The sequence below is a fragment of the Dipteris shenzhenensis genome, chromosome 30 (assembly GCF_047967505.1).
Source record: "Dipteris shenzhenensis isolate YYH24624 ecotype China chromosome 30, Dip_SZ_1.0, whole genome shotgun sequence".
NCBI lineage: Eukaryota > Viridiplantae > Streptophyta > Polypodiopsida > Gleicheniales > Dipteridaceae > Dipteris > Dipteris shenzhenensis.
The window spans coordinates 3,277,057-3,349,145 of NC_141625.1; the positions used below are offsets into that span (position 1 = coordinate 3,277,057).

At 41.1% G+C, this 72,089-nt stretch overlaps 2 protein-coding genes across 2 annotated transcripts; one reads left to right on the forward strand and one right to left on the reverse strand.

The window, feature by feature from the left end:
* Positions 1-25,431: 25,431 nt before the first annotated feature.
* Positions 25,432-32,869, reverse strand: OCP3 (overexpressor of cationic peroxidase 3). The gene is made up of 4 exons (XM_087401739.1): positions 32,586-32,869; positions 31,922-32,368; positions 31,497-31,826; positions 25,432-25,803 (listed from the first exon to the last, which is right to left on the reverse strand). The coding sequence occupies exons 1-4, from the start codon at positions 32,793-32,795 to the stop codon at positions 25,630-25,632; spliced, it is 1,161 nt and encodes a 386-aa protein (XP_087257865.1). The 5' UTR covers positions 32,796-32,869; the 3' UTR covers positions 25,432-25,629.
* Positions 32,870-60,989: 28,120 nt separating this feature from the next.
* LOC147881615 (protein JINGUBANG-like) lies at positions 60,990-62,984 on the forward strand. The gene has a single exon (XM_087401220.1). It carries the CDS (start codon positions 60,990-60,992, stop codon positions 62,376-62,378), a length of 1,389 nt encoding a protein of 462 aa, XP_087257346.1. The 3' UTR covers positions 62,379-62,984.
* The last annotated feature ends 9,105 nt before the right edge of the window (positions 62,985-72,089 follow it).

Consider the following 72,089-nt stretch of genomic DNA (forward strand, 5'->3'; position numbering starts at 1 on the left):
CATGGGAATACTTGTGCCTTTGTGGAATGGCATGAGATAGGAAAATGTAGATAGATGCTTTAATATTATGGCAAATATCTTCACAAAGTCATTTACATAGCTAAAGTAAGTTTCTATACACATGTTGGTATGGTGCTTCCAAGCAATTTACAATAAGAATGGGCACCTCAAACTCAATGAGCTAAAGTAAGGTTCTATACCCATGCTGGCCTGATGCTTCCAAGCAATTTACAACAATAGTGGGCACCTCAAACTCAATTCCAAATCAGCCCTATCATACTAATGTCCTTTTCAAGATGGTTCTTGGTATACTACCATCTTCCTTGCTATGCAAGATGTCCCCCTTTATGTTGGATCTGCCTTAATCTCTTACGAACACATATTCTCATGACCACAAGCACCTATCTCCACAGTTGTCTTGTTATCCCCACCTATCCTTGTGTCCCCACCTATCCTTGTGTCCCCACTTATCCTTGAATTCCCATATGTCCTAGTCCCCTTTGATCCCTTTATGCTCATTCCTTTTACTTCTTGTACCTTGGATTTCTTCTACACCTAGCCTTGCCTTGCTTCATCTTCTTGACTATTGCTAAAAGAGCATCTATAATTTGAGCATTGTTATAGTTATCATGCTCAAGGTTCCAGCCTCTGGTTGCCATAGTGTCATCTCCTATGGATATGATTCTCACATGCTTATAACATGCAGGATGAATTGATAAAAATTACCATCCAATTGCATGGAAAGTGAGGCAAGGTACATCATCCTTCCCTTGTAACATTGGAAACTTGCCCCACATCTTCAAACTCCAATCCATGGAGACTCACAAAATAGTCTACCGAATTGATCTTCTAGAGACCGTTATAATATATTTACAAATATCATCCCTTTTTAGGTCTAACCCCATCCAAATAGGATATGTGCATGGCCTTTCTCTTTCCCTTGGCCATATCTACAACTTGTGTAACAAAAATTACAATACAAGTAAATGAACATTATAAGGTCCCAATTACAAGATGAAAGATTCAAAAAATATGACATTAAAAAATGAACATTAACAAGATCCCAATTACAACTTAAAAGATCATATAGTCCTTTTATTTTCTATATATCTCAATGCAACAATCTATCAGGGTGTTGATCAAAAGGAGAGCATGTCGCTTGTTCCACTCTCAATATCCCAAAGAGGATAATGTTAGTACCACCATTCTCCAATGCAACTAACTATTAGGGTGTTGAGAAGAAGGAGAGCATCGCCTTAGTCCTACTCTCAATGTCATAAAGGGGATAATTATATCACCACCTTCTCCAAAAGCTCATAGGTAGAATGGTACCAGTGCTATTCCCTCTAAGAGGTTTAGAGATTGGCATTAGTGCCATTCTCTATAACCTTATAATAAGTAGAATGGCACATGTGCCATTCCCCAAGTCCAAATGAAGTAAGTAAAGTCAAAACTTAGAAGAATGGAAGAATGGAACTGGTGCCATTCTCTACAAGCCAATAAGTAGATGGCACTAATGCCATTCTCACTATCACAAAAGGGATACCTTTGGAATATGAAGAGTGGCACTACTACCATTCTCCCCTTTGGAATATGGGGAATGGCAGTAGTGGCATTCTCCTCTGAGATTGGCACTACTGCCTTTCTCTATCACCTCTTAGAGAGAATGGAGCTATTGCCCTTCTCCATATCACAAGGGGCGTCTATGAAGCACTTAACCACACTCTTTGAAATACTAGTACCACCAATACTTTGTAAAGATCCTTAAAATAGTTGACACTGGCCATGACCTACAAAGGCAAGAAACGTTCATAAAATAGATAGCACAAAATAGAAATTCTTTATCACCTCGTGGAGAGAATGGTAGTAATGCAATTCTCTATCACCTCATTGAGAGAATGGCAACAGTGACATCCTTTGGAACCTCATCAAGAGAATGGAAGGAGTGGCATTCTCTACCACTTAATTGAGAGAATGGCGTCATTCTCCATAGCCACACAGGTAGAATGGTACTAGCACCATTCTAGCCTCATACATAGAATGGGTCCGGTTCCATTCCCCATACCCCAAAGAGATCTATATGAAGAATTTAAACCCATGCTTTGGAAGACTAGTTTTCACACTACATATTAAAACTCTTTAATATAGTCAAAGCACCAAAGAACACAAAATTATGAGAGGATGATAAAATAGGTAGAATTCATCCTATGAGTCTCTAGAGAATGGTAGTAGTGTCATTTTCTATCACCTCTTAGAGAGTATGGCACTAGTGCCATTCTTAATATCAAAAGGGGCCTCCATGAAGCACTTAAACACACTCTTTGGAAGACTATTTGTAACAATACATTGTAAGGCTCCTTAAAATAGTTGGCCCTAGCCATGACATACAAAGGCAAGAAAGTTTCACAAAATAGATAGCACAAAATACAAATTGCTTTGGGATATGGATAATAGTTACATGCTCCCTATGACTTTTTGGGGAATGGCACGAGTGCCATTCCTCCTATAACATTATGGACAATGGTAGTAGTGCCATATTATGAAACCTCATAGAGAGAATGGCAATAGTGCCATTTTCCATATCCCAAAGGGATCTATATAAAGCATGTAAATCAACACTTTGGAATACTAATCCTTACACTACATCTTCAATCTTTTCAATATCCTTAGAAAACCAAAACACAAAAAATCAAGAAAGGACCATAAACTAGGTGGCAAAAAGAAATCATAATGGTACAAAAAGTGTTAGAGTAAAGCATCCTACTAAGTTCAAAGTAAAAAAACTTCTCTATAACCTCTAAGTAGAATGCCACCAATACCAATCCTTAGGTACCAATGAAGCAATTAAATGCAGTTCCATTCCCCATATCCCAAAGGGATCTAGATGAAGTAGTTGAACCCATGCTTTGGAAGACTAGTTCTTACACTATATATATTAAATGTCTTTAATATAGTTGGAGCACCAAAGCATGAAAAATCAACAAAGTTCCATAAAATAGGTAGCATTCTTCCTATGCACATGTGGAGAATGGCACTAGTGCAATTCTCCCTATGAGGTTATAGAGAATGGTAGTAGTGCCATTCTATATCACTTCATATAGAGAATCGACACTAGGGCCATTCTTGATATGATGCTGAATAATGGCACAAGTGCCATTTTCCCTATGAGGTTATGGACGATGGTACTAGTGCCATTCTAGTGATGAGGTTATGGAGTATATTACTTGTGACATTCTCCATAACCCTATGAGGCTATGAGAATTGCAGTAGTGGCATTATTTCTATGAGGCTGGCATTAATGGCATGATTCTCCCTGAGGTTCTAGACAATGGCACCAGTTCCATTATCCATATCATAAGGGGCCTTTACAAAGAACTTAAAAACACTTTGTGGAAGACTAGCTTCAACAATACATTGTAAAGCTTCTTAAAATAGTTGAGGATCTATTCAAGATTGTGGTTCCTTACTACATATAAAATTACTATTTATGATAATGCATTGTAAAAATCTTAACAATAGTTGAAGAAACAATAGCTATGAGTTACGCTAGCAAATATAGGTCATAAAACTTGCATACAAAATTGAGTTACATACAAAATTGCTATGAGTTACATAGCAATATGAGTTACTACATACAAAATTGCTATTTATGACAATGCATTGTAAAGATCTTTGCAATGGTTGGAGCACCAATAGCTATGAGTTACAATAGCAATATAGCTCATAAAAATTACAACATAATGCAACCATAATGATACAAAAAAATATGGAAGCTTTAAAAAAAAAATGCCACTTGTGCCACTATCCATATCCAAAACGGGACAAGGGGTTTTCCATACCCCATAGGTGAAATTGCACCAGTCTCCATAACACCATACAAGATGACAAAGTCCCTATGTACATTCAAGATTCTAGTTTCTTAATACACTCAAATAACATACAAAGGGAATAGAGACCATAAAAAAGATACCACAAAATGCATATCCCTTTGGGATATGGACAATAGTGTCATTCCGCCCATGATGTTTTGGGGAATGGCACTGATGCCTTTTTCTATGAGGTTATGGAGAATGGCAATAGTTCCATCCTCTATAACCTCATAGAGATAATGTCATTCCCCATATCCCAAAGCTTAGGGATCTATATGAAGCATTTAGCCCATGCTTTGGAAGACTAGTCTTACACTACATTTTAAATCTCTTTAATATAATAGAAGCACCAAAGCATAGAAAATCAAGCAAGGAAAATAAGTAGCATTCTCTATATTAGGTTTTGGAGAATTTTGTGCATGGTGATGACAACTTGCATGGGATGACCAATTTGCATTACATGCTTTCAACATGGCAGTGGTGGAGGTAGCACCAATCAAATTATAGTGGCTTTATAGATCAAGGCATAGAGGTTGATGAAGCTTTATCTTTGAGGATTATGGGCAGTTGTCCAAGTTCCCTATTGAGATTTGTTTTTCTCTGGTAACTAATGGCATCTTGAGAAATAGATGAACTCAATAGGAAAAGCCTACATTGTGGAGGATTCAACGACAGGGAACATGCTGGGTGTACTGCCTACTACTTATGGTGCCTATTTCTTGAGAGTATACTCTATTTTTGGCACTTATCTTGTGTTCTAATGGTTAGTCATTTTCTTTCTAGCTGGCAGACTTGTTAGGAGGTTGCTGTGTTGAAATTTGTAGTGATAAGTGGGCTATCATACAAATCTCAAGAAGACCTTTAAGAGTAGACGACAATCAATCAAGTGATGGCATTTTTCATCTCAAAAGGTATTCATGTCATAATGACATGAGACAACACACAAATCCAAAGGGAGTAAGGTTCAGAGCATCAACAAACACCACAGTCTGCCCCCAACAACTGACCACAAGTAGCAACACCACTAGTGCACAATCTGTCTCTGATCTCACGAATAGTCTGACTGCAAATAGAGCTAGAGGAATAGAGTAGATGGGATAGTCCCGTTGACACGACATGCTCATCATTTCGGAATACCATGTGCCGTGAGCTTGTATAAATATTTAATCCCCTCCGCATCATAAAACCACTCGTAAATATTATGCCAGCATCTTATTTACCACGCCACCTCCTCCCTCTTCCTTGGGCACTTGATGGACAAAAAAGGGCCTAGGTTGCCTTTTTTTGGTCGAGAGCCGCTTTCCCAGGGTTTATCTCCTAGGAAAGGACTTCATGGTGCAAACATGCACCTTTGGATTCAATTGCTAGCTGGGATATGCATATTCGAAGGGTAATATCATTTACCCCCTCAAATAAGCTGAATTTCATGATTGGAGGTGAGTTACTTGTAAGTACTCGACCAAAGGTTAGATAGCTAAAGGAAGTTTCACTGTTATGCCCTCTCTATCGTGTGAATTTGGAAAACCACTATCACCATTCTAGGGGTGCATCGTAGTTTGTGCACTTTAGTAACACGTCCATTGTTGGCTTTTGAAGGTCCACATTCATGTGATTCCACTCATATGGAAGTTAGTACTCTTTGGGGATCAAGGGTACCTAAATGATTCTCAAGCTCAACTCTAGCTAGGGTATACAACAACTCTAGAAACACAGAAGGCTCATTGTGTTCACCAAATGAAGCTTCCAATTGACTTTAAATAACAAGTTCAAATTGAACTACTTTGCCAATTGTCTTTTCTTCCCCCATTCGGCTTCTAGGATGAAAATATTGGCTACAATGCTTCATGGGAGTGTTTGGAACCTAGAAGGCCGAGAGTCTTTGCTTGAGCACATGTGTTAATACGTGGCTTTAAATAAGTGGAACATAAGACGTGGTGGGTTGACCAATCCTTGAAGGGACGTGTTTTTTATGGATGGAACCCACAATTTACATGGGACGACCACTTGCACTTCATGGTTTCAATGTGCCAAAGGAGCTTGCATGGCTATCAAATCTAATTACAATGGCTTCACAGATCAAGGCATAGAGGCAACCTAGAACATCTATCTTTACATATTCTGCACTTGGGATTCTCTCTCTTTATTCAAGAATCTCTTGTTCATGAGAGTCATCAACAAGCTGAAATGTTTAATTAGGTCTCACTCATCCTCTCAGCTGAGTCAATGAGACGTAGAGTCTTGTTTTGGTTTCTGTAAACAACACAAAATGTAGTGAGCTATGTCATCTTATGTTGAAGTTGTCCATGTTTTTAATATAAGTAGAATTTAGTCCACTTTATAGTATGTTTCATGTGTGAAGTTTCCACGATTCCAATTGTTGTGCTGCATGTGATAATTGAAGAGAGAGGAAGAGATTTTGGGTGTTAATTTTTCTATCTGAGAGAGAGAGAGAGAGAGAGAGAGAGAGAGAGAGAGAGAGAGAGAGAGAGAGAGAGAGAGAGAGATGTATTACTTGGGATCTCGACCTTGCCTCCTTGATGATTGCCCACAAGGTGAAGATGTGATCTCGAGGGTGGAATGTTGCCTCTCAAACCAGCCTGCCCCAGTGCCCTCTAACCATGTGCTTCCATGTAGGAGTTGATCTCTTTCTCTCTAAAACTGACCCATATATCTTGGCCAATGTGACCAATCAAGAGAGTGTGGTAGTTTGCAATATCCTGGGGTCTCCTACTTTGTGTATCAGCACAATGGTGGTGCTACACCAAGCAAGGGGGAAACTGTGGCACACAAAGTTATTAAACATATGTGCTAGGATTGGGTATGGGAGCTCGTGCCCATGTTTGAAATTAGAGCATCTAGCCCCTTTGTTGAGGATGGTGTAAATTGCACCATACCTCTAGGGCATTAGGGGCAAACCCTAACCCTAAGGGGTTCACATGTATATCTTCATACAACTAAGTGTAAAGGTAGCTATACAGTGTGCACTCCTCTCTCTCTCCCTCTCTCACTTCCGCTATCCTAATTGCCATGTGGAGCTGAGCCTTGTTCAGCCTCTTAGCTACTCTCGACAAGCAATTGTCATCACTTTACTACGTGCTTAATCCTTGGCACATTGTAGTTCCTCCACCATGACTTGGTTTTTATAGCTCGGACATAAGCCCCCCGATGGTAGCATTTTACAGTGTTCTCATGGATAGACACTCTCGCTGGTACATAGATAAGCCTCTTACACAGAGCACCAGACCGCCTCCAGCATGGAGCTCTTCACATCACACCATTGATGATACACCAATCGTGACTCTAGACAAGATCTGTGAGTGGAAAGAGAACTTACTTCGACCATTCATTGCCACAGGGGTATGTACCAGTGTACGATGCATACTCGAGCCTCATTGGCCTTGAGAGATTGAATGCAGATTCTCCACATGCTAGCATGGATCAGCCCACAGTGGTTCATGCACATTCGACAGTAAGCCCTTAGCATGAGGCATATTTGACAGTAAGTCCTCAGCATAAGGCAGTCTCATCTACATCACCAAAGTCTGATTCCAGTGGTGTACAGCCATATTTTTCATGCATGGATCTGACTCCATTTATTTGTCACACCAAATGATGTAGATACTCAGTAGGAGTTTACCAGTGATCATACAGTTATTCAGCACAATAGGTAAGTCCTCAGTACAAGGAACTCGCAGCTCTAGCCTCATGCAGAGATTTATGCCACAATGCATCCAGCTCTTCAAGTGATTCCATTCTAGCATCCATCACTGATGCTTTCACCTCTGACACAGAGCATACCTTGGACACAATTTCCATGAGTAGTTCAAATCAGCACATCAGCCTTCATGACATTCCAGCATCCGTTCACTCATGCCGCATTGCACCACACTTGGATCCAGTTATTACCACCTTCGATTAGTAGATCATTTCTCAGCACGAGGATATTTATGCATTAGTGCGGTCATGCCCTAGTGTAGTGGACATCATCAGGTTCAGCCATAGCACAACCTGGGGAGACTCTGTGTTTTAGGATGCACTTATGGCTATGGTATACAGTCCATACTTGATGCAGTTCAGTCATTGGATCCACGACTTTAGATAAGTCCTTACATCAGCATTCGACACCTCATATGTCTCAGGGACATCAAATGTTTTTTTAGTTGTATTTCAAGCTTCTAGGCCTTTACACTCTTAGCTCCACCTTGAGCCTATGATAGATGCTACATCCCATGCCGATGGATGTTTAGCCATGCACACATCAGATGACCTTTAGCTCATGACAATTGAGAAAACATGTTTGACAGGTTGCCATACCTTGTCATTTGTACGGGCCTATTCTTCAGCAGAGCAGCGTATCATACCTACGTCTTTGGCCCCAAAATTTTAGCCCCTAGATCACTCTGTTTGCACAGTCCATGGCGACTCATGACATGTTCATCTTTGACATGTTTAGCATGCATCCATACATAGTTCTTAATGCAGTCATCTTTTGATCAACCAGTCTTTGATCCACGTGGACTTTTCCTTCTACATATTTCCTTCCTCTTCCCTTCAGCCTATCTGCTAGCTTTGTTCCCAAAGGTGAAGGATGACCCACAACTTAAGAGGGGGAAATCCATGTTATGTACAGGATCGTAAGTTGTACTCATTGTACATGCTTTCGCTACATAGTCACTGTGCTCACATACACACATACTACTCTGATTTCTTTAAGTTTATTTTCAGTTTTGGATGCCATCATATGCACCAAATGAAACACAAAAAGGTCTTGTACATGTACCCTCTACTTACCCAGTGCAGTTTAAGAGGGGGTATTGAGGATGGTGTAAATTGCACCATACCTCTAGGGCCTTAGGGGCAAGCCCTAACCCTAACCTAAGGGGTCACATGTATATCTTCATGCTATGTTCAATACAACTTAGTGTACAAGTAGCTATATCGTGTGCACTCATATGTCTCCCCCTCTTTACCTCTCTCACTTCTGCTATCACCCTTGTGTTCTTGGGCTCTTCGGTTGTGGAGCCAACTAAAGCGGCTCCCACAACCAGAGACATATCGAGGATTACCAAAAAGCGAGCGAGGCCAAATAAGCGAGCGTGGACAAACAACAATGCAAGGTGTTATCTATTTAATAACAACCATATCATATTCCCAATTACCATGCAATACTCACAATTTATGTTTCAAGAAAGCTTATCCACTCGCATGCATCTTGGATAGCATGTTTCTAGAAGTACATGTTCAAATCATGTTTCCATTGCTGTGAAAAAGTAATGATAAAATAAAACATTGAATGCTTTCAATAATGAGAATAGTAACATATTACATTAAATGCTCTTCATGTTATCAGAAGACACCTTTTTTCTAAAAGTTATTAACTCCATAGCACAAAAAGCATATGTCATAACAAAAAAATTTGATATAAAAATTTGATGCTTCAAAATATCTTCCAACCCTTGGAATGATTGTACAAAATGTTTTTTTGTGCATTGCCAAAACATAGAAGCACACCTATGTATATCATCCACTTCCAAAGGAAATATAAAAAAAGGACATCTAGGCTACCTACTACATGCTTGATCGGTTTCTTCCACCTTCAAAAAATACAACTTAGTGCAGCTTCATGCAAGGAAGCACACCTACATATATTATTCGATTATGAAGGAAATGCGAAAAAAGGGCATCCAATCCATACACTATATACTTGATGGGTTTCTTATACCACCGAGAGCTTGAAACAATTCAACTTTTGTCAATGTAGCCTGATGCATAAACTGATGCACCATTTCAATCAAGCCCAAGACAACAATAAACACAAAGTATATGTGTTTGCAAGGCATGTGGGGACTTTTTCTTGCTTCCCTTTCTATGAAATCAAGGCATGTGCAACGTGGAAACTCTGAAATCAAGACACTGTATGTTAGCCCCTTGGATATTGATCCTGTTGTACAAACATGGAATACATGCACCTCATGTGGAATAATGGTGTTCTCTCTCACCACCTCCCCATTTTCTGTAACTGCCTTGTGTATCCTTTCCTTGAAATCTTTATTCAACTTACTTCTCCATGAAACAAGCTTTTCATCACGATGAGAAGGGCACACATGGCTAGATGTATGGATCTGTTGTGTATAAGGAGGTCCCATCACACCAATAGAATCATCACTATTAAATATGAACTCTGCCCTTACAAGGGCACCCCTCTCATCTACAGTCATTGCTGTCCCACTTGCAACCTTCCATACACTCGGAGAGACCCCAGGAACACCTTGAATGGATTTATCCACATTCCATGTATGGGTGACAAAAGTATTCCAAAACCATACAAACTACTCTGTCACTCCATGAGAATGTTGCCTTCTTCCCTTAAAACAAGGGGCTGGCACACCATAACTTGCACTTCTACAAAGTGAATTGATTAGTGCCCCACATCGTCTCCGACTCTCTGCCAAGTAGCCAAAGCATGTGACAATGCTATGTGGTCTGGTTCTCCTGATTGCCCAATTGGCTTCATGAATATCTATCTCTCTACAAACCACGTCTTGTGATGGACTTTTAAAATCAATGTGTCTTCTTTTTCCTATCACTCTCCTTGTTGTCACTGTCATGTATTCTGGTCGATGACTATCATTTGCATGGACCGATGTTGAACATTTTGAACCCCTCTTTCTTCTTATCTCACCGGTTCTGTTATTGGTCTATTCATCTCAGGAGATTGTATCCCAGACTCTTCAATCACTGTGTGTGATAAATCCACAAGCCTATTTCTGTCCCCTTTACCAGACCCACTACCATCAAGTATTCTTCATCAGAGAGCATCCAAATTTGGTCCTATACCCAAGTGTCTTCCATTCATGAAGGCATTGCAGTGGGCACTCTAAAGGACATTCATTGCAAGATCTGCTGCACAAGCATCATAAAATGTTATGTGTTTTGCATATCCATGTGCTGCTCTCATGCTAGAATGCTTTGTCTCTGAAAGGTTCACTGTAGGAACAAATCCAGAGTGCTCAAGATTCTTGCCGTAAGAACATTCCCCCCCACTGGTTGACTCTAACATCCCACCAAGCTAGCGATGTATGCAATGTTGGTAGCTCACCCTCCTTCACATGAATCGGGGGACCAATACAAATTCAATGTTTGTTTGCATTAGTCTGCATAAGTTGAAGTTGTTGCCTCTCTCCACTTCCGACATAGAACTTTATGCTCCTTCTAAAATTGTGGCTTAATGCATCGTCTGGTGTGCTCAACCATGCTCATCCCCCAATGGAAAACACAAGTTCTTTCTCTACCATCCATCACATTTTCAGGTCCACCATTGTAAACAGTGCGGACAGCTAGCCAATTTGCTCCTGCTCCATCTACCATGAATCCATGAAATTCAGGTTTTTCAAAACCATTCTTCTCCATTGTATTGTTCAGTAGCTCCTAGAATCAAACCTGAGCATGGTTATCCTCCACCTTGAATTCACATATTGCTATAGTTAGTAGTTCCCTTATGAATGGGTTATACACATGAGCACCCATTGTTGACCATCCCCTCACTCGATGCACATGGTCAAAATGAACCCATTGTGATCCCAAGCTTCCACTAGGCTGCATGCGATTCACTAGATCAACTCTTGATCCTAGACCAATGGTCGACATTTTGAAGATATGTGGTTGTTGTTCATCTTGCAATTGTTTAAGAAATAGGATACTTTGTAGGTATGGATATTTGCATCTCCTCTTTAAATCAATTATTGAATCCATTCCACCATCCCCTCCTCTATCCTCACTTCTTGTGCTCTACACCACTCTCTGAAACCTCCTTCTCTGGGTCATTGGTGTAATGGTTTCAAGCACTTCTTTGAACTTTCAATCATCTAGCAGCTCCACAACAACCCCATCCTTTGCTAGCATAATCTCCACACAAGGTCTTATGCCACACACACCTCGACATTTTTGCAAGAGAAATTTCCATTCAACCTAGTACACATTGAAATGAGATCCTCTACTTGCATTTCCTTTGCTTGACTTCTACCTTTTTCAATTGGATGGTCATGGAAACCCACATGCACTGCACATCTCGTTGTCTTCACTCGTTCATGGGGAAAACAATAATATATAATAGCACTGCATAAGTAAACACACTTTGGTATTGCATCACAATGCTTGCACACAAGTGACCCCAAGGCTGGATCAATGGGACTAGGTAGAGGAGGTCTCCTAAGCTTTCCTTTCCATTGTGTATCATTTAAAACTCCCATTTGTTCAAGGAAAGGACAATCCAAATTACAACATCTCAAATGACGTGAACATCTATTCCTCCTCACAATACCATTGAAGCAGTCTTGCGAACATGTGGAATATTTTGTCCAAACATGGCCATCAGCATTCTGTTCCATTCCAGACATTGGTGAACCCTTAGGCATAGGTGGAAGTTCGAAGACAATATATCCATCATAAGTTAGAGGAAGCTCAGTAACCTTCTCCACTCGAACTGCAGATTTCAGCACAACATGAAGAGAAGTATTCAAAGGCATCCTCTCTATAAGTGAAACCACACTATTGAGTTCACGATTCATAACTTAGTCACCATGAGTACCTCTCTTATAGGGCATGTGAACTCTTAAGGTTGATTGTTGGTGGCTGCCACTAATCTTGAACCCTTTCTGACCATCCTCTCAGTTCACCACTGGAAGTACAATGGCAAGCTCATCTATTCCAATTTCTTGATGCAGCTTAATGTCCTCGTTCGAGCCTCGTTCTCAATGTGAAAGTGTTCCTTAAGCTCCACCAATGGAACCTCCAAGAAAGGAGTGTCATAACGAATGGTCAATGATTCGTGTTCTCTAAAGCGAATGAAAACTGAGAAAGGCATGATTCAAATGCTAGAGCCAAGATGTAGCACCAGACGACACCAACCAGAGAACAAGAGAAAATCTAACTACACAAAGGGTCCGGAAGCAGGGAGGCAAAAGAAGAAATGACATAGATGAGTTGGAGACTGAAGAGAATGGAGCAAAGAGAAGTGTTGAAAGAGCCACTGAGAGGGATTATGGGAGAGAAGAGAAGAAGCAAGTTTGTAAGTGTCAAATGCAAATGGATTACTATTGAAAAGTTGGTAGAGCTGTCACTATTAGCATCCAAGGTGGCCATTTAACTGCAGGTCTTTATTGAACTATATTTGTTTAGAATAATGGTAATCTTTGAACAAGATGCCTTCATGTAGATAGTAACTTGAATGACGCCTCCATGCATTTCATTCAGTAAGAATGTACATTTAATATAAATGAATAAAAAGAGAAGTAACTTTCAAATTTATATATTGGTATTGAAAGACTAAAATATCAAGAAAAAAATTAAAGATTTATAATTACTATATTTTACTAGCAATACTTAGAATGAATAGTATTTTCAAATCCATATCGAAAATGAAAACTATCAAAATGTGTTAGTTTACTTCACATTTGCATGAACGAGCAATATTACTATTTCCATCATGAACCATTAGAAGGTGTTCTCCCCACTATTACAAGGGTTATGCGGTTTTTGGCGTTACCCATACCCACGTCTTCTCCTGCTGTCTAATAATGACCAGGCATGCAAAATCCCTCAAGAATCGTTTCTCTAAAGACTAGGCCTACCATCGCTTGCAAAATCATTACTACAAAATTGCCGCCATTGTATCTTGAAAAATCGCCATGCTGTCTTGCAATATCTAGAGATATTATGAGGAAGGGCGTGGTGGGCTAGGTCAGATTCTCTCTCTCTTTCTATCCAGGCTTGAAACGATTTTTTCTCTCTTTCTATCTAGGCTTGAAACGAGAGCAAACCAAGGAGTTGGTTGGAAGGATCTCCTTGCAGGTCCCTCCCAAATGCTTCCGCCTCCTCCCCAAATGCTCCTGATAGGGCCCTCTCCTCCCACCAACACTCCCCACCTCTTTCGATTCCTTCCCTCTCATATTCGCACAGTTGAAAAGTTTAGCGACGTCGGTTCCTTCCTTTCGGAGGTGCCTACCGGTCCAAGAGCCACGCTCAACAATTTAACGATGTCGACCTCCTTGCGGCCTTCAACAAACTTAAACGTGCAAAGAGCTTTTGAGGTAAGTACTCCTCTTTTCTCTTTAGAAATTCAACGACCATAGCCTGGGGAGGCAAATCGTAGTCAAATCTTGAGTCCGTCAGAAACGCCCTGCGATCATCTCGGGCTTGGCTTGACCTGTCTTTGGGAAGATGCGTGTCTTGTGGGCGTTGCTCTACATAAAAACGCCCTAGAGTGCTAGTCATTTCTCTTACCACACTTCACTCGAAATCCTAGCATAGTCAATCCCAAATGCATCTAGGACAAGGAGCGATAAAGGTTAAGATTTTCCAAACCAACAGGGAAGTCGAGAAGAGCTATGAAGTAGCTTGGGCCTTTGCGCTGCTCAGAGGCAAACTTACAATCGGCAACTGAAAATATGCACCATGCGTTGGTGCTTGAAGGAAATAGGCACATAAGATGTTGAGAATCCATGAGAGAGTGGTTACTACAAGCTTAACGGTAAGAATGCAAGCAGGAAAGAGATATGAAGCGAGGTGACTCGCTGTGGTGGCACTTGGTCTGCCTGGGGCAGCAAAAGAGGCAGTCCAGGATAAGTAATACGCGAGAAGTGAAAAAGCAAACCATTCATTGAGCATGCCAATCATCGTCTTGTTCATCGAGCGAGTATATTGCTGCCAATCATCGTCTTGTGCTTACATAGGGAAAAACTGTGAGAAAGGAAAAGGCAGCATAAGGGAAAACTGTGAGAGAGGATAAGGGAAAACCGTGAGAGAGGTTGTTGGCTGTGGAAGAAATCCGACTGTGGAAGGTCCGTTCCGTTCGTTATGCCTTTCTTTATGTTTTCTCAAGTTTCGTTCTTTACTCGACATATTCTAGTTTTCGTGCTAGAGGTTTTCACTATTTCAAACTTAATATGATCGTATGACTCTGAGTATGCTTCCCTTTGCTGGCTTCTATGTAGACTTTTGCGTAGACTTCTACATAGACTTCGGGCTCTTCACGACTTTTGCTTGCTCCATTTTGTTTCCTTACTCCATTTTGCTTGCGTTGCTCAGTGGTCCTCTCACCTTGGCTGATAGCTCAGAACTTGATGGTGTTCGACGTATCAAGTTTTTTGTTGACTTGGTTGTGTAGCAGTTACTCTATATGGCAATTCAACGTATCATTTCATTTCATTTCTTGCCGTCAAAAATTCTAGTTTGTGCCCATATTCTAAAGCCTGTCGACCGCCTTTTCATAGATTTACAACTCGGGGATCTGAGATAACTTCACGAATCTGAGATAGCTTCATTTTACTTCATTTTACTGCATTCACGAAATCTAAGAACATTCATACAACTCTTGCTTCGCCTCCACTTTGTGCCCTCAATCTCCACTCAAATCACAACAAGAGCTATCAACGTTTCATTTACTATTTCGTTTACCTTTTTGCCTACAGGATTGGACTGTCATGAGGTCACGTGAAAACGCCTCACTGGTTGTCACTTCACCATCTCCTTCAATACAAAGTTTGCAACTCATTTTCTATGAACCATATCTGCACCTCCCTCTTGTTGTTCCAATCCGTGAATCCATATCTGCAAGCAAGCTTTTCTACAAACCATATATACGAGGCTCTAATGTACAGTGGCCACGATCACGTAATACTTCAAGAATGTAGCCATCTTCATTTTACTGCATGAATGGCTTTTCACGAATGTAAAGCAAATGGTGCTACGCAACAGCCACTATTCGTTCTTCTTGATGATCAAGAAGCATTCCGCACTCTTGGTGCTTCTTGTTGTCGTCGTTGTCGTTGGCGTAGCAAACCTTCATCCCATTCACGCCGCTATGGAAAGAAAGCTCAAGAGACTCATGTCAAGCTGGTCCTCCTTCTGTACCTAGTGGATCAGAGGATCAGGCTGCTCTTTCTTAAGGCATCTACGCTTGCAAAGGCCAACGGCGAAGTTCTTCAGCGAAATCGAAGCGTGCTTGCAAAGGACAATTCACCAATCCATCGTCCTTTGAGAAACACGTTCATCTCAATCGAGCCGCAATGTTGAAGAGAACAAAACGTGCCAATCTAAATCAGTGATCTCTCTTCGAAGAGGAAAGCACATCATGCTTTTTGTCCCTAGAACATTGGCGCCATCTCCAGCTCTTTCCCCTGTGCTGCCATAGATGGAAACGTGCTCTCTAATGCAGCTATGTGTTTACCCAGAGCCATGTAAGGGAGGGGAACTTCTGTCTGGGGTAGCAAAGGAGGTAGTGCGCTGCCTTTTTTCTGCCCCATGTGAGACATTCAAGTAACATTCAAGTGACATTCAACTCTTGAACGGATGAAAGAAGTTCATGTCAAAACAAATGAGTGAGTACAAGTCCGGCAAGTCCAATGTTCAAGCGTAGAAACAAGAGGAAAAATTTTACTAAACCTTGTAGACCAGAGGCATCTAGGTAGCGACCATGGTAAAGAAGGTCAAATTCGAAGACAATCCTATTTATGCTCTGGGATTGCATGAGAGACCAAAAGAGAGAGCGCATTAACGTGCTGCCTATTTTGGTCCCTCGGGAAGTCCAATAGCCCCCTCCTTGCATAGCGTTCAAAAGACCATGTGACCTATCTCTCCAACAATCCAATAGCATTCCAAAGACCATAAGACTTGTACACCAAAGCATACTTGTAGACAAAAGATGAAATGGTCGAAGCAACCTTTTGTGAGTATGAAAGAAAGTATTGATACATGGAGGATTGAGTAGATAGGTATGTTGTCAACACATATTGTCATTGGGATTGTCCTTTACCAACATGCATGGAAATTGTATACCATTGATTTTTTTCACCTATTCTAATTTGTGCATCCGATAATTGATATGCTATTTTTTACAATGGATTATGTCGATTGTGAGCAAAGGATTTCATGCACATAAGGGGCCTTCTTGGGCATAGTCCCTCTCTTGTAAAATCTTGGACTTGTATGTATACTTATGCTTACATTCCATCTATATACTTGTGCATCTATATACAAATTAACATATATTCATGCTTATTTAGTTGAATCTTTTGTTGCGCTGTGCCCAGCTCAGTCTTGCGTTGTGAGTCCTTCCCATGTTGAAAATACACCCTGAGTTGCCAATAAGGGCAGTGCGTTAACACGCTATCATTTTTTGTAGCTTATGGTGTCTTTTCAAGAGCGTAAAGGGGAAACCTTGATAGGCATATAAGTGCGCACTATAACACATATACTAGAGCAAGTGCTTATCTATAAGTGTATTCAAGTCCACTTTAGTGCATTTATACTAAAGCAAAGAATTGTACATGTATTAGAACATAAAAAATAGGGGGTACATACAAGTGTGTATGAATATACAAATGCATACAAGCGCTTACAAATTGGTGCATTTAAGATCAAATGCAAGTACACTAGGGCATGGCTTTGTTTTGTGTCTAGCATTCAAAGCCTTCATGAAAAGACACCTTGAGATTCCAAAAAGGACAGTGCATTAATGCGCTATCCTTTTTGGCCTCTCAAGTTATCTTTTCATGAGGGTAAGGGGTAGGCATAGAAGTGCATATTTACCAGTGCAATTCCATATATCCAAGTGTAAAGATATGACTGCAAGTTGATATACTATGTGCATTGGAGATGAACCTTTTTCTTTTAGGACACAAGTGGGTAAATGTTCCCTAAACTGGAAATCAATTGCATTGGTAGATACATGTATTTGTGCCTAGATATGTAAAATTATGTTTATTCGTAAGTGTGAGTTTACACACATTTGCATTCATATATGTCAGCAATTTGAGATATTTGTTTGAAGCTTTTCCCTCATTAGATGTACACACTTCATGATTTGTTTGAGGCTTTGCCCTCATGATATGTATTGCATATGTTTTCATAAACAAAACCTTTATCATATATATATGTGAAAAAGCTCTCATGTTTTTTTGAGCGTATGGATAGATTTGAGAAGACCTTTGAACCTGCCATATGTTATACTCTATTTGTTGTTACATGTTGTTTCTTGTTTTTAGTTTTGGTTTTTATTGAAAAGGTTTTGCGAACTATGATTGGAAAAATGCCTTGTTTTTTGTCTTTTCAGGATGACAGGAAAAAAAGGCAGAAAAGTTCAAGTGGCACATTCTACAAAGGCAACAAGAGGAACAAAAGTAGATCACAATGTTGAATCATTAATAGGTGGAATGGAAGATCCAGAAAGTGTGGTGAGTCTAGAGGTTGAAACATCGTCAACTCAAAGAGATGAAGGTCCAAGAGTGGAGGAGGATGAGTTGGATGATAGTGAAGTTCAGGTTGAAGGAGGAGGTGATGTGATTGGCAAATGTAGGATGCTTGATTCAGATTAGTGTCCTCGCATTCCCTTGTGTAGGTTGATACCTTATGCAAGAGTGAGAGGACTTCATGATGATGTATCTTCACTCAAAAGTACATTTCAAGTGGAGGGCTATCTCCCAGAGAAAGGGTCTTTCATTGTATCTCTCTGCAAGAGTGATGGAGAGGAGATAGTTGTGACAGATCATATGAGGGAGAGTTGGTCTCCCACCTCGAGAGAGGTGGATGAGGAGTTTGAGAAAGATGTGATGTCTAACATTGACTTTCATTTTATGTCGCAAAAGATGTTATTTGTTTGGGAGGGCAATCATAGGACCAGTGCATGGATGAGTGTTATGAAGGAAATCTTTCCTACAAACAAGAAAAGACACGTACGAGTGGTATGCACAATAATTGACCCAAGGAAAATTAGTGAGATTGCTCTCTTGGCAGGGCTACAACGAATGAATTCGTAAGTACATGGACTCTTTGAAGCTTCTCCACATTTGTGTTTTATGCTACTTTGCATTTATTGATTGGGTTGTGTACTTTGCTGTTTGTTTTCTAGCATGAATGAACATGCCATTATCAAACCTAGTCTAAGGGACATACTCATAAATGCACACAACATTTGTTAGTGTGACTCTATGGTGTTTATGAGAACATTGTCTTCGAGTGAGATCAAATCAATAGAGAATTGGAGGGCTCAAGAGAGTAAAGGGAAGAAGCGGTTTCCATTAACAAGAGGTTATCTGGCAAGGCTTGTCTTTCAGGTGGAATGTTGCATTTGTATTGACGCTTACTTCTTTATCACTCCTTTGCTTTCTCTAATTGGAACTTATGGATATAGGTTGAGTACAATACAAAGCTTAAAAAGGCAATGGACAAAATATCTACAAAGCTACCTTCATATCAAAGGGGAGAGGCAGAAGGAAAGTAGTGTACCATAATTCAAAAGAGAATTGTTGATAGGATGGGAAAGGTGTGAACTGAATTTTCTATACTTTGTTGCATTTATTTTGAAGTTAAGTGACTGACATGTCATCTTTTGATAGGTGTTGAATTGTATAGATCCTAGTCTTGGAGAGGCTTGGTTGGAAAAGTTGTTTGCCTTGTGCTTTGATGGTACGGACTCTTGCGTGACATTGGAGAAGCTCCAACTCATTGTAAAGTCTGATTTGAGATTAGAAAAGAAAAATATTTTCCATTCTTTGTCAGAAGCCACTAAACCTAAGCGAGACATGTACTTCATGCCTGTGGGTGACCTTGAGTACAGAGGGTGTGTTTCTTCTACCAATACAAATCAACTTTCATGGTGTTTGTTTGTTTCTTGCCAATGGCATGACTCTTATTTTTTTATTATAAAATTGCGTCAACTTTTACTGTTTAGGTGGATTAGTAGAGAAATATTTTTGGAGAAGGTGGAGACACAGTCATTGAAAGTGCTTGAAGATTTGAGGGTGATCACAACAATGGGCATGCCTTTGGATACCCCTAAGGATTACACATTGCAGCAATACATGGAGGATTATAAATTGGAGGGGAGAAAACATATGTTTGTGTGCTAAGATCAAAGGAAACAAAGATGGAGAGCAAGGGTGGAAAAAAAAGAGATGGACTATCTGAGTTGAACGTGGCTTCCCATAGGGTGGTTCAATTCATTCCAAGGTTCATTTTTCATTTGTCTATGTTTGTGCTGTTGATTCATGTAATTACACAATCATTGATCATTGTTCCACTTGATTTCTTGACCTTTTAATGGTTTGGGACATCCTTTTTTTTTTTGTTTCTTGGTTCATAGATATCTCTCCCACTTGGCAATAGAGAAAAGGAACTCTAACATTCCAAATCTGTGCAAGAGTTGGGTGGAGATTGGTCATGTTGCATGCATGTATCCACCTAGCATGCACTTTCTCTCTCAATGGGAATTAGCACATGTCCCTGGTGGATAGATTTCCCTAAAGGACAAGTACTGGTGCGGGAAAGAGACTTGTACAACACTTATGCTTCACAAAAATCCAGTGAAGCAAGTAAGGACAAAGTGGAGGGAAGCTCAAGGAGAGATAAGAAAGAGAAAGAGAAACAAGAACATGCTACAAAAAAAGGTAAGGAAGATACAATATGATTGTTTGTTGATGTTGTCTTCAATTCGTTTTGACATTGCATTCATAAGTTTATGATTGTTCTCTTTCTAGATGAGGGACCATCTAGTCCTATGCGGCATGAAATGGATCACACAAAGAGTGCAGGTAAGGGTGTGGTTGTGTTCTACATATGTAGTTGTTCTTTTAACACTAGTTTTACTTGTAATTGATTTGATTTTGCATATAGGTGGAGAATCAATCTCGAGACTTGTGAAGCAATACGTGTTCCATCAATCACAGTCAGTTGACATTTCCTTGGCCCGTGGCATCACACCTTTGTTTGCTTGTACAATTGGAGATTACATTGCAATGGGCAAAGACTTTGCTGACTCTAAAAGAAATGATAAGTATGCTATTTTGCATGAGTTTTTTATTACAGTGGCTAGTCGAGATCAGGACTACAAGAGGATGGGTAAGAAAGTGAAGTGGGCTTCAGATTTTATATTGCTCAATTTTCCATTTGGCTATCCACTTGATGAGAGAGGATCCACTCCTACTTGGAATGTCTTGCTCGAGGACCATGTGCAGCATGGGCTTGCACTTGCATCGGCTTCTTTGTCTGATAGTGGTTGGTTGGCATGCATATGTCCTTTGGCAGGTAGCATCACAATTGACATTTCACATTTTGTGTTTCCATTCTACTAGTTTGGTAAGCTACCATTCCATGCATTCTATGTTTGTCAGTTGTATTGAGTCCCTTTTTGTTTCTTCTTTGGGGTCTTTGACAAATGTCTCCTCATCAGTCTTGTGCATGCTATGTTTGGAAGGATAAGTCCCCTTTTCTTTGCAGTTTGTTTATGTGTGATTGGCAAGTGCCATCTTTCATGTTATAATGCTTGCTAGTTGAAGTCAATAAACTATACATGTTTTTCTCCATGTGGTTTCCAGATGCAATCTTCAATATTAGCTCTGATATGTAGAGCAGAGAAGAATCCAACAGTTTTTTGGGAGGAGAGCTTTCCACTTTTCCAACAGCTTTTGATTGATCCATGTAAAGATATCTAGGCTCATTACATACCTCCCTCTGCAAGGACAATCGTGCCGATGTCTTCTCAGCTAGCACGAGGTGGACTAGAGAGTAGAAGTTTTTTGTAGGTTGCATTATGTCTCTTCTCTGTGTTCCTGGAGGGCTAGTTCTAGAGATGGGTTGTGGTACAACCCCTCTTATGCGTGCTTGTGAGAGGCCTTGTTTTTCATTTGATTCAGACAGCGGTATTGTGGCTAGCATTGTTGAGCCACTTGTGGCAGATCATTCTGGAAAACGAATCAGGTCAAAGCATGATGGAAAGGGGGAAGAAGAGAGAGTGGAGTCTGTCACAAACCCATTTGATGATGAGTAGTATGCTACTGGCCCTGAGTTTTTTTGTTATATATTTTGAATGCTAAAATTGAGGACTTTGAAAGTGTTATTTAGCATCTTTATAATATGGTAGAGAGTGAACATTTACGGGTGCCTTTGAATCAAGAAATTACAAAATTTGTTGCTTTGGATATTGTTTGTAAGGCCTTGATCTAGCAATTGTTTTTTTTTGCTTTTTGTTGGTAGCGAATTGTCTTTTGTATAACACATAAGGATGGCAAGTTCTTCTTATTGGAAATTATTTTCATTGTTCCACTTTGACTTACTTTGCTTTGAAATGTATGTTTTGTTTTAGTTTGTTGCCATGCTATGCAGAAAAAATGGCAAGATTCATGACAGCCAACAAGAGATATGATGAGTGCCAATTAGATAAACCACATGCGCACAACTACTTTCTTGATGATGAATGTCAGGGGGATTAGAACATGGTTTAAAACACGATTTTGTTCACAAACTGATAATTATTGTGGTGAACCATGGACACATTTGGAAAGTAGTAGTGTTGGTCTAGTGCATTTTGCGGGTGAAGTGGTATTTCGACAGTCATTTATGTTATGAGTTCCGTAATCAGTTTATGTTCTTCAATTGAAAGAGAGGGTGGATTGTAAGTCTAAATATTGGTATGCTTATTATGACAACATCTTGCTATAATAAGTTCGGTTTCAAATTTGTTCTCATAGGAGGAATTGTGAAAAAACTCGCTCGCTTCATTGGGCCCACTCGCTTTTTCTCGCTCGCTCTATTGACTTGTGCATCGAAGTGTAGTCTAGCTGTAGGGTAGCACATCCATTCGGTTCTATCATCGGTGTATACATTCATGCGTCTGGCATAGTGGAGGACTCTCTCATTGGGGGCTGCGTACTAAGCTTGTAGGGTACCGGGGCCCATCCTAGGCCCTAGAGCTACTACACCAACCTCTTGAATCAAAGGACTTGTCGAATCCACAAGGACTTGCAAAAACGTCATTGGAAATATGGACTTGCCAACTATGAAGAAATAACAAGGCACATGTGAGAAATTTTGAGGTGCCTCAGCGTGGTGAAATGGACAGCAGCTCACCTGAGACAAAAACTCGGAGGAGAGGAGAGAAAGTAAAGGTCAATATGGATGGGTATTCCGAACATTAATGATAAAAAAGGCAGTGACTGGCACATCAAATCATGCCTCACCACCTTGAAAGATGTTTAAAAAATGCTAGATTCAGAGATCGGAATAAATGAGGGAAAGCAATGAAGAGACCATGCTGTACATAATGGTTGTCACCAGTTGTCACCTAGTCGTCACCTATGAATAAGGTCCTATTGGCCACATGGTGAAATGCTACAATAGTTTCCTCCACCACTATCACTTACCGTCCCGGCGAATCCGTGAAGTGGAGAAGGTTACTACCTGGGTGTGCAAGTACAAGTAAATAGAAATGGCTTTGGCCTTACAACTGAAAATTAGAAAAGTGGCCTATGGCCTTACATCACATAAGTCAAATTAGTTGAAAAGTGAAAGTGTGGCCCACAGCCTTACATCAAGTTCTCACCATGAACAGAAAGTGTACATATAAGAGTGATGTGGAATGTACATAACCCCGCTACGTACAAGATCGAGATTGAAATACATCAAAAACCAAAAATAAATAGACGTGGGTGATTGTGTGAGAGTGAGAGGGGAGATCATTCTCATCGGGGTGTGAGAGGCTTGAGTCATGAACTCGCCTAGTGTAACAACTTTGCGGTGTACCTTCAGCTTAGTGTATTCCCATTCTTCTCTTATGCACCATGTTCTCTTCTACTTCTGGTCGTAGCTCTACCTCTTCTTCCTCTCTTGTGACTTCCTGTTCATCTCCCTTCATGTGGTGAATTGCACCCTGTGTCATGTGGTTGGAGTTCCGCTCCATTCATGTTGAAGGATGGCTTCTATGATTGTGCACTAAAGATTTTTATATTCATTCATTTTTTATTCTAAATGCCTACAATGGACTAGGAAGTGATTCTAATGAGGAGGATTAAATGATTCTAACCTCTAGAGACGTATGAATGCAAATTTGATGTGTTCTGCACAGAAAACAATTTGTTGATCATTTTTAGCTTTTATACCACTACAAAATTCCTTCATCCAAACCTTGTCCAAGGAGTGGTAAAAATTGATGATGTGACAATGAGTGTTCACTTCTTGCTTATAAAGTGTGCATGTGTGCTTAGGAAGCCTCGATAATGTGGCATGATGACATATTAGTGCTGACTAAGCATGCTGATGATGTGGCAATTCTTGACGTGATCATTGATGACATGACATGCTAATGTGTCACCTGCTAATATGCAAGTTGACATATGGCTATTAATTATGCAATTGAGGTGTCATTATTGACACATGGCACTCAATCCTCCCGTTAACCTTCCACATGGCACAATTTGACCAGACCTACCTACCTTATCTACCGCATTAATCCTATGCACCACATCGTAGTTTTGCCTTTGGGTGTCTACTTTGCTAGTAGTTGAAGGCCGAGTGTGTTATCTTGTCAAGTATTGTCTTTTTTTTGTGTGTGCGAATGCTTGTTCAATGTGTAGGCCTTCAAGTGCCTTTGTTGTTGCTAGCCTTGTCATGAGCATCTGTCTTTTATTGTCCTTTCGTGTGTGCTAAGTTGCTTCCAATTCTTAAACAACACTGTCAAGTCCGTTGCTTGGCTTGTGATTGTCTTTGATTGTGTTGCATGATGTATCGTCTCTGACTATCTTTGCCTATGTTGTACACTACTAGTTGTGCGTCCTTTGCTATCATGGTTGTTGCTTGAGCTAACATTGAAGCTCTCAAGATGGACTAAGAGACTAAAAAAGAGCAAAGAAAGATCTCGTTGAGTTAACAAAGATATAGAGGGAGCAAAATCAACCCACAAATAAAAAGGCAACCACAAGAACTCTCTAACCTTACAAGGATTCTCACTCACACCTCAATGAACACAAAGAAAAGAGAAGGACTAGGACTAACTAAAGCACTATAGAGTAGAATCATGAGCTTCTTGAACTGGAATGAAGAGGAAGAGCTAGGTGAGAGATGAAGATGCCTCAAGAAGGAGGGCTCGTGCCTTGACCGAGCAAGGGCTTACACCTTGACAAGCAAGGGTGTGTGCCTTATGGAGAAGGGGCTTACACTCTCTTAAACTCTCCACTCTCTCCTCCTATGTAAGTTGCACCATGCCATATAGGGCATTGGGTCAAACCCTAACCTAACCCTACGGGGTCTCATGTATATATTTTCATGTTTATGATCAATGCAATATAATGTACATTGCATAGTGTACAACTACCTATCTTGTGCACTCCACTTGGTATTTAAGTGTACACTATGCATTGTACTTTACACATTGTATTGATCATAAGCATGAATATATACATGAGAACCCCTTAGGGTTGGGTCAAGGTTTGACCCACGCACTATATGGTATGGTGTGATTTACACCATCCTTTAACACTATCAAACATTTAAAATGATTGAGACTCTATAGTGAGGGTAAGAAATCCCATCTGCTCAAAAAATGATAAAAGATACAAACCAAAACAACATCAATTGGCAGTGTGTCAACCCACACAAAAAAACTAGAGGCACTAATCAAAAAGTCTATATCTATCTAGCATAGAAGTACACCACAAAAATGAAAATCAAATCAAGAAATTCTCTCAAACACCAATGGATTAAAGCTTTCCTAACGATAGAGAGAAATCTATTAAAAACAAGAATAATATCAAAGCCGGGCCGTACCAACTCTCAATAAGTCATAAGACGCTTGAAAGCCACCCCCAAAGAAAAGTACAAAGGTCATAGTTCGAATCTTCTCCCATAAAAAGAAATGGCTGAAGCTAAACATATGTACATGTTGTAATAGTAGTACTTTACCCTCTATCCACTTCACCTTGAGAAAGATGCCTCTTCAATGTTTGCTTGAGAAAGATGCCTCTTCCGTGTTTGCTTGCAGTCTCCAAGACTTTCTAGAAGAATTAGAAATTTTTTGGGTGCTTGACTCCAACCTCCGTTTATCAAACCACTCTAAAATCCGGCTACGAGGAAGATTTGTAAGATGCACCAGATTATAGATCATAACATTCTGCATCACAAAATGACAACAAAGTTGAATGCTTAGCAACCACTTCCTTCCAAAAAGAGTGGTGTAACAATCATACAACATTCAAATCTCGAGCATGTAGAGAGATATGGGAACATACTGGAAGAAAAAATTTATCTGCACGCACCCTTTCTTCATATAGGTAGGTGTATATTGTTGCAATATGACACATAAATAAACAGGAATTTGAAATGATTCTGGGATGCATTTTATGCACAAGGCAATTGTAACAGGCATATCAACTATCTAAGAACATGCTGAATAGAAGTGTCCCTGGCACATGCGCAAAATATGGAATGGAGGATAATTTACCACTTCAAGGCTTGCATCCCATACACCATCCCTTAGGAAGAATTGATGTCAGAATGCTGAATGAAAATGTCCATAGCACATGCATGATCTAGGAAAGGAGAACAATTTAAACCTTCCAGGTCTTGCTTCTACCCAGCCCTAACCCCGAAATTGGAGTCACAGATACCATTGCCATGTAGCAGGACAGCTAACCGAAACAGACTTTATTACCATTGATAGCATACAAGACTGAGTCCCCTTGGGATGACACAAAGCCTCACACGTAGCCGAGCCTTGCAGAAACGTGCATGCTTTTCAGTGGTCATCCAAGGCATTCCACCCTACTCTATTGTGCAGGTCAAGAATCTATTGGACTGCAGAGTGGATGAGTGCAGCGCGCACAGAGTTTCGGAGCAAATCTTAGTGCATATGTACAGCCAGTAGAAAAGCACACGCCTGCAGGAGACTGCTGTCCAAGGAATTCGCACTACAGGTCACTGAAGCTCAGAGGAGCACGCAACCAAAAGATACAAGGACAGAAGTAGGAGCAGACTTTGTGCTCACCATAGAGCATAGCATACATTGCAGTGGACTGCTGCATGTTTTGGGATCTCTGGTGAAGCCTGCTGTAAGAGTATTTGGCTCAGATTTGTGCAATATATTTTGAGGCATTTTGAACTGTTCTACTATTATTAATCTCCTGAGTTTGGTGCTTGTAAGTTCAAGCTTGTGGACACATAAAATTGAAGTTCTGAATTCTAGCATTCCCTTCTCTCTAAGATTCTTCCGTTGCACACACCTCATCGATTTACTGCTTCTGCTACGTGGAGAAAGTAGCCAAGGTCTAGGTTTTTCTAACACGCTTGTTTGGTAGCCTGTAAGAAGCGATGGGATGTCAGCAAAGGGTGTGAACGCAGGGCGTTGAACTGTTCAGGGGAGGAATGCTGCTGGTAATAATTCGCTGACTACATTTTCTAGAAGGGTGAGTGAAAGAATAAGCAGGGCCAGCAGAGTCACCAAGGAAGGTGTGCTACTTTTTTTTAATGGCCAACATGCAAAGCCAGATGTTTCTAAAAAGGCAGAAGCTTGCTTTTTGGGAAAAGTTTTGGAAAAAAAAGAGGTTTCTTTTTCCTGCTTTGGGATTTCTTTTCCAGAGTTGGCTTTCCTAGAACAAGGCACACCCAGATTTTTTGGCTAATCTAGTAGTCCATACGTGCCCACCTCTCCTAAATCAGCACAAACTAGCTCCTACATCAGTTTCGCCTAACGTTCCTGTCTCTTGACACCCTGTTCCTGCGCGATTTCAGCTTCTACATCCTCCCCTACTGGCAGCTCTATTTCTTTCCTCTCTTCCTTGCCTCAGCACTCCTTTTCAAACTGTTATATCTAATGGCTGAAGGGAATCACATGCTTGGTGAGGAAGCTGCACCAATTACAGCAAGCATGCCTCCACAGGGGGAGCCTTGTGATGAAGAGGGAGATGACATGGACCTTGGTGAGGACGTCTTATCACCAAGGAGCAACCCGCTCAGCTGAGAACATACTTTGAAACACAGCTGAAGGAGTTGAAGGACATGTTCATGAACCAGCCGCTACAAATGAGTCTCCACTAACCAGGGGCTTCTAAGATCTTTCCATGCTTACCTGCAAGCTCAACAATCATCAGTGTGTCACCAATAGACTGTACATCCCTCAGGATCACCCCCAAGATAGAGGTCATGCAACCTCTGACCATAGTCCATCCTAGGTGAGACTACGTGTCCCATACCACGCAGCCCCATCTATGCACAGATGTCGTTAGGGAGATAGGCTCTCAACCTAGCTGGGTATTCTTGGAAGGCCTCACTCCCAAGAATGACCCAAGTGATTAATGGCTCTCACTTAGATGCAGGGTGTCTTAGGTGTTCGAACCCTAAGACTACCCTTAGCATACCAACTATAGCACGTCCTAACTGTCCCGAGGTTAGAATGCATGACCATAGGTTGACCTGACCTATATAACACTAGCCATGGTATGTCACATGAGAACATAACATCCTCCCCCCCCCTTCTTTTTTCTCCCCCCCCTTATTCAGAGAACTAAGACATAAATTCAGGGAATTGGCATCGCAAAGATACAATACTTCCCAAGTACTATCCTGTTCTAAACTGTCTTTCCACTAATCTTCAGCTCTGAAATAACCTGTTGTCTGTCCCTATAATCCAGAAGACATTCTAGATCATGAGCGCGTTAAGTGGCCAAATCGGGACAAAATCAGCACCTAGCACAGCATACCATCCCCAATCACATGGCCAATAGTAAAGGGTTAATAAGTGGGTGGAAGAGTACTTGAGGCACTCTTGCTTTGAGACACAGAAGTCCTGGGATAGATGGCTGTGCCTAGCAGAATTCTGTTATAACTCTGCAAGGCATACTTCTATTGGCAAGTCTCCATTTGAGGCTTTGTATGGATGCCACCTTCTACAATTAGAGATCAAATCCTTCTTAATCAGCATGTGCAAGATGAACTGTTGAGAAGTCACAATTGAGGAGGATTCCTTCACTGTTCACCACGGTGGCATGTTTGTTTAAGGATCCAGGTTATTTCACCGAGGTGAATCTAGTATGCAGATGCTGGAGGATCCATAGTTGCATCTTCATTGACTTGTTTCTTTAGATTATATGCTCACCATGAGTTGCAAGGGTGGGTGTTGGAGTTACGTACATCTTATAGTGAGTGAGAGCTGTTTTGTGGGTGTACCTGTCCTTACTCTAGAGGCCTCAAGACAGCTTGAAAATGCCTCTATTGTAGGTGGTTATGCGCAGCAGCATGCAGATTGTGGCGATATAAATGTCCAAAACGTCCTTGGGGAAGCACACATGTAGATGCGACATGAAGGAAGCGCCGACAACCAGCAGGTAACACATGCAGAAAATAACTTGAATGAAAAAGAAAGGAAGAGGAGAGTAGAGGCGACAGGCTATGGAGGCAAAATAGGGTGCAAACGGGTAAAGTCTTTGAAGAGGCAACTAGAGGCGAAAATGCAAGCCATTCTACAGCTGGCCAAAGATAATCTTCTAAAGGCACAATCTAGAATGAAGGAATATGCTGATCAGAAAAGAAGGCATGTTGACTTTCAGGAGTGACTCATTGAAGGGGAAACCAACACCAAGCTGGCCCACAGATTTTATGGCTCCTACAAAATTCTCAGAAGGGTTGGTGATCTAGCCTATCAGCTGGAACTGCCTCTTTCCACCAAAGACCCATGATGTATGCATCCTTGCTTAAGAAGCATGTGGGAGCAGACATTCCAGTTGCAACAGAGTTGCCTCCCATGGACGAATCAAGGCAAATAGAGTACATACCAGAAAGGATATCGGGCTATAGAGACAAAATTCTCAGAAATAAGGTTTTTCAGTTAAGTGGAAAGGGTTGCCAGAGGAGGACTACACATGGCATCTTGAGCGCATCTTGCAAGAGTTTCCATATCTACTGAGCTGAACCGAAGTCTTTCCTGCTCATGGCAGGCCAAAGTAACCATACACTCTTTCTTTCAATCAGTTGCATTATTTGTATTCATTTTGAGGACAAAATTTCTGTAAGTAGGAGAGGATTATAACAGTAGTGAATGCTAGCGTGGCAGACAGCTCGTTAATGGGCCCTGATAGCCAATAAAAAATTAACCTAGTTGTAGTGTTTTCAGTATTGGCTGTGGGCTTGCCATGTGGCAACCCTATTGTAATATCCCATAAGCAATGGTGTGCTGGCCCACTTTGCTAAAACTATATAAAGGGGCTTCAGCTGTACTACACATTCTTTCAATACTAAAGCAAACACACTTCATTCTATGATTGTTGCACATGCAAAGGACAGCACCAAGATTTTAGCTTGCCAGCCACATGGGAGCTGCTATCACATGCCCTCTTCATAAGAGTGTCCTAACCTTTCCCCTCTACTTCCTTTCCTGTCATTTCTGCTAAACAGTTCATAGTTACTGTTAGCAGCTGTTAGTGGAAGCTTTGTTTCAATAAGCAAGCTTCCACACAGCTTCAATGGGCTAGTGACTGCCCTACCAGCTCGAGAACGGCTGAAGCCTCTCACCTTTGAGGAGGCTTGTCCTATCTATGTTGCTCCAAAAGGAAGTAAAGTTGAAGTTGCAAGACAAAGGTGGCAACAAGAGGGTGTTTTCTGCTTCCAACAAAATGTAAGGATAACGGAAAGAGCAAGCATGGTCAGGTAAGCCAAAAGACTCTTCAGATGGAGCTCTTCAGTTACTGAGAGCAGGAAAAAGACAAAATTATTTTACTGTGATAAGCCTTGATGTCTTGTGTTACTGCAAGAAGAAGGTGGTTCAGAAAAAGAAGAGTCGGCCAAGAAAGAAGTGTCCAAATACAATAGTCAAGCTTCTTGGTGGTTACACCCAATAGCCCCAAGACAGGATTCATTGATCCAGATATGACTGTGAACATGTACAACATAGAGCAATAGTTACATGATCCAGATCTTGCTACTTTGTCCATACATAATTCTTTTCGCTATTTCATCTTTGCAAATACATGGTTTAGTCCGAAGATCTGTATAGACTGAGGTTAGGCAAGCGCCACTTTATTTAGAATAAAAGGGTCCCCGGATAATCCCTTTAATGGTGTATTAAGTTATGCTATGCATAAAGGAAAGCCTCAGAGGAGGATGACCCACAGGCGGGACTCAATGTGAAGAGACCTTTGAAGTCAGATGCCACTTATGAAGACATCTCCGAGATGAGAGAGAACTCTGAATAGATCCATGAGCTTATCAATCGTTTGCTTTGATGAGGCCTGCAGCACCTACAATTGTAGCCTTATGGATTTGTATATCCAAGATTAAATAAAGAGAGCCTGGATAAGGGGATATTGAGACTCTCTCATCCCTATTCTCTCTGCCACACTACGTCTAACCGTTGTCCTAGATTTCTAGCATGAGGCTGGACTCAAACATAGTTATTTTCTACCTAGAATTGCTGTTACCATTTCACCTCGTGACAACGAGATTGCCATTTTTCTCCCTATTTAAAAGGATTACCAGCAGAGTGGGAGAGCCATGCAAAGCCCTAGCTCTATTTGGCATGCTCCCTGGAGGCTGGGAATACCCTTAAACAAAAGACATCAAACTACATAACAAATGTTGTAAAAAGAAGGACCAAATACGTTAATTTGCCACATAACCGCCAACGATATGGTAAAAGAACAGTTGAGACAATATAAAGCTGGAGGAGAAAACCTATGATGATTCGGTGGGGAACAGGGGGGCTGTGGCAACAACATTTTAGGTGTGCTTTCCAATTTCGAACCCGTTATATAAATTTGAAAAAACAGAATCCCTTTCTTCTTTGACCAGTATGAGAGCTATCAAATGCAAACTTACAGTTGGTCTTCTTGTTCGACTATATACTCGTTCAAAAGTATCCACATGCACTTTTCGAAACCTTTTTTTCTTGTTCCAATCTTTGGGACCCAAATTCCCCTTCTCAGGGGCTTTTTTTTCTGTCTCCTTCACACGAGACAAAGATGGGTTAATCTTCTTTGTAGAAACCTCTGAATCTGACTCAGAAGATACATTCCCTTCTTGAGAGTCGTCGGTCTCATCTTCGTCACTTTCTTCGAGTGCAATTGACAGGAGTTCTGGAGGGGGAGCTTTAAGAAAGGATAGGACGTCAGCTCTATCAAGCTGAAGCTCCGCAGCTAGACTCTTAATCTGTCAACCATAAAATACTAAAGGCCTTTATGAAAACAGAGCAATAAAATTTCATGTACGCTACAGAAAAACAAGCATACATAGACGTCACTCACATGCACTTTTCTTCGACTTAGTTCTGCTGCTGCTGCCAACTTCTTCAGCTGCCACTTCTCCAATTTGACCTCCCTGGGTTTCTCAAATTCATCTTCTTCATATTCATCATCATCATCATGGTCTAAGTCTTTCTCGGAATCCTTATCAACAGATTCAATACTCGTTTTTCTTTTATTCCCTTCATCCTTGCCTGCGATGTTGTTGTCCTTGACTTCATTATCAGTCTCAGTCTCTTCTTTGTTTTCAGCTGTAGTAGCGTCACCGAAAGCACTGACTGTCTCTCCATGGCAGAAGTCCCCTAAGACTGAGTCCAACTCTCTTTCAAACTTAACCATGTCATCTTCCGTTAAATCTTCACCCGCAAAGTCATCTCCTTCATTTTCCAAATCTTTCTCAAGTTGATCGAAAAGAGATTCCCAAGTATCATCCTCGGTCCTTTTTGCTTTCTGCAAAATGCGAAACTACATGAATCTACAAAGGAGAAACTATTTTCCGTCAATTTTGTTTCTAGATAGGAATAAGAAAAGAACCAGAAGTGAAAGACTCTTTAATGCACTGACAGGGGAGTAGAGCGCTCTTGTGTGAACAATTTGTTTCAAGACAGAATGACCCATATGGATGAGAGAGAGAGAGAGAGAGAGAGAGAGAGAGAGAGAGACTAACCTTACCCGCAGTGATGGGCGCAGGCCCGTTTTCCTTTTTGGAAGCTGAAACGAGAAACACCCGCGAATGGAAGGCCAAGGACTCTCCTAAATTTGCAAATGAGGCTTTGGAGCAGACAGGCAGAGCACAGGGGGAAAGAGGTTGATGGCTAGAAAAGTAACTCTGCGGAGTCCGGCTACACAACGCTGAGAAGTAAAGTTCAACCGCCATGATCACCCACACTCTGATGCTTTAGGCACTCATCCGCAACATCTTGCTTTTGTTGGGTCTGCTCATCTTAGTGAGCTTAACATAACTCGTCCTTGTTAACTTTAAAATTAACAGCACGAGTTATGTTAACCTCACTAAGACCAAGTGGCTATAACGTGTGGATGCTTATGTACCGATCCTGAGTTCAAGTCCCACGGGTAGCTCACGATTCTATCTTGCTCACCCCGTATTAGCGCGTTGTTGGCAATTTCAATTTCAATGCAACACAACCACCATACAATGTAAATTGCCTTCCCATTCGTGGTGGTAACCCATTATGTTCTGCACTAAGTGGCCTTCAATAAAACTTTTCGGGTATTTTTTATTTCGATCCAAAGTCACTTCTTTGAGTTAAGGTCCACAATAGATTATTCTTTTCAAGCCCTTTCAAACAAGTACCCATGTTGTATAGTTTCGAGTTCATCTCCACCATCTCACTCAGAAATCAACAAGTGGGTGAGAGAGGTTTTCCCACTCCATTTTCGGAGTGGAAAGGACTCCCCCACATTTCTGGCCGTCAAAGGCTTAGGGAAGGGCTTTACCTCATGATTGAATTCAGGTAAGTGCATTTGGGGAAGGTGTTAGCTCTAGTGGTGTGTGTTAAACCTCTAAGGGGGGGTACTAGGTACTAAGGTTTGAAGAGAGGTGAAGTGTGTGTGCCATGTGGCACTCACCATGCAGATTACTATGTGGTTAAAGGAAGGCGGTGTTCTGGTCACATCTCTTATCTTCCCCTCAAACTCTTCTTGCAGATGATCATGACTTTTGGCTCTCCATGAGAGTCACCTTCATGCTGGTTGCAGGTAGCTGATTGGAGGAAGCTCATGGTGGCAAGCTTGGTACACAGATTCGAAGCAAAGAGTCGACTGGCAAGCTCTACAAGAGGGGACCCTACTTTGTGATATCTCTTAGTGTGTGTGGTTTTCAGATAGTGAAGCTGTGTGTAGGTGTGGAGTTGATCTTGTGTAAGCATCACTTCATGAAGTCTTGGATTATACGTTGGTTGTACTAGCATTTGTGTCTTTCTATCATAGTGTGTTTCTTTGTAAATCACCACCACACCAAGCCTCGTAGGGATGAGTGTGTTATTCTTGAGTGCTTTTCTCAATATATTTCCAGTGCTAATTTGGTGTGATAATCATCTCGGTGTGATATTTTATGTGAGAGAGAGGTTTTAGTGCTTTGATTTCCAACAATTGGTAAGAGCAGGTCAACTTATAGGCATGTGAGTATTGTGAGGATTCATCGAGTCGTCTAGCCGAGAAGTTTAGAGGTCTCATGCACTTGAGAGCTCGACATCAAAATGTGAAGAGAATAACTCAGAGAAGGTCTCCAAGGTTCGAGATAATAAGAGTACCCACTACTTTCAGAAGGCCATGAACCTTACGTCAAAGGAGGGTGCTAATAATTGATGTACTTGCAAAGTTGTGTGAACAATTGCTTCAGTAAGAGAAATCAAGATGGATGCATGGTCAAAAACTTCTAAGTATGGGCTCCTCGAAACATCAATTTGAAGTTTGATGGAAGGAACTTTTCATCTTGGCAGCAGTTGTTTGTATGCTTGCTTCTTATGGAGAAAGGTTGGTGGGGGTTGTATAGACAGGACAGAGAAAAGCCTCCAAAAAATCAAGGACTTGAGAAGATGAAATCTTGGGAGCTGAACTTTCCATCTTGGCAGCAGTTGTTTGTATGCTTGCTTCTTATGGAGAAAGGTTGGTGGGGGTTGTATAAATAGGACAGAGAAAAGCCTCCAAATAATCAAGGACTTGAGAAGATGAAATCTTGGGAGCTGAAGAACGAGAGAGCTCTAGGACTATTGGGTCGAGCTTTGGGTGTGGAATTCTTTCATCACATGGATATTTCCAAGATGTCTCTATAAGAAAACAATACAACGTCTGTGCTCAACAGATAATAGGATCTCGTATGCAAGAGAGAAAAGCAGATAGTATGGAGAATCAAAATTTTGATTACTGTAAAACTGATACAATAGATGGCGCTGCCTCCCAGCCATGTGCTCCTGTGTGAGAAGCTTCGATGGCGTGCTGGAAACAGTAGAGGACGGAGGCTGGATGCTAAGGAATCAGGGTTGTTGTAGCCACTGATGAATATGGGCTTCATGGGCTTGCTCTTATATAGCCACCAGTCGTAGTCGGTTAGACCCAATTGGGAGACCGCCGACCCAATCGGCCCAAAACGGTCGACTGGAGATCAACCCCGAAATAGGCCACTGATCACACGATAGAAGCGTGGCATAGAATAGAGCAACTAACGTACGGTTCCGTTCGTCCAGGATCATCTAGGGCTCCAAATGGGCCCCGCAACCCAAGATTGGGCTTTGCCCCAGGAAATGCTCCGTCTACCCTCAGTGTGGTCAGTCATGGGATGCCTTCCCGAACTTGCATGTAGCCTAGTTAGCAGTATGCCAACTCTATCTGAAGCCATCCAGCCATCAGGCCACACATGGTCCCCATCTGGTGTCCAAACAAACCAGGACCCACCGGATAACAAAGCTACTCAAATGCCTTCTCCTCATATGGGGGGCTTACAAGTAGAGTTAGCTGGTTCCCGTGTAGTTATATAAGAGTGGAGCATTGATATCTAACAGTCTCATCAGAATTGGACCATGCTCGAGACTTTGTTTGGCTCCAAAGTGAAGAACTCGAAGATTATGTTGAAGAAGAAACTCCTTGCTCTTCAGATGGTAGAAGGAGAATCCTTAGTGACACATTTGAACAAGATGGTGTCCAGCATTAAGTAGTTACAAGTGCTGAATGCTCGAGTCGACGATGATAACGCCAAAGCTATCCTTCTTACAAGCTTACCTCCAAAGTACTTAGAGATTGTCACAATTCTTAGGTTGAACACTAACTCTTTAGATTTTCATGAGGTTGTTTCCATGGAAGTGAGGAGAGGGGGGCAGAGATCGATAGTGTGGGAACAAGTGAACCAACTTTTGTGGTTAAAGGGAAAAGGTAAGAAGAAAGACATGATTTGCGCCTATTGTGGGAAGAGAAGGACACATAGAGAAATAATGTTACAAGCAAGCATTTGACGTGAAGCAGAAAGATTCAAATAATAAGGCCTACTTGGTAGAAGAAGAAGGACAAGAAGATCACATAATATCCTTTGCACAAACTAAAGTCATTGATTTGGAGAAGAACAATGATTAGACCTTTTAAGTGGTATTTGCTTTTTGGCCAGCAGCGGTAGAAGTTAATGATAACATTGGAATTTCCTCGTTTTGTTAGTGGTAATTTTTTTGTTTGCAACCCCTTGTCGATTAATGGGAGGTTTGTTAGCTCTAGTGGTGTGTGGTAAACCTCCAAGGGTGGTACTAGGTACTAAGGTTTGAAGAGAGGTGAAGTGTGTGTGCCATGTGGCACTCACCAATGCAAATTACTATGTGGTTAAAGGAAGGCAGTGTTTTGATCGTGGCTCTTCTCTTCCCCTCAAAATCTTTGTAGATGATCACGAGCTCTAGCTCTCCATGAGTGTCACCTTCATGCTAGTGGCAGGTAGGTGATTGGAGGAAGATCGTGGCAAGCTAGCACATAGATCTAAGGCAGAGAGTCGGCCGACAAGGAAAGTCGGCTAGTAGCAAGCTCTACAAAAGGGGACCCCTACTTTGTGACATATCTTAGTGTCCTTTGCGACATCTCTTAGTGTGTGTGTTTTTCATCATGGCTTGGGAGAGCCATAGGTACTAGACATGCCCATGCAATCAAGGCCCTGGCCAGAGACCTAAAAGCCCTAGGAACCAACATTGATGCAATGGACAGTAGGGTGATTTGTTCATAAGTGATCAAACCATAGAGTGTCCAAGCCATAAAAATTCTCTATGTCCCCTCCTTGAAAGTCAGCAATATCTTTTCTACTTCTCGTGATGCAAAAGCCTCCAACATAGTCCAAGTCAATTAAAAGGTTTCAAGGAAGCTCCGTCTCATTGAGCATGGTCATTTGTTGATAAGCAATCAAACCATAGAGTATCCAAGCCACGAAAATTCTATATGTGCCCTCCTCGAAACTTTTGCAATCAAATACATTAAATGATTGACCCCCATAATCTTATACATTACACTTTGTAGAACTAATGGGATCTTCTTTTGAAGTTTGGTCATGTAAAACTTTTCACAATCCTGTTGGAGTACTCTTTTGATGCTTGCTAGAGATGTACAATAGAGAATATGCCACAACTTTCTGCACAGTTATTGGAGTACCCTTTTGATGCTTGCTAGAGATGTACAATAGAGAAGATGCCATAGCTTTTCACGATTTATTCATAAGCAATCAAACCATAGAGTGTCCAAGCCACGAACATTCTGTACGCACCCTCCTTAAAACTTTTGCAATCAAATACATTAGATGATTGACCCCCATAACCTTATACATTACACTTTGTAGAAGGATTGTAGAACTAATGGGACCTTCTTTTGAAGTTTGGTCATGTGAAAAGTTTCACAATCCTATTGGAGTACTCTTTTGATGCTTGCTAGAGATGTACAATAGAGAAGATGCCACATCTTTTCACACAAATTGGATGCACAATAACAATCAAAGTTTAACGAACTTACAAACTCCGCAATGCAAGATGTAGTTGTATAGCTTTGGTTGAATATGTGCATTTTAATCATGAAGTACAATAGAGTTTTAGCATGTTTGAACAACTTTGCATGCAAGCATACAATAGTACAACAAAGTAAACAAGGATTGATGACCTTTGAGTAGTTTTACATCCCTACAAATGGCTTTGGCTGAGTGAGCACTATGATATTGGCATTGTGAGCATCCTACTCCAAGATGAGGTGAGCAAATTACAAGTGTACAAAGACAACCGATGCCAAGACATAATGGATTGACACAATTATGGCTTGAAGCATTTCAGGGTCATTTCAGCTGCTATCATCTCCTTGTAAGTGTCAAGTTGAAGTGAGGCTAGTGTTATTAAGTCACATGAACAAATTGCCGTGCAAGGAGAGTGCCCTGACAAGACCACAACAATTGATTGCAAATATTGTCATTAAAAACAATTTGCTTTTTAGCGTGACAAGCTAATCTCTCAAATGAAATAGCTAGAATTCAAGTTCAGACTCTTTTGTGGAGGAACATGGTAGCATATATAAGGAAAGTTGGTTATATCTATCTCGTAGGAAGTTGTCATAGGTATTGGGCACACCCATGCAACTGAGGCCTTGGGTAGAGATCATGAAGGCCGTGGGAATCAAGGTTGATGCAAGGGACAGCAGGGAGGGAGGAAGCCATGGGGAGGGTGGCAGTTGTTGTCGGCTAATTAATTTGGAACTACTTTAGTGTAGCATACCCAAGTTCTTAATTCTTAGATACGATGTTACATAGTAGTTGGAGAGAGGGAAGGTGATCTAGAAAGAGATCCTTCAAGTAGGGGTGAGTAGATGGTAATACTTGAAGTCAAACCAGCATAAGATGTGAGCTAAGGCATGAGCTAAAGGAAGAAGGTGATCGAGCTATTCATGATGTGCAAATGTTTCTGAGATTCGAGGAAGAGAGTTGTGAGCAGGTGGTGGACAGGGATGAAAGGGAAAGGCGTAGTCTTAGTGATGATCATCGTGATAGTTGAGCAACAATTTGTATAAGGAGGATGAAGGGCAGCAAGAATTGTTTGTTGCTCCGCCACTCACAAACTATAAGTTAATCTAAAGTTTTAGAGGAGAAACAATTTCCACAGACTTGGAGTGCAAGCAAACCTCTCATAGTCTACAAAAGTAGCAATTGGTGTAGTAGCTAGAGAGGTTGAATCAAGCTTGATCAATGCAACAAACAAGGATGCATGGATGCATGTAATGCTTGAAGCCATCAACAATGTAGATGTCAACCAGTTGAAAGTCTCGTTGTTAATTCTATATGCTTGCAAACAATCAAAACATAGTTGCCTTTTCTACTGTGTGTGTTATGGCCCTTGATATCAATAATGTATAGGATAACCAGGAGCCTCTCTTCACTGAATGGAGAAGCCTAGCTCCATAGTTTTTGTTGTTAGAAAGATGCCATAGCTCTAAGTATCACACTCTATGCTCATGAGGTGTTGCATTTTGTATCCGGGACATGGTGAAGAATGTGGCGTGAATGAAATTCCTACCTCAGAGTATCTCATCTGCAGCATTGCACAAGTTACATATTAGTCCTCATTAATCACTCCCTCTCCCCTCGTGCCTTTTTTATTATTCTTTCAATTGCAAGGACCTATTTGTAAGGGACTAAAGGCCTCACTTTAATTTGCCAACCTTGGGCCTTTCAAAAATGTAGAGAGAGACATGAGGACACCCCCTTGTTAATTTTATGTGCATAAATCTATAGTTTCACTACTAAGACAGATGACTTGCAAATTTTTTCCAAATCAAGGTTGCTACAGCTGATAGTGAGTGATAGTGATAGTAAAGCACTTTTGTAAAGATGCTAATTTCTAAGTTAAAGGAGATTGTTTTCCAATTTCCTAGAGTTCCATTAACATAATGCTTTATAGGGAACTAAAACCTCATAGATATTAAAAAGAGAATATGTGGCAACATTTTGGCATTGTTGCTAAGTAAAACCTATGTAGTAATAATTCTTTTGTATCCTAAGGGGTGGACTACTAGAAAACAAAAACACATCCTCCAATCATTCACATGCTGCAATCATTCAAGGGGTAATATTTAACCCATTCCTACATACATGTCTTATATCCCTTTCCCTTTATAAAATTTTAAATTAAATGTTTTTGTGAACTACAAAACTTATTTTATATGTATATTTCTATGAGTTTACTAGATTTTAATCCCCTAATGTGGGATCGATATAATCTAGTTACTAAGTGCACCCCCAGGGTCCCTATGTTTGCTTTTTCCCTTTTGTTGCAATTGAGGGTGTTACCATTTCTGTTCGAAGCTTTGAAGCAACAATATTTTTTTAAACGAATTTTCTTCATGTGGTTGTATATAAGTTGTTTACACATATTAGAGATGTTAGCCCCAAGTTGTTGATGGGTCTTTCTAATCTTGTTGTAGAAGAGCTTACTCTATTTTTATTTTATCCTATAATTGTTCACAAAAGATGTAGGTAAAAGTTTTGGCAAGGATTGCGTGCTGCCATTGCATGTTTTAACATTAGTCCAGTAATGTTTTGTGACCAATCTCAAACTTCTTTCTCAACCTACACATTCATTATTCATACTTAGATATATTGAGTTTAAAAACATTTTGTATGTGGGGGTTAAAGGCCGCTGTGCCTTAAGCCCGATTATGTACAATACTCAAACACTTATATATATGGATGACATAGTGTGTTGGAACTCAAGTTTGAAGTAACCATTCATAGATCTGTTAGTTTCAGTTGACTCAGCAAGTCCTAAAACTTTTGTGTTGCTCATAATTCACACTCCGATGGAGTTTACAAATAGATTAGTTTGCAAAAACGTTTTTCCATCTATGTGTTGGACCTGGTGATTGGGACCATAGTTTCCAACGAAACCATCCAGAGGCCTGAAAACCCATATCTGTCAACTCTTACGTAATTCCATGGAGATTTAAAGAAGTTCTATCTCTCTCAAATGTCAAATTGACTATTTCTTTGTCAAAAATCCATTCAAAGGTTCAAACCTTTGATTTTTTGACACATGGCATTTTTTTATTGAACCTTAGGTTTCTAAGGTTTCATTTATAGGTCAATTGCAAAGCTTTTACTTGGCTTTACTTCACATCCACAGTGGTTTTTTGAAGTATTCTTTGAGCCGAGGAAAGCACAGGTCATGTCATTGATGCCGTATATTCAAAGATTGCAGTGGTTTTGAGGCATCTCAGGTTTTACTTTAAGTAGCAGTCGTTGCCTTGAGGCTGTGATTTTGAACATACCTTATGCAGATCACTCTAGTGATGCATTGTGATCCTTGTTGGATGCGATGATAGGCCGAGATTGTCTTGTGGGATGCTTTATTGATGGACATTTAGCACACATATGCTATTTTATGCTAAGGGATAGCTTTGACACATTGCAGTTGATGCAATGATAATGCTATGCTCTCTTAGATCCTGGGGCACCAACTCCCTTTCGTAAGAAAACCTATCAAAATCTTGAGTATGAGATGAATTTAACAATATGCCATGAGTAGAAATTGTTCAAATTAACATGGTTGTGTTCTACACTAAAAGAGCTTCAAATATGTCTTTACACCTTGAAATTTGGGTAACACGTGAAAAAGTTACATTAATTTGAATAGAGATGGGTTTTCATATTTAAGTGTATTTTTTGTTTTACCCCCCGTCATCCAAAAGACCCCCCCCCCCCCCCTTGGGCCTCACATATTATGAAAAATATGTACAAATCTTAAAATCTTATATATTTTTCAAGCTATATACCTTATATTTTGTGGGAGGGGGAGAAATTTTCATATTTTTCCCTTGCATATTTGGAAATTTTAAACAAAATCCATGCATATTACATATGGACCTTGTACTCCCATAACCTAGATTTTGGATAAGGGTAGTAACATATTACATATTGAGTTGGCACCCTAGGTCTTGGATGAGACATTATTAATGCTAATGCCTATGGACAATGTTTATGTGGGTTTACCATTGTTTTGTCATTGCAGGTTGACATTTTCTTTTGGGCTAGATTTGCTCATATGGATGCAGAGTGTATGCACATGAGTCAGTTGCATTTTTTGATGCTTTGAGCATTTGAGCCTTTGAGTTTTTGGTGATATTACCCTCCATTGTGGCAGACATATTTGGGTAAAACTAGCATTTGGGATTTTGCTTTATTTGCATCATGGCCATGTCTAAAAAGAGCTTTTCAACATTAAAAATTTTGATGGGACAAACTTTTCTCTGTGGAAAGAACAGATAAGGGATGTGCTTATTCAAAAGAAGTAGATTAAACCTTGGAAGGGATTGCAACTAAGCTTACAACTATGTCCAAGGATGATTGGAATGAGTTGGATGCATTAGCAAAGTCTACAATTAGACTTCATCTTGCAGAGTTAGTTTATTTCACATTAGTAAATGAGCAGAGTACAAAAGATTTGTGGAAGGAATTATGTACCACTTATGAGAAGGAAACTTATGTCCCACACTTGGATCCTCTTGCCAAAACGATAGAGCCCTTCTAAATTTTCCAACTCATGAAAGGGCTGCCTAACCAAGAGTGCCAAAACTTCTAAGCATTCTATACCATTTCCAAGCCTTCTCTTTCTATTGTGGAGTAATTCCTTTCTTTTGTTGAGAACGTTTGGCTTCCAAAGATGTTGGCAGCAAAATCCATGTTTCTTTCCATAGATAATGGAAAAATCCATGTTCTTGACAAGCTGAGTTAGAATGGTTCCAATTGTTGTCCTTGTTGCATTGACACAATCATGAAAAATATTTGTACCATTTTTTCTTTTGGAGTAGTAGCACCTTCACTTCATGTCTTGAAGAATTTACAATCCTCCAACTAGTTCATCATTTCATTAAGCTTCATTTCTAGCCTTGTAAGCTGCTATAGTGGTGTGGTCACTCCATTGAGCTCCTTGATAAGCTTTGCTAGAACTTTAGGAACCCTATGAATGAGCAAAATTGTTTGACATTGATTGGCTACTTCATCTCCTAAATGATATTGGTCTTTGATTTCTCTATCATGACCCCTTCATTTGAAAGGATATGCCCCAATAATATTCTTAAAAAGAGACACAACGTGCATTTGTATGGATCGAGGGAGGTTTACATCTCCCTTGACTTTTGGAATACCTTCTTTAGAAACTCCAAGTGTGTCCACTTTGTGTTGTATACCCATAAGTCATCCAAAAAGATTGCTAGGAACTTGTCTATGAAGGCTTGCATCATGAACCTCTAAAATGTGGCTAGTATAATTTTCAACCCAAATGGCATGACTTTGCTTGAGTATGGCCCCCTATTTAGTGATAAAGGTGGTATTTTCTCTATTTTCGTCATAGCTAGCATATTCTAAAGTATACCCATTGTACCCATCCATGAAAAAATACATCTTGTGCCCTAGCACTTTATCTAGGATGTTGTTAGTGAGGGCAGTGGAAAAGGTATTTGATGGTTTGTTTATTCAACTTCCTATAGTACATACACACTCATATTTCCATTCTTCTTAGGAACTATGATCATGGGGAACAAGTTACAACATATTGCTTTAGTCCATGACATTAAAAGTCCTACCCTTATTAGAGCTAATTAAATTTTAGCCTTGGATAACTATACATAATTGCGATCCATTTAATACCTCTACTATCTTATTGGTTTTGCATCTAGCATCAAAGGGATTTGGTGCTAAATCAAGGTGGGTGATACATAGTTTAGGTCTATGTACATTTTTGGATCTTTAGAAGCATTAGTAGGCTTGTTTGATGAACTCTTTAATTGTTCTTCATTAATTTGTACTAGATTTGGCACTCTTTTTGGATCCACATTGAATTATTTGATGGCTTGCCCCTCAATTATTCAACATTTACCACCATTGATTTTTCTAATGCATTGCACGAGCTGCTCTTGTACCCAAAAAAGGTGCAAATGGGGAGAAAACCACATACCTAGAGGAAGAAAGGAAAATAAGCATTGACATGGATTCCATGAATGAGGATGGAGTAGGAGAGTTATCAATAGTTCAAACATGTTATCAAAGCACAATAGCTATGTGCACAAGTACAGTAAATCATGTGGATCTGTGATTTCTTCATGAATTCAACCATACAAATCATGACAAAGGAATTCTTAATCGTACATAAAAATTTAATGCCCTCCAAGGGTGAATGCTTAAATAGAGTCTAGGAACAAGGTGTTAAAGATGATTCTTTATAAGATCATGCACGAGCATACAAACAACTAGGATTGTAAGGTTAAACTACACTCTGGGCCTATTGCATACCTTTCAAGGTCACTACAAAGCATACCCCATTCCTGTTGGCATTTCATCTCGAGGCAATCATACTAGTGGAAATTCTAGCTTATGGGAAGCAATCCAACACACAAATGGTCAACAAGAAGCGTTGTAGAAAAAATTGGAGGAACTATCAAAGATTGATGAGCTATGGCTAGGGGAGCCTCCTAGGGTGCCAACTCAATATGTAATATGTTACTACCCTCATCCAAAATCCAAGGTACGGGGGGGACAAGGTCCATATATAACATGCATGGATTTCCTTAAAAAATGTCAAATATGCAAGGGAAAAAAATGAAAATTTCATGCTCCCCCTCCCACAATATATAAGGTATATACCTCGAAAAATATGCAAAATTTTAAGATTTGTACATATTTTTCATAATATGTGAGGCCCAACAGGGGGGTTCTTTTGGATGGGGGGGGTAAAACAAAAAAAACACTAAAATATGAAAACCCATCTCCTTTCAAATTAATGTAACTTTTTCATGTGTTACCCAAATTTCAAGGTGTAAAGACATATTTGAAGCTCTTTTAGTGTAGAACACAACCATGTTACATTGAGTAATTTCTACTCATGGCATATTGTTAAATTCATCTCATACTCAAGATTTTGATAGGTTTTCTTATTAAAGGGAGTTGGTGCCCCAGGGGGAGCCTTCAACAACATAATTCACAAACTATGGGTTCTTATAATATTGAAGGCCTTCCCAAAGTTTCTCCTACAAGCAGAGGGCACTCTGCCATTTTTTACTACAAAGGCACCCTTCATCAGATTAAGCGCAATTGCGACAATGCTTCATAATGTACTTGATCAAATGATCCAAATGTTTGCTCTTTGTACCAAACATACTAAAATCATAAAAAATTACCCACATGAAAGAAGTAAGGTATTCATAAAAATTCTCTTAAACCATTGTCTGGAAGGTGGTGGGAGAATCCTTTTGATTGAACACTATGACATTGGATGTATAAGCACCCCACTATCACAAAGGCCAGCTTTTGTTATCTACTAGTACCATTTAGACTTGATTGAATGGCTTGAAACCATCTAGGAAAGAATACATCTAATCTCTAGTGATGGAATCTAGGATTGCATCCATCAAAGGCCAGGGGAAATGATTTATCTTGGTCTAGGAGTTCAAATGTTGGCAATCCAGACATACCCATAGGCTCTTTGGCACAATGAAAATTGGGAAAGCTAGGCAATCTTATTAATTAGAAAGATGAATTCGAATTTCAATAGTTTATTAATTTTTTTCTCACTTGTAATGCATAGTTGAGATTCATTTGTACCACCACTACCGAATAGAATAGCCTCCTCATTTCAATTGATCCAATGTTGGAAGAACTTAGGGTCCACTCCGTTCATATCCTTGTAACTCTAGACAAATGATGAATACATCCTTAAAGGAATTCAATAGTGCCACCATTGTCTCTTTGAATTTTGGGTCCAGGTCAACACTAACATGCAAGTCACCTTTGGCTATGTTAGATCAATTACATTGACTTACTAATTTAGAGCATCTTCTTTCACACTCTGGATTTTATAATCTCATCCCATAGGCAAAACTTAGTAATGAGATCCATCTTGCCACATCAGATCTTTTGTGTCATGCACCACATGACCTTGCCCTGAATGCACGGATCACCTTGGTCTTTTGCTTGGCCTCATTAACGTATTGAGCCATGATCTTTAACATAGCAATTTTAGACACGGGTACTAGAGATGGATTAAGTTTCATAATCTGATCTTGGGCATTCTCCCTAATACCTTCCAACTAGTTTAGACCTTCCACATATAATGATCTTGTTGCTTGGTTCACTTTTCCTAGTGGGGCCTTAGTGTTGAGACCTACATTTCCTATATTTTTTTACCATTTTTGATCATCATTTGGTCACCAACACAATTGATCGTTCTTGCTGAAGCCATGATCATGTGTCCAAAAACATTTGGCAAACATTTGATAAGTGATACTTAGCGTTTATTGAGAAATGTGGTTCTTTGATATCAGTCCTTAACAGTCATGAGCTGGCTTTTGGCTTTCATAACTCATGGCAGTGTCAATGCCCATAAAGGCTTTCATCCAATTTGTTGGCATGACCAGTGTCACTTTAATGTGAAGAGAGTGGGAGAGAGGTAAGGAGTCTCACTTGCAGCATTCTCACATACACAATGGGGGAATACACACAAAGGTGGAGGCTAAAAATATTTTTTCTCTTCTTAGTTGTGAAAAAAAAAAGAACTCTCTTTCTTAGTACAAAAGGAATAGATGAACCCTATATGTGGGTCTCAAACCAAACTCAGCTAACCTAGGTGGCATACTAACTGAGCCACTAACTAGAGTACATAAAGATAGCTATCATCCATGTAAGAAAACAATACAACGTATGTGCTCAACAAATAATAGGATCTCATATGCAAGAGAGAAAAACATATAGTATGGAGAATCAAAAATTTGATTACTGTAGAACTGATACAATAGATGGCGCTGCCTCCCAGTCGTGCGCTCCTATGAAAGAAGCTTCGATGGTGAGCTGGAAATAGTAGAGGACGGAGGTTGGATGCTAAGGAATCAAGGTTGCTGTAGCTAGTGATGAAATGGGCTTCACGGGCTTGCACTTATATACCCACTAGTGATAGTCAGTTGGACCCAATTGGGTGACCCGACCTAGTCCGCCCAAAATAGCCGACTGGGGGTCGGTTTTGAAATAGGCCACCAACCACACGATAGACCCGGTGTGCAAAATAGAGCAACTAACCAACGGTTGATGTTCGGCCCATAGCCATCCGGGATCATCTCGGACTCCAAACGGGCTCCGTAACTCGAGAGTGGGCTGCCCTCAGTGCGGTCTGTCAAGGGATGCCTTCCCGCACTTGCATGTAGCCTAGTTGGTAGTGTGCCAACTCCGTCCAGCCATCAGGCCACACATGGCCCCCATCTAGTGTCCAAACAAACCAGGACCTACCGGATAATCGAGCTACTCAAATGCCTTCTTTTGGTTTCCTACCAGTATACCTCTCCTCTGGTGTCATGCCATGGATTGCTACAGTGGGAGTCCTGTTCATTATGTAGACTACTGTAGCAACTGCTTCAGCCCAATAATAATCTGGCAGGTCTTTTTCGTTGAGCATGGCACGAGCTACCTCTCCAATATGCCTGTTTTTCCTTTCTGCAGGTCCATTTTGCTGTGGGGTATGACTGCATGAATATTGTTGCTTTATGCCATGCTCCTGCAGGAACCTTGCAAACTCATTTGAGAGATACTCTGCCTCTCCATCTGACCTTAGGCATTTTATTTGTAGCCGGTTTCTTTTTCAACCATAGCTTTAAAAGCTTTGAAATGCCCAAATACTTCACTTTTCTTTTTCATAAAATACACCCAAACTTTTCTGCTGTAGTCATAAATAAAAGTGACAAAATAATGGCAGCCTCCAATAGATGCAGCTTTACTAGTCCACACATCAGAGTGGATTAGTTCCAATGGTGTCTTACTCTCTTGAACATGTCTAGGAAATGGTTTCCTTGCCTATTTTCCAAATTGACAGGCTTCACATATCTTATGCATTTCTACAACCTTGAACTTAGGCAATCCTGCAACAATATTTTGGGCCTGCATTAATTTTAGTCGCTGTACATTAACATGACCAATGTGTTTATGCCAGATATCAATATCTGCAACTACACTGGTCCCGTGTGCAAACATTACTGCACTCAATTCAGGCATGTCTGCATCCAATGTAAACATCCTGCCCTTCTTCTTACCTTTTGCTATCAAGCGACCTTTATTTTTCATATCCTCCACAAAGCATCCATGAGGATTAAATCTGACCTACAAGCCTTGCTCAACCATTTGACCAATAGAAACCAGGTTCTTGGTGATATATAGGACATGAAATACATTAGACAGGTATTTCTTTTTCCCATCCTGCATAGACAAAGGAATTTTACCAATCTACACAATAGGATGTGCAATATCATCACCAGTCTCCACAAATCCCAATATCATCACCAGTCTCCACAAATCTTGGTCTTTCCATTTTCCTGGCATCCTACATCCATTTTGCATGACCTGTCATGTGGTTTGATGCACCTGAGTCAACATACCACACATCATCGCTTTCTTATGCACTTGTCACAGAATTGGTCATGTGCTACACCATAAACAAATGCTCATTTCTGTCATCACCCTATCTACTAGAGGATGCATAATTGCCTTGCTGCAATTTTCCATTCATGATGTCATTCTGCTTTTTGTAGCAGTCTTTAGCCATATGCCCTATTTTACCATAGTAGTAGCATTCAACATTGTTGTTTGCATTTTGGCCTCTCTGCCATCCACCATGACCTCTTTGGCTCCCCTTGCCTCTAAAGTTACTACGTCCTCCTCCATAGGATTGGTTTCTTGAATTTGCTACATATTCTGATTTCTACCATGGCCTCCAGATCGGCCTGCTCTACCTTTGCCTCTACCTTTTCTAGAAGACAGTTTCTTTTGAAGTTCCTCTTGAAGAAGATGCACCACCATTTCTCTGCTCTTTAGAAATTAGAAGAGCAATCAACTCCTCAAAATCAGGAAATTTTTCACAGACGGCAATGGATGTCCGGAATTGTGCATAATCCTTCCCTAGACATTCAAGGTCATAGAAACTAAATCATCATCTTCCACTGGTGACCCAATGGAAGCAAGTGCATCTGCAATCTTCTTCACCTTCATGTGGTAGTCATTGATGCTCATATTTTCTCTCTGCACGTTATGCAACTCTTGCTTGAGTTGCATTTTCCTGGCTTGCGTATTTGTGCTGTTGTACATTTTTGTCAAAGTATCCCATGCCTCCTTTGGCGTGCTTGCATCCTCAATATGCACAATCATAGAATCTGAAATATTGATAGACAGCCAATACATAGCTTTTCTGGCTCTCTCATGCCATCCTTTAAATGCCTGCAACTCCTGTTGATATGGAACATTAGGAATAACTGGTTCTTGTTCAACTCCACTAATGAACTCCCAGTAGCCTTTTCCCTTAAGGAAATTCATCATTCTAATAGGTTGTGCATGCCTCTCATATGGTGGTTGTCCATCCTCTTGAAACACCACTCTATATATCTCAATAGTATTTTCTGGCTTCTTGTGCATCTTGTCCTCATTAAAGATAATATCATGGCTGCGCACTATCTTCTTGGCCTCTGGATACCACAATCGGTATCCCATCTCGCCTGAATCACCATATCCAAGAAAAATGCACTTCTTTGACTTTGGATCAAGCTTGCTGCGTTTTTCCTTAGGGATATGAACATAAGCTTCACAGCCAAATACACGAAGATGCCCATAAGATGGTGGCTTGCCTGACCAAACCTCTTCTGGCACTTTCCCATCTAGTGCCTTGCTAGGCGATCTATTGATAAGATGTACTGCTGTCTTGATAGACTCAGCCCAAAAGCCATGAGGTAGACCGGTATTAGAAAGCATGCTTATATTCCTTTCTTGAATAGTTCTATTCATCTTCTCAGCAAACCCATTCTGAGAAGGATTCTCAGGAGTATTCTGAGAAGGATTCTCAGGAGTAGTCCACGTAGCTCACAAAACTTCTTAAATGCATGAGAGGTATACTCTCCTCCATTATCAGTGCGCAAGCATTTGAGCTTCTTGCCGACTGATTCTCAGCAAATGCTAAGAACTTTTGAAATGCATCAAAGACATCACTCTTCTTCCGAAGAGGATAGACCCACACTTTCCGTGTAGCATCATCAATGAAAGTAGCAAAGTAAGAAGCACCACCCAATGAGACAATAGGCATAGGTCCACACACATCACTGTGAACCAACTCCAATGGTTCAAGCCTCTTCTTGCCCAAAGATTTTTTATGTGAAGACCGTGTTTGCTTCCCATACATGCAATGCTCACACATGCTAAAATCTAAAAAATTAAATATGGGAACATACTGCAAACCAGAAAGTATCTTAATTCATGTCATGCTCATGTGTCCCAACTGACGATGCCACAAAGAGATGGATGGCTGCTCGGTCACATTGATTACATTATCTCTTATGCCTGACACATGCATTGAGTACAACGTTCCATGCTTGGAACCTCTAGCAATCACAAGTGACCCTTTGCTAATTTTCCATGTATTGTTGCCAAAAGACACATGATAGCCATCATCATCAAGCTATCCCGTACTTATCAAGCTCTTTTTTATATTTGGAACATGCCTAACATTCTTGAGTACAAATGTAGAACCATTAGGAAGAGACAAGTGGATATCTCTCACTCCAACAATGTCACATGGATAATCATTTCCAAGTCTCACGGTTCCTTTCCTTCTTGCAACATAAATGGTAAACCACTCCCTATGTGGAGTGACATGGAAAGATGCTCATGAGTCTAGTATCCAATTTTGTGATAATGCATCATCACTAGTCATAAGAAAAGCATGCTCAAACATAGAGGCATAAAGAATGTCACCCTCATCACTATTGTTACTTATGGCATTCACTTCCTCTATATTGACAGTAGATTTCTCTTCCTTCTTGGGCTGCACATTAGCTTTGCCTTTGCCTTTATCGTTCTTCCATTTGTAGCAATCCTTTTTGAAATGGCCTTTCTTCCCACAATAGAAGCATTCCAAATCCTTTTTGGCATGGGATTTTCCTCTAAATTTGCTTCTAGACTTGCTTGTATTTCTGTCGTGGTATTTCCCCCTGGAATATGACCTCCCTCTCACATTGAGAGCACTTGAACTTTTAGTTCCAGCATTGTTCTTTCTATTTCAAACTCATCCAATTCCTTCCACTCTTCATCATCTTCCCAATCCTATGGCTTTATGCCTTTGCGTTTTATAGGCTTTACTTGCTTCTTCTGCACCAGAACATTGTAGATTTGCTCCTTCCAATAGGAGAAGTTTGTGCCATCCAACTTCTCAATGTTAAACAATGCATTCTCTGATGCCGAAGCCATCACAATGGATGACAGAACAACCAGGATACACTGCACCAATGTACCAAACTCAAGCCCAAAAATATCAACTGCAATGACAACAGCCACAATGTCATTGTCACAAATACATGTTCTGCTGTAAGTGACCTTAGGGCATTCCAAAACTAGCCAATAGCTTTTGCACGGTAGCTCCAATGCAAAAGGTGTAAACAGAATAAATGTAGCTTGTAGAAAACTCTACAACTTCTTAGTTTACAGAAAGTTCAAAATCCTAACAGATTTCCTTATATTTGTTGTTGGAAACCACCAACTGCAAACTTTTACTATTGTAATAACAGTCTACAATAGTTTTGGCTTGTTTTAAACTATCAATATCTTCCCAATGGTAACTCGGTTGCCCTTGCTATAAACACAAAGTTGTAGACAACCAATAGATCTACAAACCTCTAGTTTATTGCAAGTCCAAATTCATTATGGATTTTTTGATATTCACTATTGAAAGCAACCCCTTGCTCACTTTTCCTAGCTGCTGCCATAAACTGTCAAAAGTATAAATCATGGGCATACTGGGCATCATAACTTTTTCTCTAAATCTCAAATTGTAATGCTTTTAAAAACAAGATTGTAGATTGTCCAAAAAACTAAAACTTTTTAGTTCAACTCAGACGACAATTCCTCATGGATTCTCTGATATTCACTTCTGAAAACAACCACCTACTCACTTTTTACTGCTGTCACAAGACTGCAAACTGCCAATCACCAACTTTTCCTGAAGCATTTGAGGCATAAAGTCCAATAAAATAGCCCAAAAATTCTGAAAATTGTTGTCCAAAAAATTCCCTTAATGGGAAGAGTATTGCACTCACAAAAATAATACCTTCTTAGGATACAAGATAACTTCAGAAAAGCACTCCTCACTTATGCTCACTTTCTCAGCTAAACAAAGGCTTAAAATGCATCAATTGTAAGCAATCACTTTCAGCCAACCTTTGGCTTGATATGTACATTTTTGCTTTCGGGCCCCAAAAAAGCAACTTCCAGTGGCTGGAATTGCAGAGTAGCAGGTCGTTTTTGACCGTAGATGGATAATATTCCTTCTCCCCCGCTCAAACAAGGCAATAGATTGCTGGAACATTCGAGGCAACCTGATATATTGAGAGTGATCTCAACGGAAGCAAGAACGGAAGAAGGAGAGAGAGAGACAGAGAGCCACACAAGTTTTGGTGGGTGCAGGACCCACCCTAATCTTCTTTTTCATTCATTTATATATGTGTTTGAGTATTGTACATAACTGGGGTTAAGGCACAGTGACCTTTAACCCCACAACCTCCCACTTAAAGGACAATGTGCCTTTAAGGGAGAACAACCAGTGAGCATACTATCCAATGCCCATCAATACACGACAATACTCAAACCGCTGACTAGGTAGACTCTTCGTCAGCATATCTATAGGGTTATCATCTGTATGAACCTTGACAAGCTCTATGCGCTTGTCCTCAAGTACCTCCTTGATGAAATGGTACCTGACCTCAATGTGTTTGGTCTTTGCATGAAAGACCGGATTCCGTGCTAGCTGAATAGCACTCATGGAATCACTATGCAATGTCGGTACACCTGTATGAATCCCCAAATCTCCCACTAGCCGATCAAGCCATATAGCCTCCTTGCAACCCTCTGTGGCTGCAACAACATACTCAGCCTCTGTGGTAGACAAAGCCACACACTTCTGTGCACGAGACATCCACGACACTGCACCACCTGCAAAGGTGAACACATAACCAGAAGTGGAGCTTCTACTATCCACATGCCCTGCATAGTCTGAATCTGTGTACCCAAGTACACGCATGTCTCCTTTGTACCCTTCATGTACCTCATGATGCACTTAACTGCCTCCCAATGCCTCTTTCCTGGATTAGCCATATACCGGCTAACAACTCGCACTGCAAATGCAATGTCTGGTCTAGTAGCTATCATAGCATACATAAGACTCCCAACTGCTGATGCATAAGGAACTTTAGCCATCATGGCCCTTTCCTCATCTGATTTGGGACTATCTGTATGACTTAGTTTCACATATGGAGGCAATGGAGTACTCACTGCCTTCCCCCTCTCCATATTGAAACGCTGCAATACTTTTGTAACATACTCTTTTTGTGAAAGCCAAAGGAGTTTCCTACTCCGATCACGCGTGATGCGCATACCAAGAATATGACTTGCAAGTCCCAAATCCTTCATATCAAAGGCCTCATGCAACTTGGCCTTTAATGCATCTAGCTCATAAGTATTCTTGCTAGCCAATAGCATATCATCCACATATAGTGCCAGGATTATGAGGCTATTATCCTTAGCCCTTTTAGTGTAGAGGCAGTGATCAATTTCACTCCTAAAAAAACCTTGCGACCGAATGAAAGCATCAAACTTTTAATACCATTCTCTAGGTTCTTGCTTAAGACCATAGAGACTCTTCTTCAGCTTGCAAACTAAATGCTCTTTGCCCTTTTCTTCAAAGCCTTCCGACTGCACCATGTAAATTTCCTCATGCAAATCCCCATGCAAGAAAGCTGTCTTGACATCCATCTGCATAAGCTCCATATCCTCTGATGCCACTAGTCCAAGCATGCATCTAAGTGTGGTCATCTTCACAACCGGAGAGAATATCTCATCAAAATCCACACCCTTCTCTTGCTTGAACCCTTTAGCAACCAAACGGGCCTTGTACCTAGGCACATCATCACCTGTGACCTTCATTTTGTAGACCCATTTACATGGCAATGCTTTCTTTCCATGTGGCAAAGAAACCAAGTCCCAAGTCTTATTCTTCATAAGTGAACTCATCTCTGATTGCATAGCATACTCCCACTTGCGTTGATCCTCACGCATCATAGCCTCTCTGTAGCAAGAAGGCTCCCCGCAACCAGTAAGCATCACATAGTCTACCCCTGGAACGAACCTATCAGGCGGTCTAGACACTCTAGATGATCTTCTCAATAGCATTTCAGCTTGCTGTCCCACTTGCATATCAGCCACATTTGGCTCATCATTTCCACCAATAGATGATCCATCATCTATACTTGATTGTATACCTGTGGGAGTACTTGGTTGTACCATTTCTTGCACATTTGGTGCATGGACAGCTTGCTGTCTATCAACATATGCAGGTGGATTCACATCCTGGAAAGTGATTCTCCTCATTTCCACATCCCTCATGGGTGCCTTATGCATCTTCTTCTCATTGAAGACCACATCATGGCTGCGTATGATCTTCTTTGCTTCTGGATCCCAGAGACGATAGCCCATCTCTCCACTTTCACCATAACTCAGAAAGATGCATTTCCTAGACTTAGGATCTAGCTTCTTTCGAAGCTCTTTTGGCACATGTGCATATGCCTCACACCCAAATATACGCAAATGAGAGTAAGAGGGCTTCTTGCCACTCCATGCCTCTTCAGGAATACCACCATCCAAACTCTTACTAGGTGATCTATTGATCACATGCACTGCAGTCTTCATTGCCTCAGCCCAAAAACCACCAGAAAGACTTGCATTGGAAAGCATGCATTGCAACCTTTCTTGAATGGTACGGTTCATCTTTTCTGCAACTGGATTTTGCTCTGGAGTATGAGGGGATGTGAGCTCCCTCTTAATCCCACGTGTATCACAGAAATGCTGAAAGTCATGAGAGAGATACTCTCCACCATTGTCAGTCCGTAGGCATTTAAGCGTTCTACCTGACTGATTCTCAACCAAGGCCAGCCATTTCTGAAATACCTGGAACACATCACTCTTCCGAGCTATAGCATAAGCCCACACTTTCCTAGTTGCATCATCAATGAATGTCACATAGTATTCAGCCCCGCCTAATGACCGTGTAGGCATGGGACCACATACGTCTGAATGCACCAAATCAAGCACTTCAAACTCTTTCTTTCCCCTTCTTTTATGGGCTGATTTAGTCTGCTTCCCATAGAGACAATGCTCACAAAATTCAAAATCAGAGAAACTCAAATGCGGTACATAACCCAAACGGCATGAGTTTCATTCCATTCTGGCTCATGTGCCCCAACCTGTAATGCCACAAAGAAGTGCTTGGCTGCTCGGTTATTGCAACAACATGATCAAATACCCCTGATACATGTAAGGGATACAAAGTCCCACACTTGGCACCCTTGGCCAAAAGCATAGAGCCCTTTTGAATTTTCCAACTCTGAAAGCCAAAAGTGGTGTGAAAACCAGCATCATCTAGTTGACCCACTGAAATAAGACTCTTGGTCAACTTAGGCACATGTCTCACATGTTTCAAAACAAATGCAGACCCATTTGCAAAAGAAAACTTTATGTCACCTGCTCCCACTATGTCACATGCATAGTCATTTCCAAGATGCACACAACCTGTCTTTCCACTATCATAAGTGGAGAACCATTCCCTATGGGGAGTAACATGGAATGAAGCACCAGAATCCAAAATCCAATCCTGGGAATATGCATCATCTGAAGTGGTAAGCAACTCTGCAGATAAAGTAGACATGAAGAGAACATCATTGTCACTATCATGTGTGACTGCATTGATCTCCTCGATCTTCACTTTTCCTTTGTCCTCCCTTGGACTCTCTTCCTTTTGATTTGCACCCCAATTTGCATTCTTTTTGTTATTCTTTTGCTCTCTTTTCAGCTTGTAGCAATCCTTTTTCATATGGCCCTTCTTGCCACAATGGTAACACTCAATGTTCCATGCCTTGGATTTGCTACGAGACTTCCATCTTTCTTGGGACTTCCCCCTGAACTGTGATCTGCCCCTTTGCACATTTAAGGCTGCATCCTGCTTGTTGCCATCCATAGACTTCCGTCTAATCTCCTCGGCCAACAAGCTACCCACAACATCATCAAATTTCAGTACTCCACCAGGTGCAGAGTTACTGACAGCTGTACGGAAGGTATCCCATGAGGATGGCAATGAACATAAGAGAAATATTGCCTTAGTCTCCGCATCAAAATTCATTTTCTGAGCCTGAAGTTGGCTGAAAATAATATTGAATTCATTCAAATGAGAAGCAATGGAGACCCCTTCCTTCATCTGCAGCTCAAACAACCTCTTCATGAGGTAAACTTTATTAGAGGCAGTTTCCTTCTCATAAGTGGCACACAGTTTCTTCCACAAATCTTCCGTAGTCTACTCATTTACTACTGTGAAATAAACTAACTCTGCAAGATAAAGTCTAATAGTAGACTTTGCTAATGCATCCAACTCATTCCAATCATCCTCAGACATATTTGCAGGCTTAGCTTTCAATCCCTGCCAAGGGTTTAATCTGCTTCTTTTAATAAGCACATCCCTTATTTGTTCTTTCCACAAAGAAAATTTGTCCCATCAAACTTTTTAATGCTGAAAAACTTCTTTTCAGACATGGAAGAGGATGCCATGATGCAAATGAAACAAAATCCCAAATGCTAGTCCCTGCAAGACAGAATCACACCAAATACCAGGTGCACCCAAATGTGTATGCCACAATAAAGTGAAATATCACCAAAATTCAAAGCTCAAAGCATCAAAAGATGCATCTAACTCATGTGCATATACTATGCATCCATATGAGCAAATCTGGCCCAAAAGAAAATGCCAATAAGTGCCAAATGACTCAAGCATAAACACCGTCCACTGGCATATGCATCAATTATATCTCATCCAAGAGAGCATAGCACTATCAGTGCATCACCAACAATGTGTCAAAGCTGTCCCTCAACTTAAAATAGCATCCATGTGCATTTAGCGTCCATAAAAAATAGCATCCCACAAGGCAATTTGGGTCTATCAGCGCATCCAATAAGGACCGTAATGCATCCAAATGGCCTATAAATCATCCACTGCAACCCAATGCATACCACAAATGAGCACACAATGCTCAAACTACAACCAGAGTGATCTGCATAAGGTATGCTCAGGAAATCATGGTCCCACGGTAATGACCGCTACTGAAAATAGAACCTGAGATGCCTCAAAACATGGGTGCCATTGCATAATCGGACTCGGCAAGAAAATCTGCAAATATCTCTCTTCTGCCAGAACTCCAAAATCCCAACCGATGAGTGAGAAATGGGAGTCAACACTTATCCACTGCCATGTGGCATAAATCTAAGGTTTCAAAACCTTAGAATGAAAAATGCATAACAGAGAGACGAAATCGAATACACAGAGATCTATAACTCTGAAAATCCTCCACCGAATCGCGCAAGAACTGATAGGTAGGGGTTTTTGGGCGTCCGGAACACAATGGGACAGACGGTTTTGGAAACCGTGGTCTCAATCACTGGGTCCAACACACGGGCTGAAAAATGTTTTTTGAAATAGAGCTGTTTGTAAACTCCACCGGAGTGCGAATGATGAGCAACATAGAAGTTTTAGGACCTCGTGAGTCCACTGGAACTGACAGATCTGCAAATGGTTGCTCCAAACTCGAGTTCCAACACCCGAGCAAAAAACGCAAGAACTGACACAGTGATTCAGAAATCCAATGAAATGACCCCAGCTTCAAGAATGAAGGTGTTTCCAAGCTCCTGAAGTGAAGTGGACACCAAAAGCAAGCAATAGTTGCCTCTACAAGTCTCTGTCGTCGAACGGAACAGGGAAAAGCTCAAAAAATGACTTTTTCTTTGAAACCACTTAACAGGCTCTCAAAACCACTTCGCAAAGCCAAAGTGACTTTTCCAAATGTTCCTCCAAGGTCTCTGCACACTCGGATGCAAGTAAAGTCACCCACAAAGCTTCCCACAAAGCTTCTCCTTCCTCCCACAAAGCTGCTAAGCTTCAAGCATTCACACACGCTTAGCTAGATCACCCGGGCTCTGATACCAGTTGAGAATGATCTCAACGGAAGCAAGAACGGAAGAAGGAGAGAGAGAGACAGAGAGCCACACAAGTTTTGGTGGGTGCAGGACCACCCTAATCTTCTTTTTCATTCATTTATATATGTGTTTGAGTATTGTACATAACTGGGGTTAAGGCACAATGACCTTTAACCCCACATATATATGGCTAAAATAGTAAAACCGAGCTAGTATATGTCAAAATACAGCTCCCAGGGGCAGCCCACGGGCAGTAGGAGACTCCACGCAATAAGTTCGGGCTCTTGGCATAGTAACACCGCAATGCTACAGTCTCCTTGTTGGCTTCGCTCAACCAAGCTCTGATACCAGTTGATGGAAAGGAGGTCTTATCGGAGAGCAACAAAGAAAAGGAGAACACCGAAATTGTGGGTGCTAACTCACCCAGATCAAGGTAAGCTCTTATTATGTATGTATGGTACAAAGAGGTATATACTAGGGCATTGGCCTTTACCCCAACAATCAATATACACGAAACTATATCAAAGAAATCAAAACAACTAACCTACCAACTACAAAACACAATACAACATGCAACGACATTGCCTGCAAATGAAGACTCACATCAAGCTAGAAGCAGCTTCTGCAAATGTTTGGAATGGTGGAGGGTGGAGAGAACGCTGGAGGGTGGAGGGCAGAGAGAACACTGGACGAAGTGGGGGGCTTTCTGTAGCAATGAGGGCAGCGGCATTGGCAGGAGCGAATTTGGAAGGGGGAAATCGTGTAATAATGGAGAGGAGTGGGCGGTTTCGATAGTTGCATCCAGTGGAGCCAGTCCAGCATTGCAATGCTGGGCTGGAATTCGTGAAATCGTCCGTAGCCAGTCCAAGAGTCCACCGCAGCATGGGGTTGCACATTCATAATGCCAATAGGGCTGAGAGTGCCATTTAATCTATAGAACGGCATGATTTTGATGATCCTAGTGCATGTATATATATCTTTTTTATCCGAAAAAAGAAAGGTTTGGTTCTATTAATATAGCACAAACGGCTAAGCAGCCTCTCAGTCTGGAAGCTTAAGGCGTTGTATGCCTCTTGGCAAAAAACAAGATGGTCTAGTGAGAAAAGTTTCCCTTCATGCATTACTGAATCTTGTACATTAGCTCTTACAAGAAGTGCGTATACAACGGCATCGTTCCGTTAATGCTATTTGCCATTTCGATTATACTTATGTGGATCTGAAAAGAAATAGAACTTAGCGAGTGCCAAGAACCACAAGGAATACAATGAGCAACATGGAACGTTGTCGCCGAGTTCCAAGATGCGACTGTGACAGCGTTGCGAGCTTTTGTGAATGTTCGGGGAATGCACTTCTGACAGTGGGGGCAACGAAATCTGGAAATCTCTCGGTGCCAGCTAAAAGCCATGATCCGCATGGGTGTCACATTTCGCCCTCATAAGCTAATGCCTTTCTCAATTCGACAAGAGCGCCTTACAACAGCTGTTCTGCTTTGTTGATTGAAGGAGAGACTTCCCAGTAAGTTCCCGTCTCAAAAGTTGCCAAAGAGCGCGTGAGTTCTCTTGGCGGGCACGACAAGGTACTGTTGGAAGTTCGAACGATCGACGGATTGAGTAGCAACCGCTGGTCTTTGATTCAACTTGTCAAGAGCAAAAAGTTGGAAAGGGACTCGTTCCAATTCTCCGCGTTTTGGTCATTGCCAGACTCAGATTGCTTTACTTTGCTACTCTGACTTGGATTTATAACAATTAGGATTAAAGGCTTAAAAGTAAAATTAAAGGCAACCTTCAATTCTAGCTGAGATTTTTATATGCTCAACCGGGCCCGTTTCATGAGCACTTTTCTCGTTGAAGAAGATTTCCCTTAAACTTATGGGCCAATCACAAAGTTTTCCATGTGAATTTGAAGAAGATTTCCTTTAATTCGATGGACTAATTTGACCCGAGCACAACTAACCTTACAAATGTAATTGACACACTACTTGAGCCTAACATACACCAACCACACAACTTGATGATCCTAGACCCCATAGGTGAAGATCTACATATTATTGCTTGTCCCATCATGACGTTACATTTGAACTTAGTCATTGCCAGACTCAGATTGCACTTGAAAGGGCCGGACCTTTACTATATTATTATCACCTAGAGCTCCAATTATAAGCTAAGGTTTTCTCGTTAAGTTCTTTGTTTTAGAGCCTTTAAAATTATAGGTAAAATTAAGATTCAACCCAAGATCGAACTATAAAAGTCTTTAAAAATTATACTATGACTTCGATTTATAACTAAAATTCTATCCCTTAAGATTAAAGGCAACCTTTTGTAAAATTTTTCCCTTAAAATTAAAGGCAACCTTCAAATTTAGTTGAGATTATTCGATTTCAACCAAGAATTTTATATTCTCAATCGAGTTTCGTGAGCACTGTTCTCGTTGAAGAAGATTTCCTTTAAACTTATAAGCCAATCATTTATATAAAGAAAGTTTTCCGTGTAAATTTGAAGAAGATATTCTTTAATCCTATGGGCTAATCACTTATATAAAGAAAGTTTTCCATGTGAATCACCCCAAACATTAGTTAAGTGACAAGAATATAAGCAAAACAAGTAGTCAACCCTAAGTTAAGTTTTTAGCAAGGGCTCGTGTAAGGCTACTTTTCTTACTAGGCAAATAATGTCGATCATGCATCAATTTTTACTTACGAGTAGAACAAGCTCGCAACTAAAAGAAGTTATAGCATTGTGCAGTAAAATGTTTTGATCACAGATAGCACTTGCAAAACGTGAATACTAGACTTGGTAACCAGCCCTCCTCCCAAATTGAGGAGAACATTTGAAACCTGAGGAAAATCTTTTCAAAAAGCAAACAAATAAAAATAGGCAAGATGAGGTAGTAGGCATCCCAATGTTGAAGAAATTAGATTAATATCATATAAAACAAAATCGATTGCGATGTACAACTAATGCTCCCAAGACTAACAAATTTTTTTGACCCTTGCACAACTAGCCTCACAAATGTAATTGACACACTACTTAAGCCGTTAGTAACATACACTACCACACAACTTGATGACTCTAGACCCCATAGTTGAAGATGTACATATTGCTTGCTTGTTACTTTTAAGCTTGATGTGATTGAGCACATGTAATTTGTAATATGTTTAGCAATTGGATATGAAACACTCGTTCAAACTGCATAGAAAGGTCCAAGTAAGGACAAGGATCTTGGTAGACTTCTAGAAGCTAGACCCCCAAGTTTCGATTACACCACATCAATGATGCACTCTGTATTGTAAATTTCCTTAAGAAGCCGATTGGGACTTAACCAGCGTTTAGACACTAGACGTGTTTTCACACAACCACGGTTAGGCCATCTGATTCTATGACAAAAGCTGGTCGGGTAAACGGTACTATTTAGAGGACCGTTTCAGGCCGAGAGCCTATAAATTCTTCTGCTTACCTTCTGACTTTGCATAATTTTGGCTTCCGAAAAATGGTTCCTCAGCAGCAAACAGCCCAATCCTCCATCGCCACAATAGATCACTCCACTGAATCTCATCTTGTTGAACACCACCCATTTCCATTTGCTTCATCTTCTGCTCCTCACTGCAGCCTTCTTTGCTCTGATTCCGAGCGCAGTTTGAGTAGCTCTTTCTGTTCGTCTTCTGCTGATAGCCTTGAGCTCTCCCGGCGAAACCTCTTGCCCCAGTACAGCCTTTCAGACGATGTGCTCTTGCCCCAGGACAGCCTTTCAGACGATGTGCTCCCGCTATCCCATTCCAATTCTTCCTGCTTTTCCTCTCTCTTTGCTTCTCCGATCGAAGAGAAGCTGCAGCTGTTGCGAGGGCATCTCCTTCACCGTTGTCTGATGACCGTTACTGGGCATGTCGGTGCGGTATCTTCCATTGTGGTTGCTGGCGAGCATCTCTACACAGCTTCGCAAGGCAACGATATTCGAATGTGGCGGCAGCTGGACCTCCTGCAATGTGGCCGATTCGGTCGCGGTGAAGGTTCCGTAAAAGCAATTCTTGTGGCCGGCGGAAAAGTCTTTAGTGCCCATCAGGATCACAAAATCCGTGTGTGGAGACGCGCGCGCTCAGAGCCGACTCGTCACAAGCATCTGGCTACCTTGCCTACAATGAAAGATTACCTGGTCAACTGCGTATCTGAGAAGAATTACGTCCAAATTCGTCGCCATCATAAGAAACTATGGATGCAGCACGCGGACACAATTTCTGTTTTGGCAGCAGGGAAGTCGAACAAGCTTTTGTACTCGGGTTCATGGGACAAGACAGTCAAGGTTTGGAGGCTGTCCGACATGAGGTGCCTTGAATCCATTCACGCACACGACGATGCGGTGAACGCTCTTGTGGTTAGCGCGGATGACTTCATTTACACAGGCTCTGCAGACGGCAAGGTCAAGGTATGGACGAAGAAATCCAAAGAGAAGAAACACTCGCTGGTGGCAACGTTGGAGGGCCACAAGCCGGCTGTGAATGCCCTTGCGTTAAGTGCAGATGGAGAAGAGCTATACTCAGCGGGGTCAGACTGTGGGATTGTGGTCTGGAGAAGGGAGGCTTCAGAGGAGGGACAACACATGAGTCTGCAGTGCAAGCTGAAGGGCCATCGCCTGCCGATTTTGTGTCTGTGTACACAGGGTAATCTGTTGCTGAGCGGTTCTGCAGACAAGACGGTGCGAGCATGGAGGAGAGGGATAGACGGTAAGATTTCATGCGTCGCAGTTTTGAAGGGACATCGAGGACCGGTGACATCGATCTCTGTGGTAGCGGATCTTGTGGGAGGCTGCTTGGTCTACAGCGGAAGCTCCGACAAAAGCATCAAAGTGTGGTGGTTGTCTGGTGAAATGCAACCCATCTTGTGAGATTCTTTATTCTTTTGGCATATCCGATTGGCCACTGGTCGGCACATCTGCTAGTGGCCAATGTGAAATGCAACCCATCTTGTGAGATTCTTTATTCTTTTGGCATATCCGATTGGCCACTCGGCACATCTTCCACTGGCCTATCTCTTTGACGGGCACATCTGCTAGTGGCCTTTCCCTTGGGGGCAAGAGGGCACATCTACCAGTGGCCTATCTCTTCGGTAGACACCTTGCCACGTGAGCTGTCGTAGAGACGCCCTACCACCTGAGATGCCGCTTCTCATCACCTCTTCTGATCTTACATATGGTGTTGCTCTTCCCTTTTCATATGGTGTCCCTTTACGCGGGGCACATCCATGTTACCTAAAAGGAGCCACCCTACTGCCTGCGGCACAGTTGCTGCTCATCTTATCTTTTCGTTTGCTCATCCCTTTTTAGAGGGATACCTAGCACTACAAAGTCTAGGGACCATGCTATTGGTGTGAAATTTTAAAGAGAGAGAAGCTAATTTTTAATTTCATTAGCACTACCCCTTGGAGGGGTGATCTTTTCAAATCACAACTTTTTTCTTTGTTTTTGTGAGAAAAAGAAGATATTATTGATTTAAACAAGGTGAATAATATTTAATTATTCATAAGGCCTGCCCAAGCATTCAAGTCAATGAAGAAGACACAATATATTATTCTATAGGAAAAATGTACTTCCAAAAATTCTAAAAATGCCGAATTTTTGCTTTGCCAAATTTGAAACGTTGCTAAGACTACCTAGAGAGAGAGAGAGAGAGAGAGAGAGAGAGAGAGTACCAACCCCTTTAAGGTATGCATTCAAGTCCAATGAAGAAAAAACTCAACATATTGTCCAATAAGAAAAATGCACTTCCAAAAATTCTAAAAATGCCTAATTAGCTTTGCTAAATTTGAAGCGTTGCTAAGGCTACTCAGAGAGCAAGCCAAAAAGTAAGTGAATCCTCGAAGCAAGTTGAAAATTCAATGTCTTGCTTCTTGGCTTGGAGGATCCACCTCAATGGATGCTGCATGCAAGTTTTACTATCATATAGCTAGGAATAGTAGTCCGATACTTTGACCTCTAGGATTAGGGGTGGCTATGAAACATAGGTTGGCACATTGCAAAAATCAAAGCAAAGGTTGTCATGACAAATGGAAGGAAAAATAAACTTTTCCCATTCAATTAGAGTTTTCTCACAAGGATAATCCTATATACAATTTAGTTTCTCAATATGCCAAATAGCATAAAAGCAAATACTAAATATATTTCCAATTATCAAACTATTAGTACTTGAGACATACTCATAGAAGTAGATGCCAACTACATTGCCAATTATCAAATTATCAGTACAAGAGACAATGAATCCTTAATACATGGACATGCCAATTCTAAATAAAAAATCCACTCAATACATGAATATTTATTACAATGATACCATGCAAATCATCTAATTGACTAAATTTAGTGGTCCCCTATAATGAGGTTCTTTTGAATTGAGTTGTTCATATAATTTGAGGTGACTTAAATAAAACCAAAAAACTACTATATGATTAATCCAATGCTTCAAAAATAATAGAATTAACCAAAGATATAACAGCAACAACAAACCAATTAATTTGATAACCAAAGTTTGACACAACTAGAAAACTAACAACACAACAAGGCATATGATATGGCATCATTCTTGTTTACGTAAGGATTTGCCTATGGTTTCTAGATTCTTCTGAAGCATGAATGTCTCTTAGTAGGTTCCAAATGTCTTTAGTAAGCTAGCAGGTGTGCAATACCAAATAAACATCCAACTTGAGTTTCTTAGTGATCTCATCAATGCAGTAATCAATATCTTAGACTGCAAACTAGCTCGTAAACATCTCATCTAAGCTTGAAAACCCATCTTCGAATCTCCCTTAAATCTTCTCAATGATATGATTACCAAACTTGTATAATTCTTCCTTTGTGGCAGCAACTCTTCTTTTTTTTGGGCAAAGAAAGATTATATTATAATCATATGTTTTGTACAATGGTGTCAAGTTTTGACAAAATGTTTTCCTCTAGAGAGGGTTGCTTGTCTTGCATACAAGAAAACAACTGCCTACAAGTGGGAATCATCACACCAAATAACATAAAAAGATAGGAGCCTGAGCTCAGTTTGACAGTTTTGAGCTATAAGATATGCTGAAATGAGGATAAGTTTGTTGAAGCCTGCCTGTGCCTTATATTTTGATCCCAGTTTGCCTCTTTGATCATCCAAAAAAGAAATAGCATGCTACAAATGACTCTGTACTCCACAAAAATGCTGTTGTTCTAGTAGTTTGGAAGGCTACAACACTCCTGGTGTCCAAAAATAGTGCAGAGTACGTGGGAATAGATGCATAGTAGGTGTACTTGGGAACAACTGAATAGTAACATAAATACAGTAGGTGCTAGTAGAGGATCTTTGATCAGCAGGTTCTATTTTTACTGGGAAGAGGGATGGAAAAAGTTGAGCCTGCATATCCACTCCTGAGTTGGAGCATCTCCCTGCCTCCTGTATGTGTTCTTCCAGCTTTTCCTAGAGTTGAGATACCTAGTCATTATAATTGTGATATTCTTGGTTTAGTGAAAACTTGGCATGACCCAAAGCACATAGTGTTTAGTTAGTAAGAACATTGCATTCATACCAATTAGCAAAGATTTGTTCAATATTAAAGACTTCATCATTGAATTGAAAAGCATTTCTGGATATCCAAATAAACCATAATGCATAAGCCTTGATGTGTGCCCAAGTAGCATAAGGAATTTTGAGAGCATCTCCCAAGAGAATGGACTTCCGATTTATAAGTTCACCTATTCTTACTTGCACATATTTCCAAACTTTTCTTGCTCTGGGGAAAGCTATAAAAAGATGGAAGATGTCTTCATTAATGCCCACACAGTGTTTGCATGTTGCATCTCCCTTACCAATGCTAAAGCTTTTGCAGTTGGTCTAGACAGCCTTATGAAGTATTATCCATAACAGTGTGGACATTTTCTCAGGGATTCTTTTGTCCAAGATCATCTCAAATCTGAGAGCCCATTTTCTTTCATTGTCAGAACTATTCCATCTAGAGTTTAATTTAGAAACAATCTCCTTTATGCCTTCAGATGGAGTGGGTATAGGTAGGATGATTGTGCTGCCTACCCATCCAAATTCTCTAGAGAAACTAAGAATTCTACCCCCTTTCCAAATGATGTCCTCCTCTCACAGCCTAATTCTGCCCATTATCAACTCTTGGTCTGCATTGTTGAGTTTGAATCCTCTTCTCATTTCCAACCAAGTTTTCCATCTGAAATTAGCCTTGTCCCATACATCCCCCCAACAAGATAGTCCTTTCTTCACCAAGTGCCAGGCCCTCAAGAAGTCATTGTCACTTAGCTGTTGTTTTGTGAAGAAAGTAGAAACCCACATTTAATCTAAAGCCATAAAGCTTCCTTTCCGAGAGAGAACGATGTGGCTTTTTATCTGCTCAAAAGCCCCCATAGGGCTTTCCACAACTGGCTTCCTTTGGTTATGCAATGTTCTGGGTTCCCAATGTCTACTAATAGGGGGTAATCCTTCCATCTGGGAGCTCTGTGGGGTCTTACATGATGTTGGAGGTTGGCCCAATCACTATCAGGAGTAGTGATGACTTTAATTATCCACGTAGTTGCTAATTTATAAGTTGCCAACTGTATATTTATAACACCTAGGCCTCCTTCCTTCCTTGGTATGGTGTAGAAAGCCCACTTTACCTTAGCTATCCTTCTTCTGGTGTCGCTCCCACCCCATAAGAAGGATCTGCAGATCCTTATGAACTTTTCTAATCCTGTTTTGGAAGGACACCAGCATGAGAGATAGAATATAGCAATAGGATAAGTGCAGTGATTTAGTACTACCCTTCTTCCTACCAAATTTTCCTATAATCCCCTGAGATTGTCTATTTTCTTTTTGAACTTTTCTAGGAACCACTCCCATCTATCTTTCATCTTAACATTGAAACCCATAGGTATGCCTAACAGTCTGAATATCTACCCATGGGGAATTTTCTTACAACCCAGCTGATCCAGAAAGTATTGATTGTCCCTAGATAACAATGCATGACCTGTTTTAGTGTGATTTATTTTGGAGCTAGATGCATTACAGAATATATCCATACACTCCATAGCTCTTTGTATGTCTACATCTGTGTTTCTTATGCTCAGGGTAGTGTCATCTGCAAATTGATGGTTTACTAGCTACTTTCTTGAGGGGAGTTCTATACTATTGATTTCACCTGTAGACACCTGCTCTTTTATCAGCCATCCCAAAGCATCAGTAGCTATGGCAAATAAGAGAGGTGCTAGTGGGAATCCTTGTCTTATGGACCTTCTCAACATGAAGCTCTGAGACATCTCTCCATTCACACACATCTTTGTAGGGGCATTTGAGAGTAGAAGAGCTACTGTTATGGATAAATTTGTCTATGGAAAAAGGCATTAATATGTGTGTGCATTTGTATGTGTGGCAATAGTATAATAAAATATGGTGTGCATAGGGCCCAGGGTTGAGGTGGCAGGGCATGACCATGTGCCACCCTTCCACGTAAGAGGACCCATAAGGTGTGTTGTACATAATCCATGGTAGTAATATTATAAAATGTAAGGTGGCATGGCTCCTCCATGTGCCAACCCTCCAGCTAGGCTACATTTAGTGAGATATGGCTCAAAGTCCATGGGAAAAGTAATATAAAATAGGTGGAGATGCATATTATATTGGGTTATTCCCTCCATATAGGATAGGCCCATGTGGGGGAGGTATAGATAGTCCAAGGATGCAAGTTAAATAATGGGAAAAGTAGGATGAGGTGGCAAGATTCCTTGTGCCAACCCTCCACTTGTCCTCCTAGAGGTTTGAACATATTATAAAATTGGGAGAGACCAAGGGAGTATCATAGACTTGAGAAATGGGGCTTGATTTATGTGGAAAAATGAGGCAAAGGGTTGTTGCACACAATTGAGTGTGCGTAACCGCCTAGCCCACATGGGAGACTCTTCCACACACACCATACATGTGGGAGGATGCATTTATTGGGAGAGAGCCCTCTCTTGGCTATAAAAGGAGGGGGCTATTCCTTGACGAGACACACTCATTCTTGTAAAGCCACCTAGCTAGTACTTTGATTTCTCCCTTTCCTTCCTTTCAAAATAAAGCATGGTCCTCTTCCCTTGATGTCTCCATCTTTACATTCCTCCTCCCATCATCTACGTGCTTCTCTTCCCCCTCTCCCTTTCCCCTTGTGTCATAGTCTCCCTCTTCATTCCCTCCCCTTCTATTTCCTTTTCCCCTCCCTTGATAATGTTTCGCCCTCACGTTCTCCTTTCCTCTATGGCCCTGGAGCGTCGCCATGCTTAGCCTCTAGCCTCTACTCCTAATTTCTTTTCTGGCTAATAGAAATGGTGTGGTTGCTGGGATCGAAATCTCCATGGCTATTGGTATAAAATTTGTTACTCCTGCGACTGGGTGCGGCACTGCGGCCTCTTCCGTGCATAGAGTTCTCTTCTTTTATGCCTCTAAACTATGTGCCTTCCCTATCTCTATGGCTACAAAACCTCCCTGCTTCTGCACTTTCAGTCTGCCTGCTCCATACTCACGGTTCCTATGTGTATTCTGGCCGGCGAATCTTCTGCTCGTACCGGTCGCATCTGCAAAAGTGTACCATCTGTGCTTCTTCTGAGTTTCCATGTGTGCATTTGATGCGCGTGTCTATTGTGTTCATCTGTGCGATAGTTTTCTGTGGGCTCGAGCATCATCTGGTTGCGGACAGTTTTCTCGCTTTGCGCATCTATTGTGTTCACCCACGCAATAGTTTTCTGGGCTGCTACATCTTCTGGTCGCGGACAGTTTTTCTGAGTTTCTACAAAACTGTAACAGCAGATCCCGCACCCCCCCTCTCTCTTCTTCTTCTTCTTCTCTTTCTCTTCTCCTTCTCCTCTCCTCTCCTCTCTTTTTATTAAAGAGTAGGATTTGAACCCAAGACCTCCCCCTTCACAAAAGGGAGACTTATCATTGGGCCAACACGTTGGAAGTGATGAAAATGTAATGATTTTTGTTTATATATTGAAATCTCGGGAACTGCAACTCTCTAACCGTGGGGAGTTTACTCTTGCTATAAAAAGCAAAAGTACTTCATTTCATGTGCTCTATTCACATCTCCTGCTAGATCGCCGATTCGAAACTTTTCCAAGTCCACTTCATGGACACACGCCGCACGAGGAGGATGGATATTCATGTCACTTCTCGACGAGTTTAAGGATTTGGTGCCTGGTCCTCCGCTCATTATGGCTACCAATTGGTGAGATCTCTTTCTTGATCTTCATGTTGACCTTCAATGGCTGATTGTCCAATGCATTGTTCAAGGAGACGACGGGTGGGATGATACACCATGGATGGTTCAAGGTGAAGAACTATTGATACGCTGGGAGAACTTTGATTTTAATTCTACTCATTGTGCAGTGATCAAGCTACTTGCTGCTTCGGAGGTAATTAAAAGGGTGTCCTTCATCGAAGGGTGGGATGCTCCCCAAGCTTGGGAGGAGATTTGGCGCATCTGCTTGTTAATTCCTATGGATAAGCTCGTCTTGAATGGTTTATTCTCAATCTCACTACAAAGGTTTCTAGGCCTGGCTATGGTTGGTAATGTTTCGACCAAGGAATCCATTTGTACCTAATCAACCTTTTGTGCCTCATTTCGAGCTTCAAGTTGTAATTCTTTTTTGTCTAAAGATAAACTATCAACAAAGGATTGCAAGTTTATTGGTGCTGAACATTTGGCTCAAGTGTTGAATTCTCCCCACCCTCTCCTTCTACCTATCTTGGACTACCGAGAAACTTGGAATGTCCGAATTTTAGTCTTGGTGTATGACATCTTGGATCCTTTTCGACCAAGGCTGCTGGCATGGGTGTGAAGCTCACTTCACCTGGTGGTGAGGAGTATTGTTATAGCAAGTCTGCACCTACAAGTATATGCAACCAAGCTGAGTACTCGGCACTCATTTTTGGGTTACAAAAGGCACAAGAGCATCACATTAAGCAACTTGAAGTGCAAGGAGATTTTCAACTACTGTGTGAACAAGTTAGTGGAAGGTGGAAGGTACGGAGCAAAGGCTTGGTTCCATGACATCAACAAGCATTGGAACTTTGCAACCAATTTGAAGAGGTAAAAATTCAGCATATCCCTCGAGCTAGAAATCTAGTTGCTGATTTCTTGGCATGTGAAGCTTGTACTTCAATCACGCATGATGCGAGTGGAAGCACCAACAAAGCCACAAGCCATGAAGGAGGGTGATCATTTGTAAGGAATGCAAAGGTTGCGGTCATTATGAAACTAAGTGTAGGGCATATTTGATACGAGTTTACCGACTTTGGAAGATCATCAGAAAGGTCCTCAAGGACATTGCTCAAAAGAAGGATGCCAAACCGCACACCCCTTGAAGAAATAGCATGGTGACTACAAGAACTGGAAGAAGCTGAAGGTGATGTGCAAGCTCTCCAACTGTTGACATTTGTCATGGCATTCTTGTTTGCCTTGATGAACAACCTCATGCAGCGCCATGTCTCTAACCCTCGCTTGTAAAGATGGATGTGATATCATGAGGGTTGGTCCTTTTAAGATTGTCTATGTGCTATTCTATGCTAAAGATTCTTCTCGTGTAGTATTTCACAATACACCAGTCACACCCTACCCTACTTATGTGTGCTTTGTGGATGTATCTTCACCCGATTTTCAGTTCAAGCTTCCTCTTTCTATTGTTTGTCCATAGATAAGCCTCATCTTGCCTCTCTCTTTTCCATCTTCCAAGCATGGCTGACATTCTCGTGTTTTGTGGACGCGTTAACAAAAATCCAAATGAGTATCTTGTGGCCTTCAAGCGCCATTGTGTTTCTCTCAAGTTTCTTACTGAAGACACATGGGTGTTGGTTCTTCCCACATTTCTACAGGGTTTGGCTCAAGTGTGGTATGAGAAGCAGGCTGAAGATGTTCGCCAAAGCTGGCCAAGGTTGACAGCAGCAATGATTGAGTATTTCGGCAAAGAAGAGGAGCCGAAGAATGTGTACCTGGAGGTGGCAAACTTGAAGCAGTCAGAAGGTGAGATGGTGCGTTGATATGTGGATCGAGCGGCCGTGCTCCTGGACCATTTAATTGCCACAAAGGAGGACAATGCCGAATTTCGAGCTGGAATGACTCAGCATGTGCTGGGCTATCTTGTAGCAGGAGCAAGTGATGAATTCCGCCTCAAGCTTAAATGGGAGAATATAGAAACTATGGTGCTAGCACATGAGATTGCTCAAAAGTTTGATAAAGTTCAGTCTGACCCCGCTTCAAAGAAGATGATTGTCCCTCCACAACCCCCTCAATTCTTGCGACAACAACCTGGGGGGCCTAACTCAGGGGCATACCCCCACCCCTCATCAGGGATGTATCCACTGCCTCCACCTCAAATGTATGGTCCTCCCTTAGATGCTTACCCTCAACAAGGTGTATATTCTCACCCTCCGCCTCGAAGATTTCCCCAGCCTCGCCCATGAGCCCCCCTTCTTTCTACTCCCTCGGCCCCTCCAGCTAAAGAGCCCCCCCCTGCAATAGAACCTGGAGTCAATGACCTAGCCAAGGCCCTGAATGATCTTCGGCTTGAGATGATGGGCATCAGAAATCAAGCCAACCGCCCTCCAAGAGACCGTGCTAATGTTGTATGCTACGAGTGCCACCAGAAGGGTCATTATCGCACGGAATGTCCCAATATTCCAAGGGTGAATCTTCTAAGTGAATCAGGCACTGAGGATTCTGACATAGAGATCCTTGACCTTGGGAAAAGAAGTCGTACCACCTTGGGCCCGTCTCCAAACCGTGGACCGGGCCGCCCCAGGAAGACGATGTCCTTCTCAGAGCCCTCAGATGCTGAGATGGCAGACCCACCAACAGAGAAGACTAAAAGATCTCGCAAGAGTAAGTGGTCACCCTCGGATTTTCCCATCGGCTCAGGGCAAGAAGATTATTCGGTCGTTCAGGACCTTGCTCATCATTCTTTGAGCATCACGCTCCCTCAACTAATAGCATTAAGCCCTAAGGTGAGACGTGAGTTGCAGCAAGGGCTCTCAACAAGGAGGAACAAGAAAAAGGGAAAGGTAAGAGAGGTATCTTCTATCTGTGAAGAAATTGATCGGTAAGAGAGATATGCACAAGATAGAGCTAAAGCCTGATGCGAAGCCTATGGCTTAGAAGTATCAAAGATTAGGGCCCCTACAAACTGATGCTTTGCGCTCGAAGTTGCAAAAGCTTGTAGAAGCTAGGTTTATTGTTCCGGTTCACAATACTGAATGGGTTTCACCAGTGGTAGTCACCCCAAAGAAAAACAACAAGTGGCAGGTCTGCATCGACTATAAGAAACTCAATGCGGCCACCAAGAGGGATCATCATCCTCTTCCCTTTCAAGACCTCATTCTTGAGAAGGTAAGTGGTCATGAGATGTATACTTTCTGTGATGGTTACTCTGGGTTTTATCAAATGAGAATTGCCAAAGAAGATGTGCTTAAAACCACATTTGCCACACCCTGGGGGACATTTGCATTCAAAGTAATGCCATTTGGCCTCACCAATGCCCCTGCTACCTTTCAAAGATTTATGCAGATGGTGTTTGCTCTTTATTTGGGGGATTAGGTGTTTTTAGATG

Coding starts and splice junctions, on each gene's coding strand:
- OCP3 (XM_087401739.1), bottom strand. CDS start 32,795: ATGGCGGTTGAACTTTACTTCTCAGCGTTGTGTAGCCGGACTCCGCAG. Junction 32,369..32,585: donor CGCCCATCACTGCGGGTAAG/GTTAGTCTCTCT, acceptor CGCATTTTGCAG/AAAGCAAAAAGGACCGAGGA. Junction 31,827..31,921: donor TAAGTCGAAGAAAAGTGCAT/GTGAGTGACGTC, acceptor TATGGTTGACAG/ATTAAGAGTCTAGCTGCGGA.
- LOC147881615 (XM_087401220.1), top strand. CDS start 60,990: ATGGTTCCTCAGCAGCAAACAGCCCAATCCTCCATCGCCACAATAGAT.